We start from the raw sequence: 72,089 nt of genomic DNA, 5'->3' as shown, positions 1-72,089 counted from the left end.
CTTTCGGGGAATTAGTGGGAGAGGTGCGGTTCCCGGCGGGTATCCCCGCCGGTTGGCCTTCTGGTGTCACCTTGGAGAAAGGGGATATCCACCCTTCCTCCTTATCCCCCCTCTTCCTTAAGGGAGAGGGAGGGATTTTGGGGAGGTGGGCCCGACCCCAATCGGGTTCCCCACCTCCCCCTTCCTCCCCTATCCAATCATTCAGAGGAGTGGGAGTTGCCCTCCCCGCTCCCCTCCGAATGACGGAGTCTGGCGCGAGGTGGCCGAGGGAGGCGCCGACCCGTGTAGGCCGGCGCCCTCTCCTCGTCTGATGCCACCTCGGGCCCGCTTCCGACTCCCCCTCCCCCGGGGGAGTCGGAAGCCGGCCCCGCCGTCCTCTCCGACGGCGTTTGCCAGGCCGGCGTCTCCACTCGGCGGCCTCCTTTCGGGAGATTACCTCCCCGCAGAAGGAGGCCGCCGCGTCCCACGCTCTCTCGCTCCCGCACATAGCTCGCACCAGGTGCGGGAGCGAGAGCTCCCCGTCTTGGCAGTCCACCGCCCCGAGCAGGACCCGGCGCTGCTCCTCCCATGCCGCGCAGGCGGCTAGGGTGTGCAGCGCCGTGTCCTCTTGCTCGGGGCAGTGGTGGCACCGAGCGGTGGGCTCCTTCCTTATCCGATGCAGGTATCTCCCGAAGTATCCGTGCCCGGTCAATACCTGCACCAGGTGGAAGGACATTCCACGCCCCCTCCTGTCTGTCATTTCCGACAGACAGGGGCGGACAGCCTCGGCCGTTGCGAGACCGGACCCACGGGGGTCGGCTAACAAGCCTTCCCACCGCTCCCGGGTCCGGTCTCTGGCCTGGGTCATCAGGCCCTTCAGGCCCCTGGCCGTCAGCTCTCCTCCCTCGCGGAGCTCCTTCACTCGCCAGTAGAGGATCCTCCTCTCCTCGGCGAGGAGCTCTACAGGGGGGAGTCGGCCAGGGTGGGGTCCCTCGTTGACCTCTACATTCTTATTCTTATGCGTAACATTGTTCCCTAGCAGGTGCATTTTTGGAAGATATTCGCGTTTTCAGCCTAAAACAAGCTTAGACCTTTATGTGACTTTCAGAGATCAAATTTGGCAGTGTTCAAAATCATATCCGAACGTAAAATTTTCCCCTCTTTTCATTTCTGGGGTCAAAAGTTAGGGTCCCATTTTAAGAAATTAACCTGACCTTGAAATGACCTTTAAGGTCATTGTCAAGGTCAAATCCAAGTTCACCGTCAGATAGCCAGGAAATAATCACAAAAACCCAGTATTTCGCATTTTTTCTAGGACTCATATTTTTCGAATTATTCTGCTCTTCCGGGACTTTTATAACACCCTGTATATATACACAGTCTGTCCCAGATCCAATGAGACTGGTCTAAAAAAAATAATACAAAGCGTTTATTATTTTGATTTTTTATTCTTGTTTATTCAAAATAGTCTCCTTCTGAGTCAATACAGCGCTGGAAACGTTCAACAAATTTTTCGAAACATTTTTTATACTCATCGGCTGGAATGGCCTTTAGTATGGCGGTCGAAGTCTTTTGGATGACCGGGATGATATCGAAACGATTTCCTTTCATCGCCAATTTCAGTTTGGGAAATAGCCAGAAGTCGCACGGAGCCAAATCAGGTGAATACGGTAGATGATCGATAACAATGTCTTTTTTGGTCAAGAATTCACGTACCATAATGGCTTTGTGCGATGGTGCATTATCGTGCAATAAAAACCAACTGCCTGGCTCTCGATATTCCGGTCGAACTCGTCGAATTCTGGCCCACAATCGTTGTAGAACTCCCAGATAATATTTTGCGTTCACCGTCTGATCTTCTGGGACGAATTCACTGTGAACAATTCCTTTTGAATCGAAGAAAACGATCAGCATTGTTTTGATTTTACTCTTCTGAAAGCGTAATTTTTTCTCTTTTGGCTCTTCTGGTGACTTCCATGCCGCACTCTGACGTTTTGTTTTTGGCTTGTATTGAAAACACCACGTTTTATCACCAGTTACAATGGCTGACATGCTTACCGGATTTCTTCGGAATATTTTTAACATGTCTTTGCAATGCTGAACTCCCCAATCTTTTTGGTCGTCTGTCAGAGTGTGTGGCACGAAGCGCGCACAGACTTTACATTTGCCCAAATCTTCGGCCAAAATTCGATAGACTGTGCTTTTCGGTATCCCAGTTTCCCCTTCGATGAGTCTCGCAGACACACAGCGGTCGCTTCGAAGAATTTCTTTGACTTTCTCGATGTTTTCTTCATTGCGAGTGGTTTTTGGCGGCGGTGCTCAGTCATCGTTTGCAAGGTCCTCACGACCGTCACGGAATTGGCCAAACCAACGGAAAACCTGTGCACGAGACATGCATTTATCCCCATACACATTTTTAGCGTTTCGTATGTTTCTGCATCACTTTTACCCAATTTAAAACAGAATTTAATATTCGCTCTTTGTTCCATGTTGGTTTTTCGACCGACGTATACAAAGTGATTTTATATAAAATGTTAAACCACAGTGAAATATCAACCGAATTCGCTCAAATTTTGAGGATAAGTAGATGAAGGGTAGAACATTCACCTACCATCATTCACTCATAGATGTCGCTGCGCTAAGAACTTTGATGGAACCAGTCTCATCGTATCTGGGACAAACTGTGTATGTATATGTGTATAAATATATTATTTTTTTTATATTACAGCAAATAATTCCCAATCAAGGGATATTAGTGCTGACAGAAGCCGAGTAATCTGGAAAGAGCATCATGGACGTGGCAGAGCAGGACGCGGCCAATACATAAAGAATTATTTTAATTTTAAATAAAAATGTAATAAAATTATATATGTATCTAATATAAAATTATTAGGAGTACAAATAAGTTTCCGCCGTTTGACGAAAGATGGCCCCATCAGAAGGTTATGTTGAAATTGTCAGATGTAAAACGTAATATCGTAAGTTTGGACATCTGGTAACAACATAACCTTGAAGTATTACTGACTCCGTATCAGTATTACATAATTTTTTCATGCGAAAATGTCAAGTTTTGTGCCGAATAAGCGTCATTTGCGGGAACTTTTGATTTACTTCTCTTTAATTTGAAGAAATCTGCAGCTGAGGCGCATCGATTGCTTGTAGAAGCATATGGTGAGACTGCTTTAAGTGAGAGAAGTTGTCGTGAGTGGTTTCAAAAGTTTAAAAACAGTGAGTTTGACGTGGAAGATAAAGAACGTAGTGGAGGGCCGAAAGTGAAGGACGAAGACACGGAATTGGAAGCATTATTGGAGGAAGATTCGTGCCAAACGCAAGAAGAATGCACTTGCACTTATATTAGAAGTGACTCAACAAGCAATTTCAAATCGTGGGGAATGATTCAAAAACAAGGAAATTGGGTTTCATATAAGCTGAAGCCGAGAGACGTTGAACGCCGATTTTGCACGTATGAAATGCTGCTTGCCAGGCATAAAAGAAAGGGTTTTTTGCATCGTATTGTCACTAGTGATGCAAAATGGATCCACTACGATAACCCAAAGAAGAGAAAATCATGGGGACCACCTGGCCATGCTTCAACACCGATAGCCAAACCGAATATTCATGGAAAAAAAACTCATGCTGTGTATTTGGTGGAATCAACTTGGTGTCGTGTATTCTGAGTTGCTCAAACCGAGCGAAACCATTACTGGAGCTCTCTACCGAACACAATTAATGAGATTGAGCCGAGCACTCAAGGAAAAACGCGCCCATTATTACTCTAGACACGACAAAATTATTCTCCTATATGACAACGCTCGGCCACATGTTGCAAAACTGGTCAAAACCTATTTGGAAACACTTAATTGGGAAGTCCTACCCCACCCGCCGTATTCACCAAACATTGCCCCTTCCGATTATTACTTGTTCCGGTCGATGGCACATGGCCTGTCTAAGCAGCGCTTTACATCATATGAAGATACTATTAAATAAAATAAAAATTGGGTCGATTCATGGATAGCCTCAAAAGAAGAAGAGTTTTTCCGACGTGGTATTCGAATGCTGCCAGAAAGATGGAAAAAAGTAGTGGCTAGTGATGGACAATACTTTGAATAAAACGTAATGAACCGTTCTTTCACAATAAATTCCTAATTTTTGATAGAAAACGGCGGAAACTCATTTATTATTGTACTCCTAATATATTAGGTGCGCAACTAAGTTCTCGTTGTTTTTTTGATGAAAATGCAACTTTATTGTGAAAAAATGGTTACAAATGAATCATTCAAAATATTGCCCATCGCTAGCGACAACTTTTTCCAATCTTTCTGGCAGAATACCTGGCTCGAATACCGTCACGGTAGAAGTGTTCGTCTTTTGAGGCTATCCACGAATCAAGCCATTTTGAGATGTCTTCATATGAGCGGAACTGCTGATTAGCCAGACCATGTGCCATCGAACGGAACAAGTAATAATCGGACGGTGCAATATCTGGGGAATATGGCGGGTGGGGTAGGACTTCCCATTTGAGCGTTTCTAAGTAGGTTTTAACGGGTTTGGCAACGTGAGGCCGAACGTTGTCATGCTGTAGAATCACTTTTTCGTGCCTCTGCTCGTATTGTGGCCGCTTTTCGCGCAGTGCTCGGCTCAATCGCATCAGTTGAGTTCGATACCGTTCCCCAGTGATGGTTTCGTTTGGTTTCAACAGCTCATAATAAATAACACCGCCCTGGTCCCACCAAATACACAGCAAAACCTTCGCAGCGTGAATATTCGGCCGAGTCGACGACGTAGAAGCATGACCGGGCAGTCCCCATGATTTTCTTCTCTTTGGGTTGCTGTAATGAATCCATTTTTCATCACCCGTAACGATGCGATGAAGAAAACCCTTCCTTTTTTGCCGCTGGAGCAGTTGTTCACAGGCGAAAAAACGACGCTCAACGTCTCTTGGCTTCAAATCATAAGGAACCCAAGTTCCTTGTTTTTGAATCATTCCCAACGCATGCAATCGCTTGGAAATGGCTTGGCGGGTAACTCCTAATGCTGAAGCAAGCTATTTTTGCGTTTGGCACAGATCCTCATCGAGCAATGCCTCCAATTCAGCGTCTTCGAAGGTTTTTGGCCTTCCTTCACGCGAACGGTCGTCAACATCGAAATAACCGTCTTTGAAGCGACGGAACCAATCACGGCACGTTGTTTCACTTAGAGCAGCATCTCCGTAAACTTTTTGGAGTTCTCGATGCGCTTCAGCTGCTGTTTTCTTCGAATGAAGGAAGAAAAGCAACACTTCCCGTAAATGACGATTATTTGGCACAAAATCAGACATTTTCACACAACCAAAAGTATATGACGCAAAAACAAAATCACTAATGTGTCAAAGCGGTTTGTTTACCATATGTCTAAGCTTGGTTCATGACGTTTTGGTTATGTCACAATCGACCAGCACTTACTACTGGAGCCATCTCTTGAAAAACAGCGGGAACTTAGTTGCGCACCTAATATATGTATTTAATATGTAATAATATATTTATGTAATAAATAAAATTAATATAATATAATAATAATAAAAAGTAAAATAATGATTTTTATTAGAAAGAGAAAGAGAGAGAGAGAGAGAGAGAGAGAGAGAGAATGAGAGAGCGTGAGAGGGTTTAGGAGTGATAAAGTGTGAGAGTGAGTGTAAGAGTGAGAGTGAGGGAATGATGGGATGAGAAAGTGAGACAGTGTAAGAGTGTGAGAGTGAGAGAGAGTGAATTTTTGAAGATAACACGGTGAGAATATTGTCATGCGCCATGGTATGTAATGATGCTCGTCATTTGATTGTTGGTCAGCAGGAGCGATCTGATCAGCTGTGCTAGCGAAAAATCTATTCCGGCGACAATTGACTCGTTGCCTAGGGAGATCGCTCTTCAAATTTAAGGACCGCTTTTGATTTTTGATTTAGCAGTTGATCAGATCTCCCTTGCTCACTAGTTATCATCACACGACGTGTTGCAGTGTGTAATAAACACAATATTGATATTGATAACGGTGAGTTGAAATAATAAAAATATTATACAGTACGATATACATATGCATAAAATAAATAATGTATATGTTTTATATTATATGTGATATATATATACAGGGTGCTACATTTCAAACGTAATGTTCTTTTACTATCGATTAATTTGAACAACTTTTGTTTGAAACATTTTATTTTAATAAAAACTTGGTAACCTTTTCAACATTTTAACTTACGATATCTTGCTAAGTATTCGTCGAAAGAAAAAATAGTATTAGACTCTTTTACTTTATTTACTATCAAGAATATATTACTATAATAGTGTCCTAATTTTTGTTAATTTAATAATATAAAAATATATCAAAATAATATTAGAATGTATTGAATATTAATAATATAATATATTTGTTGAAATTAACTTGAATCTATCGACATGTATTATATTTATAGCGCGGTATTGAATAGTTTTATTTGAATTTGAAAAAATATTAGGCAAATAAAAAAAATGTTTCAGACAAAAGTTGTTCAAATTAATCGGTAGAAAAAGAAGATATAAAAAAATTGAGTGTTTCATAATTTCCGAGATCTTTTACCTGTTACGTTTGAAATTTAGCACTCTGTATATACTACTGTGATAAAAAAATAAGGTGAATTTGTTTATAAAATGAAAAATATTTATTTATTCTTCCAAATCAATTTCATCGCCTTCAAAGTACTCCCCGTCCGACACAATGCACTTATGCCAACGTTTTTACCAATCCTCGAAACAGTCAGAGAAGTCTTTTTCCGGGATGGCTTTCAATACTTTCTTCGATTCGGCTTTTATCTCCTCAGTCGAGTTGAAACGGTGTCCCCGGAGCGGTCTTTTGAGTTTGTTGAACAGCCAGAAGTCGCACGGTGCTAAATCAGGCGAATACAGTGGTTGTGGAACGATATGGGTCGAATTTTTGGCGAAATGTTCTCGAAGAACCAATGCAGTGTGGGGATTTGTCGAGATTTGACGCGTTTGAGGCACAAAACTTCTTTTAAAATGGTTTGGGTTAATCCAAATGAAATGCCCGTAGCATCAGCAAGGTCTCTAGTTGTCAGTCGACGATTTTCGAACAGCAAATCTTTGATTTCCTTGACGTGGCTTTCATCGGTAGATGTTGATGGTCGTCCGGGGCGCTGTTCGTCTTGAACTCGTTTTCAGTCTTCTTTGAAGTCCTTGTATCACTTGTAAACATTTTTTTGCGACATAGCCTTATCACCAAAGGCCTTCTGCAACATTTTCAACGTTTCTGCGGCAGAATATTCATTCCGCAAACAAAATTTAATGCAAATTTTTTGCTCAACAAAATCAGACATAGTAAAAATCGAAAAACTCACTTTTATATGTACAAAAATACGTATAGCTCTGCAACAATTGAATATATACTACATGGGCTGAAAAGTCTTTGGCTTAACAATGAAAAAAACGATTTTTTAATGAAAAAAGTGTTTTATTCCTCGACATAATCTCCATTTAGAGTAATGCACTTAGTGTAACGGTCCGCTAACATTTCGATGCCGGTCTTATAGTGCTCGGTGTCAAGTCCCTCAAAATAGGCATTTGTTTCCAACTTGACCTCCTCATTCGAGTAAAATCTTTTACCAGCGAGCCACTGCTTCAGTCGGGGAAAAAGGAAATAGTCGCTGGGGGCCAGGTCTGAAGAATACGGGGGATGTAGGATCAATTCATAGCGCAATTTCTTTAATTTATCGGTCGTATCGCGAGCCGAGTGAGTTGGAGCATTGTCTTGGTGAAACAAAATTTTTTTCTTTGCCAAATGTGGCCGTTTGACCTTGACCTCGTCGTCCAATCGATCCAGTAATGTACAGTAATATTCTTTATTGATAGTTTTACCATGTTCAAGATAATCAATGAATATTATGTTATGCGCATCCCAAAAAATATTGGCCAAAACTTTGCCAGCTGATTGTTGTGTCTTCGGGCGCTTCGGACGGCTTTCACCAGGCAATAACCACTCCGCTGACTGCCGATTGGACTCCGGTGTGTAGTGATGGATCCATGTTTCATCCATTGTGATAAATCGACGCAAAAACTCCTTCTTATTGCGGTTAAACAGGGCCAGATTTTGCTTTGAAAGTCGAACACGTTCCGCTTTTTGCTCAATTGTCAAAAAACGCGGCACCCAACGCGCGCAAAGCTTTTTCATGTGTAAATATTCATGAATGATATGACCAACGCGTTCCTTTGAGACGCCTATGATGTTAGCTAGCTCACTCAATTTCATTTTGCGGTTATTCAACACGATTTCATTGATTTTCTGGATGTTTTCTGGAGTAACTGCCTTCCTGAACGTGGTGCATCATTTGTGCTCGTACGGTTACGATGAAACTCAGCAAACCAATATTTGATGGTTGAATTCGGTGGGGAGGATGTGCCGTAACATTTATCAAACTATGCCTTTGCTTCAACAGTGTTTTTTCCCATCAGGAAGCAATGTTTAATCAAAACACGAAATTCACTTTTTTCCATAGTAAAGATAAATTCAGAGGTAACGTCACTTCGAAAGCTATAACTTGTACACAAGTCAACGAAATATCATGAAATTTTTACAATATCTAAGTTAAGGTTGGTACTCTATAGGAAATATAAGGATTTTTAGTTTGTGGCGCCATTTATATGTCAGGCCAAAGACTTTTCAGCCCATGTAGTAGACATGAAACTCTGTATAGATGTCAAGGACAGTGCTACCAACCCACCAAAAAATAATTTCATGATTTTATAGTTCCCGCGAAGTTTAAATGAAAAATTCATCTTATTTTTTGATCACAGTAGTATGTATATATATATATATATATATATATATATATACAGGGTGCACGATTTATCTGAAGATATTGAAATATCTCGAGAACTATGCATTGGATAAAAAAAAGTGGTTAATGAAAGTTGTTAGTCTCGAAGGGGGACATCCAATGATACCAAACTTGACCTCCCACCCTCTGGGGGTGGGGGTTGGGGGCAACTTTGAAATCTTAAATAGAAACCCCCATTTTTTATTGCAGATACGGATTCTACGCCACAAAATACGTAAATTTTGTCCGAAACTTTTTTTTTTGATTCGTGATAGATGGCGCTGTAATCGCAAAAAATTATATTTTCCGCAATTCTCCAGAAATGATCATTGGATTGAGAAATAAAAAATACCTGTTCAATATTTTTAAAGAACATAAAAGTTATTCCCCCCCATCCTCTCGGGGTAGGGTGGGTGGTAACGTTCAAATCTCAAATGGGAACCCGAATCGAAGAGGGAACTGCTCGACGCGCCATTGTGGGTGTATGGCGAACTACGGCTTATTATAAAAGGCAGTGCAATGCCTTATTATAAAAGGCAGTGCAACGCCTACGGCTTATTATAAAAGGCAGTGCAATTGAGATTTGAACGTTATCACCCACCCTACCCCGAGAGGATGGGGGGAATAACTTTTATTATATTCTTTAAAAATATTGAACAGGTATTTTTTATTTCTCGATCCAATTATCATTTCTGGAGAATTGCGGAAAATATAATTTTTTGCGATTACAGCGCCATCTATCACGAATCAAAAAAAAAGTTTCGGACAAAATTTACGTATTTTGTGGCGTAGAATCCGTATCTGCAATAAAAAATGGGGGTTTCCATTTAAGATTTCAAAGTTGCCCCCAACCCCCACCCCCAGGGGGTGGGAGGTCAAGTTTGGTATCATTGGATGTCCCCCTTCGAGACTAACAACTTTCATTAACCACCTTTTTTTATCCAATGCATAGTTCTCGAGATATTTCAATGTCTTCAGATAAATCGTGCACCCTGTATATATATATATATATATATATATATATATATATATAACATATATATATAATATATATATATATATATGTAACATATATTGCTCGATTATTTATGAATTCCATAGTTTAACGTAAAATCCTGATATAGGTGACAGCATATCAAGTCAGTACTCAGATGAAAATAACGGATTAAAGTCAATCGTGTGAACTGGCTATATTAATGATGGTAATACTTATATCCTTTTATTCTGACGATTTCGTCATGTGCTAAAATGTTTAGTATATTTTGTTTTTCTTGTAATTAAATAATATTTTGCAATATTATTTTTTATAATTTTGTATTATTTTTCATTGGCTACTTCTCGGGAGAAGCGCAAGAAGCAAGCAATAAGATTTTTAGAAAATCTCGTGCTCAACATAGCAGAATGCAGTCGCGACGAAGTACTAATGTCACAAAATATTAGTTAAATAAAATAATGTTTCAGACAAAAGTTGTTTAAATTAATTGGTAGGAAAAGACGTTGTAATAAAAAATTCGAGTATCCATTTATAAGATTTTTATGTTGATCTTGACTGGTCTTTTCAAGGTTATCCCAAGGTTAAATTCATAGCATCAGTAAATAGATCCTTTGAAGCCTTACAACTTTTGTCTGAAATATTTTTCTTTAAAATGTTCTATTTTCGAAATAAAAGGGCTGTACGAGTGGTCTGAATCATCCTGTATATATAATATGTACATAACATAAGTTTTTACAAGTACAAATGATATCATGTTATAACAATTTTACACGTTTATTAGTAGTGTCCAATATTTAATTTATCATTATTTATTATAGCACTGAGTTATATGATTGTTTTACTTGTTATTATAATGTACTTAACATTACTTTCTACAAGTAAAAATGATATCGTGTTATAAAATTTTAACACGTTTATTAATAGTGTTCAATATTTAAAAAATATATCTTTTTAAAGGTTATTATTACAAATTCAAATTATCTTTTTTAAGTATATATGTGTACATAACATAAGTTTTTACAAGTAAAACTTATACAAAAGAAGTGATATTAGAAATCTCAAATTCAAATTATTTCCTTTTTTAAGATATATATTTATTATGTACATAACATAAGTTTTTACAAGTAAACATTATATCGTGTTATAAAAATTTAGCACGTTTATTAATAGTGTCCAATATTTTAAAAAGATATCTTTTTAAAGGTTATTATTATTCAAGAAAATTCAAGAAAAACTAACTACAAAAGATGTCAATAACATTAATTTTTAAAAAATTTATCATTATTTATTAGAACACTGAGTTATATGATTGTTTTACTTGTTATTATAACAAATTAATTATTATAACAATGCAATAAAAAATATTTAATACAAAAAATCTTGGCGCGGATGCACCAAAAACTATATCGGACTAAAACTTGTTGAATACATACATGACAGCATTTTTATTATAATAAAATGTACTTGTAAATTCTCTGTCTACATATACGGTGTAATGTTTTATATCTAATTAGACTTTTATGTATATACATCTTCGAAATAGTTTTTGGTGCATCCGCGCCAAGATTTTTTGTATTAAATATTTTTTATTGCATTGTTATAATAATTAATTTGTTATAATAACAAGTAAAACAATCATATAACTCAGTGTTCTAATAAATAATGATAAATTTTTTAAAAATTAATGTTATTGACATCTTTTGTAGTTAGTTTTTCTTGAATTTTCTTGAATAATAATAACCTTTAAAAAGATATCTTTTTAAAATATTGGACACTATTAATAAACGTGCTAAATTTTTATAACACGATATAATGTTTACTTGTAAAAACTTATGTTATGTACATAATAAATATATATCTTAAAAAAGGAAATAATTTGAATTTGAGATTTCTAATATCACTTCTTTTGTATAAGTTTTACTTGTAAAAACTTATGTTATGTACACATATATACTTAAAAAAGATAATTTGAATTTGTAATAATAACCTTTAAAAAGATATATTTTTTAAATATTGAACACTATTAATAAACGTGTTAAAATTTTATAACACGATATCATTTTTACTTGTAGAAAGTAATGTTAAGTAAGGTAAATGTAAGTTATTGGACAGTTAAGGAATTACGCAATGAAATAATTTTTTTAAGTTTACTAGATTCTAAACTTTTAATTTATTATGAATACCTGGTATGAACGGATGTTTCCTTGAACTAATTTCATTATTCAATATATTATTTGTGTTAATTGTAAATTATTTTTACCCATAAATATGATTTGCGTTATATGTCCTAATTATTGGACAAAGAAAAGTGGCGTATCGCTGTGTCCACAAACATATGACCCAATTATTGGACAAATGATGAGCGATTCTTTATTATAAAAAACAAATCATACTCTAATTGTCAGAATTGAAAAACATTTATGAAATCGTAATTAGTAAAGCATTTAATGAAATTTTATTTATAACATGTAGAAAATTGGATTTTCTTGTTTCTTTTTACAGTGAAAGACAAAATATCCTTCTTTGGATAATATTTAAATCGTAAGATACTAGCAATATTTTAATTATAGTTTGTTATTCTACTTTAAGTTTTTTTTTACATTTTTAATAGAAACAGTATTTTTCATCAATTTTTTATTTTCTGCAACTCGTTTCTTTTTAGCTTTTTCCTTTGCTTTCTCTTTTTGAATTCGTTTTCTTGCTTCTCTTTTATCTTCTATTTCTTTCTGCTTGGATAACTTTTCTTCTTTCTTCTTTTTTGATATTTATTCCATTCGTCTGATGTCACGACAGAAGGAATTTTCTCTTTTCGGCGCATTTTTTGGAAAGTTGGTGGTTTTATAGGCCATATGAAAATTTCCTTAAAAAATGCTTCTCCTTCATTTCCAATGTCCTTTCTATGAGATATATCTTCCGATTGTAAATTTTCTTTTAAATATTAAAAAAAAGAATTTTATTATTCAAATCTTAATTTCAAACAATATGTAAGAAATATTTAAATTTTAGCTTACTGTTAGAAATGTTAATAGAACCTATCTCGTTTTGTATAATTTGTGACGTCGATTCAGAAAATACTTCTACATTAAGCTTTTCAATAATTGCATCTTCATTTAGTAAGTTAGGAAAGATCTCATTAGAGGAATGAGGGATTTCTATGATCTCGATGTTTTCGGGAATATCGCTGGTATTTAAAGAAAGATTTGTTTCATCTTGGTTTAAAGGTAAAATAATATCAAATAGAAGCGATTCAGTCGTGTCATTTCCTAAAATATCTGCAGAGTCATTGTTTGTCGAAATATCGTGAACTTCTGTTTCATTTCCTAAATAACAGAATATAAAAAAGCGTAAAAAATCTGTTAATAATAGTCATACAATATTTTATCAAAAAAATTTTTTAAATTTATTTAAATAAAATTACCGGCTAATTGTTTTATATTGAACCAGTATTTATATAATCCGTCATTAGTAAGATCGATAGAGAGGCTTTGTAATCCTAACTTTTTATATTCTTTGGAAGAGGAAAGAACATCGGTTGATAGATTTTTTTCGAAAAAAATTAGATGTTTTTGGAATTTTTCTTTTTCATCATTGTTGCCATTCCTATTATCCTCGTTACTAATTGACTCTTTACCGAAATTTATTACATCAAGCTTATTATAAGGGACAGTGTCGAGATCTAATGGAAATAGACCGCATACTTGGAAAGCGTTCTTTGCAATAGATTGGAAATTCATGAAATCAGTCGTCTTTTTAAGTAAAGGAGCAAAATTGGATTTTTTAAATTTGATGTTGGGATATTAAAATTTCCATTCATTTACAACTCATAACCAATTCTTCTTTAAAGAGCCAAAGAATCCGATGTCCAGTGGCTGAAGAATGTGAGTCGCATTGGGGGGTAATGCGGTCACTTCTATATTCTTATCGCGACAAAATTCTGAGAGTGGCATAGTAAGATGTGAACTGTGTCCATCCAAATACAGAATGATTGGTAATTTTACCTTATTTTTTAATAACCACGGGTAAAATATATTTGCGATATACTCGTAGAAACTTTTAGATGTCATCCAACCTTTCTCTGTACACCCAAAGCTCCACTCTACAAAAATACGCTTTTAATTAAATTATTATTATTTGTTGTTAATTGTTGAATAAATAAAAAAATAATGATTGAATGCAAAGGATAGAAGAAACATTTTTTTTAACGAATTTAATTTAACAAATAAAACTAATAAGAAGTTGGTGTTCCGACCGTGCCGAAAACCACCAAAGAGAAAAGGATTATTGTGAGCGACCCGTGGCCCAGAGGTTCCCGGAGAGAACAGAGCTGCCGCTAGCCGTGTGACCGGAACGACCGAGACGCCGACCGTCGAGGACCACGCCGCCGGAAGGTTCCCGTACATGTAAGACCGTTCACCTGCTTTAACGTTTCGGTGTCTCGTTCCGTCAATTGATTGTGAGCGCAAGCAGTACCGATCCCGCGGAAATAACGTGGCGGGTGTTTGTACCGGCCCGCGGGATTCCGATGGGGAATATCGATACCGAATAAATCGCAGTACCGAATAGCATACCGCCTTTTTGCATTTTTCCCGATAACTTCCCAAATTTCCTACCGAACTCCCCCCCGTCTACCGACTCTAAATATCGAGGAGCTACCGAGTCCGTCGAACTCTCGCGTCGCGGCCGATCGTTGCGTATTTCGTTTTCGTGTTGGTGATCGGTGCAGCCCGCTGCACATGGCGCCCAATCCTTTGGTGCGAATACGAGCGGCCGGGGCGCGTGGGCCGACGGCAATTTGCCGACGGCGAAAGGAGAGTAACGTTGCAACATACATACTTAAAAAAAATAATTTGAATTTGAAATTTCTAAAAATAGCACAATACGTATTGCGCTTGTACTTGGCGCCTTTTTTTACCTTTTTGTTTAAAAAGGTTATTATAATAAATTTTACATGTAATCATTTTTACTTGTAAAAAGTTATGTTAAGTACATTATAATAACAAGTAAAACAATCATATAACTCAGTGTTCTAATAACCCTGGTGAAAAAATTTCTCAGAGTTTCTCAGAAATTTTCTCAGAATTTCTTATCTTCTATATTTCTGAAAAATGCGGAAGAATTCTGAGAAAATATGAAAATTTTATGAGATTTTCTCAGTACTAAGTGGATGAGAATTGTCAGAAATTTTCAGAATCTCTATGTAAGCAAATTTATGAGAAATATTAATAATTTTTCAGATTTTCTCAGAGATAACTGGATGAGAAACCACAGAATTTTTCTGTATTTCTATGTATGAAAATTTCTGAGAAATATCAATAATTTCTCAGATTTTCTCAGAAATTCCAGAATGTTTTTTATGTACATTGTACTATATACATTCATTCAAATATTTTAGATATGCAAATATTATGTAACGGCCGAACTCCGCGGTTCGGTCGCTGCTACGCGTTTCGCGCGGATAAGGCTCGTCGGAGTCCGGGTTCGGTGAGGAGGAAAGCAGCGAGACGTTCGAGAGTAATATAAGTACGTTAGCTTTATTCTATATTTAAGTTGATACAAGAGTTCGGCCCCGAAGGCGATGTCGCGGGTTGCGTTTGTAAGGCGCGTCGGTACGGTACGGTGCGGTGCGGTGAGCGGTGCGAGCGCTCGTACAGACGGATAGGCCGTGCGGAAGGCGGGGCCTATTACGCGACGCGTGTAGATCGTAACGACGGTAACGGCGCGGTGATCGGTCTCGCTTCGCGACGCTGGGCGTCTCGGACAATTATCGCCCAATACTCGCTTCGGAATTGCTCGCGTAAAAATGGTCGCCGGACCGGAGATTTCGAATCCCGGTCGAACGCACGCACGCAAGTCGCGGGATACGCGAAATGATTTCGTTCATCGGGGCCGAGGACTCTCGACAGAGAAGGCGTACGCACCTTCCCTTTTCCCTACGTTCGTGGAGGAAAGCGACCAAGTGCTGCGGACACTCAGCGGAGACGGCGAACACACCGTCCCGGGTTCCTGGTCGCTAGACGGATCGCCTAAAGGCTGAGTACGCTCAGCGGAGTTCGCCGACGGACGAACCCCTGACTCGAGGCGGCGGGTAAAGGCGAGAGACTGTCGAGTACGCTCGACTGAGCACGCGTACACACGAGCCCAGGAAGACGGGAGACGGCCAAGTATCGAGAACGCTCGATCGAGACTGCGGACGCACAATCCCGTTTGCTTAGTCGCCGGTCGGGTAGTCGGAATACGGAAAGCAGAGCGAAACGGTCCGGATATTCTCTCTTTCGACATACAAGCGTCTAGATCGAATCGGCGGTACGGATCGGTCTGGTGTCTAGGAGCTCGATCGCCGCAGTTTTATAGTTGTTCGCGCTACGATTGATACGGCGGCGATCGAGAGGCGCGCCTATCGGCGCGAGGCACGGTGACGGCGCGTGATCGCGGCCGCGCGCGCTAGCGGCAGCGCGTGATCGCCGCGGCGCGCGATAGCGGCGGCGCGTGATAACGGCGGCGCGATCGTCTTCGCTATTTTAGGGTGGCGCAAAGCGCCGTTCTTCGGCCCGACAGGTGGTCGGTCGGGCCGGTAGTAACGAGGTGCATCTGCGCCTCGTTACAATTATTTATCATGAAAATGAAATTACTGGACAAAAACAGGATATTATTCAAAACATTTAAAAAAGTAAGCAAGTGATTAAAATTTTAAGTAAATATATTTTTTTCATCCCATCAAGTTACACATAAAACAATGTTACAAATATTGTATATAAAATCCAAATGAAACATATGCGGAGTGAAAATCGTCTTCATTTAATCGCCGATACATCCTTTTGATATAACGCTAATGTAATATCTATTAGAACTTTCTATCATCACGCATTGACCTATTATATCTTCTGGTTGAAATGTTTTTAAGCCAGAGTTTAAATTATAACATTTCCTTATGTGCTCTACTTTGATGTTATTATCGGTAATGAAAGAACTACTTTCTAATTCAAAAATACGAATTAATAATACAGTTTTTGTCATTCCTCCTCTATCTGTTCGCAATATACGTGTAATACATCCGATGTCGCCTGATTTCATGCGTATGACAGAATCGTTATATTTTTTGCAACGTCGAGACTGATACGTCGTCGTCGTATATCTCGCTCCATTATATATAAATTTATCGAATTCAGTGTACTGTTGTGGATGATCTAAAGACGCAATTTCCTCTGCAGTGAAATTACATTTCCTCTCATGTCCTATTAGAAGGTAATTATCAATTTTTGTGACATTCGATAATAATGGCTTTTTGCAGGATATCATTTCACAAAATTTTTGTATATTTGGACTCGAATGTATTCGTTCTTTAAATAAAGACATTTTTTGGAATGACAATATTCTACATGCTACCTCAGTTGCTACTCGATTCGGATTGTTCATCAATTGAAGAAGATGTCTATTTTGACTTTCAAAGGGAAATGTGTTATGAGTCCATAATGGCCCTCAATTTGTAACGCCTTCACATAAATGCAAAATGAGGTGAACGTTAAAAGTCATCGCTCGTTGTTTGAAATACTTTTGAAAAAGTACAACAAATCTTACAAGAAGTCTTTCTGCGTTGTAACATAGCTGAAGTGATTGAAGCCTGTAATAAAATATTGATGCCATGTACTAATAATGCTAGATGTCGCAAATACTTATGTGGCAGTACTCCATGTAAACATACCAAACAATATAATATTAACCACGAGCGCCATTCTGAAGCTTTCCACATCTTTCTTTCAGTTAGACTTCGTTCTTTCGTGGGCTTCTTGATATAGACATTGGTGGTGACATTTGGAGTAAACGGCTATTAATAATAAGAAATTTGTCAGGACTCCCGACATAAAAATCTTCGTTAGTCGTAGTTAATATAATTTCAGTATATTTTCGAACGACACCTAACAAAATAGAATGCATATAATCTGGAACCATGCTTCTAGCAAGATCGAAATAATTAAGATTCATTAAAGGAGAAGGGCCTCACACACCATTAACGTCGTGTCCCTCACCTGCTTCGTAAGCTAGTAACATATCTCTTTTTATTGAAGCATCACTTCGATTTTGTGGCACATTTGTAGAAATTGGGTACTTTATTGCACCCTTGATTTCTGACGTGGGGTGTTCGCAAAAAGTACATCCAAAACGTCCGTTATATTGTTTCATGTTGAACATAGCACATCTTGCGACAGAATCAACACAACACAGCAGTGGATATATTTTGCTGCAAATTTGTTTGTTATTAAATTTCCACACAAAACCTGTAGTGGCCAAGTCATTTGCTTGATCCACAAAAGGCTGAAGAAAAACTTGCATTTGTGGTTCAGATTTATTAATCCATAAACCGGCGATAATAATATTTCTTGATCGAACGTTTAAAGGAAATTCATTAATCATTAAATATATTGGCCACATTGATATGTTACGTCCTGCGGACTCCGCGTACTTTGAATTTGTTGTCAAGTAGGGCAGATTGCATTTTATATTATACTACCAAATGTTCACATTCCACGATCCTCCGAGAACTGTGACGTCACACACACAGATTTCTCTTTCTTTTTTCTCTGCTTTAATTACCAGAGTTTCCTCTATTTCCGTCGGAAAAGATCCGTTGAGTCATTTTGGCCACATACTACCTCTCCAAATAACCTTAAATAACTTCCCTTAAATAACTTTGGAGCAATAATTTTCTTTGAAGACGGACCGACCAGACAATCTTTCATGCTGTTATATGATATTGCTAGCCTTTGATCTTCGGAAACTCACGCGTTTCCCACGTTATTCATAAATTCCTATCGCGCACAACCTCTGACTAACCTTAGCGAAACCTTGAAATCTTTTATTGCCATAGATACCCGATCCTTTATCATATTTATCTAAGAACCCTACTAAAACCCCACTTCCGAAAAGTTTGCAACAAAATCCTATACCCATATTTGGACATAAACTTTGGAGCCTAACGCAACTTCCCAAACCCCACCTCTCGACCGAGGTGACGTTTTTGGTAAAGTAAAAAAGCTATGCCACTTCTATTTTTTCTCCCGACCGACCCGCAGCCAGGACAGAGCCTTCTCTCCAACATCCCTTCAGGGTTTTTTGATAACCAACCCTACTAGTGAGTCAGATCAGTGTTTTTCAGTCATCTATTCTTCTGTGCAACGATCTCGTGCACCCTTGAGACATTGCGAGAGATCCTGCTGAGACCAGTTTCTAGTCCTTGGCGCAACTTGGGTCCATCCTCACAGAGACGCAGCAACCACACCTTTCATTGTCTACTAAGATCAGAGAAGTCCAGCAGTAAGTTACTTATATTTTCTTTTACCTGAGTGACCTTTCTCGTTTCATTTTTTTATCTTTTCTTCTCTCTCTTTTCTTTTCCTTTCGTTTTACTTCCGTTTTCTATCCTCCTTGGCATTCCTCCTTAATTGTTAAATCAGACGTCAGTGGCCCAATCCTTTCGATCACAGTCGGACATAACGAACACGGAATATTGTTCTGAGTAATCGAGAATCATTGTTCTGAGCGCGATTGTTAACCACATATGTATACAGACACATTATAAAATCTTACAAATTTTATTTCATTGTGAACTTCCGTCTAATCACTAATAAAACAAGTTGTTTGTAATTGTAAACCAATCACGTTTTCCAAATAATTATTCTCAACCAAAAATTCTCCCTTCCCTCAACTGTCGCTCACGGTCTTATCCCAGATAAAAGGATTCAGTTCCTTGACCTAAATAAAGGACCACCGACATACGTCTGCGCCAGATAAAGGGGTCATTCCGATCCTTGATCTGTTCCACAGATTTGCGAGTACGTCGGAGCTTGCGAAAGCAAGCGTCAAGTTGCGTTTCTCCTCCAGGACGTAACAGATACTTTGGAGGAATTTGTTGTTTGACATCCATCAGTGTTAAAGTTATATTCATCTCGTAAAAAATTACATTGAATATACTTTTTGTTCTCCATCATAAATATCTTCTAATCCATCTACATTAAACTTCCTTCGGTAGTATCTATTTTAAAGACTATTTATTATAGTTGTATCCGAAAATAAAATCTGCAGTTGTGATTTCACATTAAATTCTAAAAAATATGATGTTGTTTCAAGACATTTAATCATGTGTCTACATTGACATAACATATTTTCAGTCATTGTTTCTCGTTTACCCAAATACTTAGTACATCATGGACAAGTCATATGATATTGCACTTTATCCATTTCTGCAGGAAAATACTTATTAGCTTATACTTAGTGGTAGGTACAGCATTTTTATTAAAAAGTACATTTATCAACTTCAGCATATCAATTGTGGTGACCCACGTTAAAGAATGTCGTTGTGCTACTGTCATATAAAGAAGTAATGCTTCTCCTACAGTTGTCTTTGTGCATGGACACAAAACATTTTGCAGATATGAATCTTCTATGTTCTTCATGTTAGAAAATTCCTGCAACACAAAAATTAAAAAAAATGTTATAACTTTTTAACGTTCAATAGCACTGTAACATTGGAATACCTAGCACATATAAAATATAATTGTAGGGGAGAAACGGGCAGCTTCGTACAGGAGGCAGCTTTGAACATTACGAATAATAAATTATCTGTCCTTTTTTTCGAGTACAAATTGTTATTTTGAAATGGCAACTGTATTGCCATTTCAAAATTACAATTTATACTCGCTTATTAAATTATACAAAGCTGCCCTCCTGTACGAAGCTGCCCCCTTCTCCCCTATATATTGACAGATATACAATTTTATCTTATAATTACAATCTTATAATTTTATCTGTATGAAAGAAAACATTGGAGACAATAGAAGTAATTCTTACCTCATGTACTCTGTTATTCTGTCTGAACTCATTTGGTTCGTCATCACTGTCTTTGTCATCACATACACCTTCATCGTCATAACAATAGTTATCTTGAATAACATTGTATAGCCATTTATTCTCATAAATATCATTAATGCTCTCATTTTCGTTATCACTATCAGCACTGTTACATACAGGGTTCGATATTGCATTGATATTATTTGTAACAGCATCGCACAACTCATGGTCACCAATTATTATATTGTTAACCTATAAATATACCATATTTTCAATGCAGCTATACACTTCGCTTAGTTTTACTGTTTTCTTTCAAGTAAATGAAAAGAAATGAAATAAGGTATACGTATATATACTTAATGTTTATCTCAATGAAATTAGTTTCATTACAATATGTAGGAATAAATATACCTCACACTCATTGACCTCTGTATCTCTTCTTTGTTCATATTGTTCCAATTCTTCTTCAAAGTCGGAACAATCTGTTGTATCCACGTTAAGAGATGTCATATTATTACAATTAGAAAACGATGCATTAACTTCATTTATCATTACATTCGTCGCCTATTATAAAGAAAAATGTTATGGAAAAGTGTTACAGAGGTAATGGATCCCTGGCGAAAATGAATATCGCAATGTTAGTCGAATGTTAATAAAATGACAGATGCGTAAACGAAGCTTCTAGGAGGCGAAAATTGAAACAACATTAACGTACAAAATAAACGTAAATAACTCTTTTACGCTTCGTTGTTTCAAGTTTTTCTTCCTACAAGCATCGTTTACGTATCTGTTACTCTACTTACATTCGACTTACACTCCGATATTAATTTTCGCCGGGGACTGTATAGGTTCAAGACAATTACCTCATCTTGTTCCAATACCATACGTCGACTCACCGCTGTGGATTTTGGTATTGTCTCTTTCGATTTGTATTCTAAATATTTTTTGTATTTATTTCGAGGCATTTTTCACTAATTAGAAAAACAATTTCTTTTTGCACGTTGTTGTTTTCACAATATTAACCGTTGGACACTTTGGTCCATATGTATTCAAGAGAGCGTTCGGAAACTGCGCCCGGGTGCGTTCGGGAACTGCACCCGAGTGCAGTTTCCGAACGCACTCGGGTGCACTCTCTCATTCATTCAAGTGAGAGAGAGAGAGAGAGAGAGAGAGAGAGATTTTTATTGATTGATTGATCTTTACTAGCTTTCTCAGCTATTACACTACATTTAAATACAAAAGTTGCTGTGAATTAACTTAACACTAACTTATACTTAACTTATACCTAAAATGTGCTTCTTTAGTTTTCGCTTAAAATGCTCCAATCTCTCACAACACCTTATCTCCATCGGTAAATCATTATATATCTTTATTCCATTGTAAAACATACATTTCTGCGCATTATTTGTTCTTCGAAATTGCACTACAATATTTTCCCCTTGCCTCGTTTGTCTACCACTAATGCTACTCACTCTTTGTATCTTCCTTCTCAAATAATCAGGCCAAAGGTCTTTCATTATTTTGAAAATAAATATACCTGTATTGTAGTACAACCTCTGTCTCACCGTCATAAACTGCAAAGCCCTCAGCATACATTCTATCTCAGTATCCCGTCTGCACTGCAGTATGACCCTCATTGCACGATTTTGCGCTATTTGCAATTTATCTAACTGCTCCTTACTCATCCCAATTAATATAGTCGCACAATATTCAAAGTGAGGCGCAATAATCGATTTATATATGATACATCTTATACCCGCCGATATACTGTTACCCATCCTGTTCAAAAAACTTGTTTTCTTCCCTATCTTCTTACACATATAATCGCAATAGTCACCCATTTTTAGTTTACTATCAATGATTACACCGACGTATTTTATTTTTTCCACCTGTTCTATTGTTGTCCCATCCATACATTTCAAAACCGTACACATTTTCAATTCTTTCTTCACACCCCTTACAATATATTTTATTTTACTTGCATTTAACTTTAATCCATTTACTCTTAATCATCTCTCAACTTTATTAAACATAGAATTCATTTTTTTTTCAACTTCATTACAACTTTCGCCGGTTGTATACAATATGGTATCATCTGAAAATAATTTTATACTACATCCTTCTGGGCAGCTTTTAATTATATCATTTATATATACAGGGTGTGCCAAAAGAAGCGGGACGGTCGAATATTTCGCGAAATTTACATCGGATCGAAAAATTGAAAAACACGTGTTCAATATTTTTCAAAAATCTATCGAATGACACCAAATACGACCCCCCACCCCCACCCCCTGCGAGTGGGGCGGGGGGCAACTTTGAAATCTTAAACGGGAACCCCCATTTTTTATTGCAGATTTGGATTCCTCATGAAAAAATAAGTTACTTTTATTCGGGACATTTTTTTCGAATTGTTGATAGATGGCGCTGTAATCGCAGAAAAACAAATACAGATCAGAAGTCTGCAAACGGTCAAATTTGTCGGGACATACGCTTCGGAACACAAAATTAGTATTTTTGAAAAGGCTATCTAATGATGCTACAGTAGACCGATAGATGGCGCTCTAATTGCAAAAACAATTCTTTCTCGCAAGTGAAAGTATTTCTACAGCTAATATGAGGTTAACGTCTTTCGTTGATTTTGTATCTGACTTTATTAAAAAACTACGTTTAGCATAACCCAGGAACAACGACGTGGACGTAGTAGTTTTTTGTTCCCTTCGGGGTGCTTGTTTTTAGTGAGTCCCCTTGCCTCTCACTTATCGGGGTGCTTGTTTTTAGTGAGTCCCCTTGCCTCTCGCTTATCGGGGTGCTTGTTTTTAGTGAGTCCCCTATAAAATACACTAGGTAATAAAACATTCGAAGAATTATAAATTGACGAACCTCACTTTATTAACGATAAACTGTATTCTTGTAGTAGCTTTCGGCTTCTCTACCAGCCATTATTCAATAAGCAAATTAAAAATAAACCTGTCGAAAACTAATCTATTGAAGTAGAAATGAAAATGTTTGTGATTCCATACTCGTGTAAACAATATTCAGCAAGATAAGAGTTCTTTTCTTTATTAATAAATACGTAAACAAAAAGTGGACTATTTTTGTTGTGATTTTTTTTGCTTCATCCATTTGGTAGGTACTTTTTAAATGACACATTAGTTCAACTGTTTAAGTTGATTCAAGCAGATGAACCTTCATCTATAAAGAAAAATTTTACTTGAAAATGTGTTTTTTTTTTCAAAATGGCTCATCTTAATGAACAAGAAAGAATGTCATTACTAACGATGGTAGGCTGGGGTGATAGGAAAAGGTCATACTCGGAAGCAAGAGATATTTTCAATGATACTTTTCGAATTGGAATGGATCCTATCTCCAAATCGACTGTGGAGAGAACGGTTAGAAGATTTGAAGCTACAGGCTCTATGAAAGATCGAGCTAAATTAGGAAGACCAAAGTCAGCAACAAACGAAGAAAAAGCGTTGAATGTTTTATTATCATTTACGGAAAATCCTCACAGTAGTCTTCGTAGAACTGCCCAAGCTCAAGAAATTGGTACATCTTCAGTCCGCAGGATTTTGAAAAGTAATAAATTGCATCCTTACAAAATGACACTTGATCATGAGATAAATGAAGATGATCCCGACCGACGTTTAGAATTTTGTGAGGACATGATACTTAGAATAGATCAAGATCCAGACTTTCTTTACAACATTGTATTCTCAGATGAAGCAACATTTCAATTGAATGGTACTTGTAATCGGCATAATTGCAGGTATTGGGCAGACGAGAATCCACATTGGATGCGAGAGAGCAAAACCCAATACCCACAGAAATTAAACGTTTGGGCTGGAATAATAAATAATCATTTGATTGATCTTTATCGATGGTAATCTTACTGCTCAAAGGTATGAAAACATGCTTCGAAATGAAATAATTCCAACAATAAGGGAGATTGCTGGCGATAACTTGGAGCAGGTTTGGTTTCAGCAAGATGGTGCTGCACCTCATTACGGACGGAACGTTCGTAATTATTTAGATGAACATTTTCCTGATCGTTGGATTGGACGAAGAGGTCCGATCGAATGGCCTGCCAGGTCACCAGATTTAACTCCACTTGATTTTTTCTTGTGGGGTTATTTAAAAAATCGGGTTTACGAAACGAAACCTCAAAATTTAGATGAACTGCGTCAAAGAATAATTGATGTAGCTGCCCAAATACCTGCAGAATACTTAAAAAATTCCATCGAATCTGTTTACCATCGATTAGCTTACTGCCAGGAAGTAAACGGTGCACAATTTGAGCATTTACTACAGTAAAGTTATTGGCGGCAATCATGAGAGGCAAGGGGACTCACTAAAAACAAGCACCCCGATAAGTGAGAGGCAAGGGGACTCACTAAAAACAAGCACCCCGATAAGCGAGAGGCAAGGGGACTCACTAAAAACAAGCACCCCGATAAGTGAGAGGCAAGGGGACTCACTAAAAACAAGCACCCCGAAGGGAACAAAAAACTACTACGTCCACGTCGTTGTTCCTGGGTTATGCTAAACGTAGTTTTTTAATAAAGTCAGATACAAAATCAACGAAAGACGTTAACCTCATATTAGCTGTAGAAATACTTTCACTTGCGAGAAAGAATTGTTTTTGCAATTAGAGCGCCATCTATCGGTCTACTGTAGCATCATTAGATAGCCTTTTCAAAAATACTAATTTTGTGTTCCGAAGCGTATGTCCCGACAAATTTGACCGTTTGCAGACTTCTGATCTGTATTTGTTTTTCTGCGATTACAGCACCATCTATCAACAATTCGAAAAAAATGTCCCGAATAAAAGTAACTTATTTTTTCATGAGGAATCCAAATCTGCAATAAAAAATGGGGGTTCCCGTTTAAGATTTCAAAGTTGCCCCCCGCCCCACTCGCAGGGGGTGGGGGTGGGGGGTCGTATTTGGTGACATTCGATAGATTTTTGAAAAATATTGAACACGTGTTTTTCAATTTTTCGATCCGATGTAAATTTCGCGAAATATTCGACCGTCCCGCTTCTTTTGGCACACCCTGTATATGCAATTTACACATCTTTTCTTTGTTTCCTTGCATTCACTACTCTTGTGTTTTCCTGCACATTGGTGGCATGTGTCCTCACGTGTACAATTCTTGGCCATATGATAAAATCCCCAGCATTTAAAGCATCTTTTAATACTAAGATAATCCAACACATCATACCTCCTCCACTCTATGTTTACTTTTCCTTCCTCTAGTATTAATTGATGAGTTACTTCATCCACTTCCATTACCATGGAACAACTTTTCCCTTCTCTTTTCTGTTGCACGCTTCCCTAACTATCTTTTTAATGACTCTCATGTGGAAACCCTCTCTGTCATCATCAATTCTATTCTGTTTTACAATTGCCTCCACCAAGGTGTCTTCACTCAATTCTACTACCTCTTCACTAATATTTATTATTTTAATCTTAGGTTTAATTCTTTTCGGCTCCAGTATCTTATATTCGTCACCCATCTTGTCTTTCATCGTAACCCTCAACTTTTCCATTTCACCCTCACTGTCACATCCAAGTACAACCGCTCCATTATTACCCTTTTTGAGTTTTGTTATTCCTATTGCCATATTTCTAATGTCTATTCTTTCTTTCATCATTTTCTTTGTAGTTTCACTTTCTTGTTGCTTGCCTGGCTTGACTATTATTACACTTTCCTTCTTCTTTTCCAGCACCGCCTTCGCATAGTCCCTCTTCATCCCGTCTGTGAGTCCTCCGACCTTCTCCCGTAGCATTCCTCTCATTTCCTCGATCTCTCTCTTAATTTCCTGGAGCTCCTCCTTTACTATTTCCCTGATCATCATCTTGATTTCATTTTTACAAGCCATTGCATCTTTCATTTCTTTCATTGTTCTCACCATCCAATCAATTCTCATCTCTATATTAGAATTACTCATTTTTTCTGACACCTTTGATATCGATACCGTCACTCCTCTAGCTCGCTTACCCTCTTTGCAACTCTCTCCCGTTGTTATTTTCTTCACTTCTTCTATGTCACACTCAATTTTTATTTCTTCGTAAGGACCCTCACATTTACTAGTTCCTTGTGTGCATTATAGACTTTACGTTTAAACAAACAACCGGGATGATAGAAAAGTGTAGTACACTTCTTACACAGTACAGCTATTTTCTTTATTTCGCTCCTGCACGCAGAGCACCTATACTCCGCATAATTAAAGCCAATCATGTCAACATCGACAACCGACATGCCACATATCCTCACTCTTGCTTATTTACTAAACCTTGCCCTCACCTCTACTACTATATATCTGTAACACGTCCGTACTCCTTATCCCAACCAGCTCCCAGGTATGAAAAGCCCAGCACAAAATTCTATCTAGAATTTTATTCCCCACATCCTCATAACAGCGCACTTCAATTCGCCGTCTCTCCCATGCACCCTCTATCCACACCCACACCTCTGAAGAAGCTTTTCACAACCCTCCGAATTATATGTCCCTTGTACTCCTATGATTTTGGTGGAGCGACAAATCATACGTCTATCTCTCAGAGGGGGAAAGAGAGAGAGAGAGAGAGGGAGAGAGGGAGAGAGGGAGAGAGGGAGAGAGAGAGAGAGAGGGAGGAGGGAGGGAGGGAGGGGGAGGGGGTGGGAGGGAGGGAGGGAGGGAGGGAGGGAGGGAGGGAGGGAGGGAGGGAGGGAGGGAGGGAGGGAGGGAGAGAGAGAGAGAGAGAGAGAGAGAGAGAGAGAGAGAGAGAGAGAGAGAGAGAGAGAGAGAGAGAGAGAGAGAGAGAGAGAGAGAGAGAGAGTCGGCGTAACGCAACGCGCGGAGCAAACACGACCAGTCACAGCCATTCCGTTTCTTTCGCGCGGAGTTCTGGCTCGCAACTCGCATGAGCGGATCGGTGGCAATACGTGATTAAACTTTATCATCAAAAACAGTGGCTTTGCCAAATTACATATTAAAATCCAAAATACGTATTAAATACGTTTATATCGATTAGTGGCGTAGGGGCATTAGTCTTATCAAATGCCTGGAGCCAGTATTGACAGGGAAAAAAGGAAGGAAGAAAGGAAGGAAGAAAGGAAAGAAGTTCTTTTCGCGCCATTTCGCATTTATTGGTCGCCCTGGATACGCACGTTCCGTTCCGCTGGGACTTCCGCGTCATATGGCACTCCAACCTAACTTGGCCTAACTATAATAACTGTTACACGATAATTAGTACATTACTCGCCAGCTGCACGTGGAAATTATAAACGGCAGTAAAAAGAAAAAGAATTTAATTATTGACGCAGTCACAATGTCTTTTGCATGTATATATTAGGTGCGCAACTAAGTTCCCGCTGTTTTTCAAGAGATGGCTCCAGTAGTAAGTGCTGGTCGATTGTGACATAACCAAAACGTCATGAACCAAGCTTAGACATATGGTAAACAAACCGCTTTGACACATTAGTGATTTTGTTTTTGCGTCATATACTTTTGGTTGTGTGAAAATGTCTGATTTTGTGCCAAATAATCGTCATTTACGGGAAGTGTTGCTTTTCTTCTTTCATTCGAAGAAAACGGCGGCTGAAGCGCATCGAGAATTCCAAAATGTTTATGGAGATGCTGCTCTAAGTGAAACAACGTGCCGTGATTGGTTCCGTCGCTTCAAAGACGGTGATTTCGATGTTGACGACCGTTCGCGTGAAGGAAGGCCAAAAACCTTCGAAGACGCTGAATTGGAGGCATTGCTCGATGAGGATCCGTGCCAAACGCAAAAAGAGCTTGCTTCAGCATTAAGAGTTACCCGCCAAGCCATTTTCAAGCGATTGCATGCGTTGGGAATGATTCAAAAACAAGGAACTTGAGTTCCTTATGATTTGAAGCCAAGAGACGTTGAGCGTCGTTTTTTCGCCTGTGAACAACTGCTCCAGCGGCAAAAAAGGAAGGGTTTTCTTCATCGCATCGTTACGGGTGATGAAAAATGGATTCATTACAGCAACCCAAAGAGAAGAAAATCATGGGGACTGCCCGGTCATGCTTCTACGTCGTCGGCTCGGCCGAATATTCACGCTGCGAAGGTTTTGCTGTGTATTTGGTGGGACCAGGGCGGTGTTATTTATTATGAGCTGTTGAAACCGAACGAAACCATCACTGGGGAACGGTATCGAACTCAATTGATGCGATTGAGCTGAGCACTGCTCGAAAAGCGGCCACAATACGAGCAGAGGCACGAAAAAGTGATTCTACAGCATGACAACGCTCGGCCTCACGTTGCCAAACCCGTTAAAACCTACTTAGAAACGCTCAAATGGGAAGTCCTACCCCACCCGCCATATTCCCCAGATATTGCGCCGTCCGATTATTACTTATTCCGTTCGATGGCACATGGTCTGGCTAATCAGCAGTTCCGCTCATGTGAAGACATCTCAAAGTGGCTTGATTCATGGATAACCTCAAAAGACGAACACTTCTACCGTGACGGTATTCGAGCTCTGCCAGAAAGATGGGGAAAAGTTGTCGCTAGCGATGGGCAATATTTTGAATGATTCATTTGTAACCATTTTTTCACAATAAAGTTGCATTTTCATCAAAAAAACAGCGAGAACTTAGTTGCGCACCTAATACTTAGCAAAAGAAAAGAAGTATGATTGTGTGACAGTACGACTCATAAAAGATTTTGATGATGTACAATACCTATGTGAAGACCAAAATAGTAGAAGTAAGAAAATTTATGTTGTATCAAGACCGAATCGTATGCCGGAAAAATGTCAAGTAATGATGCTTGCAGATAATTACTCAACTTGTATTACATTTGTGGTTCATTGATCTAAATTTTGTTCCATTGACAAGGTTATCCAAAGTGATCAAGCAAGATATCACGATATTGTAAGATTTAAAAAAAGAGAGATCCTCTATTTCTCTATTCTATTATCTTTCTGTCTCTCTTCTTCTTGATCCTCTTCCTTAGTTTGTAAAAGAGGGATGTTCAGGATGTTAAGATTCCGAGCGATTAATGTGAACTCTTCTTATTATGAACAAGAATATAAGTATGTATATTTTATATGAACAATAATACAATAGTATCCGACACCGCAACTTATATCAAATATATCTCTTTACAAAGCTTAACGCTCTACGACTCTTTCTTCGACTTGACTCTATTTCTATTATTCGTCTCGACATTGATTGGCAAAAAGCTAAAGGCGAAAAGCCAAAGGTAAAAAGCTCCGTCTTTCTCCCTGCGTCTCCTTTTATCCTTTTCTCCATCCGTCGAGTCTGATCTCTTAGGACCGGTCTTTCTCCCGTGGCTCCCCCCCCGGAATAGACTGGTGCTGTCCTCCCTCGTCTGTATCTTACAACTCGGCCATCCTGCTTCAGCTGCGTCCCGCGGCTGGTGCTGACCAAGCTTATATAAGGGCGGCTAACTTCGCGTCGGCCCTTCTTCGCCTACGTTGCTCGCGAGTTCCTTAATCTACGGGTTATCCTACGTTTACTTCGCTCGCTCGTTCATTCGGTAACAGTGAATTTTCGTCCGAAATTTTAATCCACGGTTTAATCTTATCTACTGATAGAATAGTATCTAAAGGTCGTGCTCGGTGATTGAAACCAGGTATATCTCGTACGACATAGCGGTTGTATCCTAATACTTTAGCTATTCGATAAGGTCCTTTATAACTTGTGTTCAGCTTTGAACTTTGTCCGATTTTCCTACGACTGTCTCTAATTACGACTAAATCTCCTATCTTGTACCGCGACGGTTTTCTGTGTCGTTTATCGTAGTATCTCTTATTGTACGCTTTTACAACTTCGTTGGCTTGTTGTGCCAGCATTCGCGCTTCGTTTCGTTCGTCATTGACGTCGGTCATTTCTTTCACCCATTCACGAGTAAATTGTACGAGCGCCGCGTCCACGTGACTACGTTTGTCGTAACTTAGCAGTGACTTGGATGGGGAACACTTAATGGACGCATGGTACGTGTTGTTGATGACGTATTGCGCGTGTCTTAGTTCTTCTTCCCATTCTTCGGATATACTACTACTTTTTGTTAACACGGCTTTCAGGAAACGGTTCGTGCGCTCAACCATGCCATTCGCCCATGGCGATGCTACTGCTACTTTGCGATGCTTAATACGCTGTTCGTTAATAAATTCTTTAAACTCGGTCGACGTAAAAGCCGTTCCTCGATCGCTGACTACTTCATTTGGATTCCCGAATGTACAAAAAATAGAACGTAGCCGTTCGATCACTTCTTTCGATCCGGTGGATCGAGTGGGAAAAAGCCACGTAAACCTTGTGAACGCATCTACTACTACTAAAATATGTTTATTACCCTGCTTTGTCGACGCTAACGGCCCAAAGTGGTTAATGTGCAAGACTTCCATTGGATTTCGCGATACTGTTTCTACATGCAGTTCCCCTTCTTTATTTCGTGGTAAGTTATTCGTCATTAGACAAGTGATACAATTTTCTATATGATCTTTTACTGTTTTTCTTAGCGATGGGAACCAATAATTCTGAGTAATTCCCTGCACTGTCTTTTCGATTCCGCAGTGTCCCATTTGATCATGATAGATCCTAATCACATTTACCGTCATCGTCTGTGGTATCACGAATTTTAGTCTTTCATCCTATTTCCTATACAACAATCCGTCTACCAACGCGAACTTGGGATCATCCTCGAATTCCAACCGTCTACAAATCGCTTGAAGCTGGGGATCGGCCAGCTGCCTAAACTCCAGCTCTCTTTCTAATGGCATTTCATCTACATACCCTGCATTTCGACTCAAGGCATCTACGTGAGCCATCTTTTTACCCGACCGGTGAGTCAATTTAAAATTATAATTTTGTAAAGCTAATGTCCACCGTGCTATTCGTGGATTTAAGTTGGCTTTGTTTACAGCATATACCAAGGCATTACAATCAGTGACTACGGTGAAACTTTTTCCGTATACATAAACGTGGAACCGTTCAACCGCTCTAACCACCGCTAACATTTCAAGCTCGAAGCTATGATACTTGGCCTCAGCCTGATTCGTTGTCTTGCTGTAAAAAGCAATGGGTGCCCACACCCCGTCTTTTCGTCGCTGTAATAATATCGCGCCCAGCCCCTGGATGCAAGCATCGGTATGGATCTCCGTTTCCGCCGCTGGATCATACAACCGCAGAGTTGGAAACGATGTAAGCTCTGTTCTTAAAATATTAAAGGCTTCCCGACAATGTGGACTGAAGTCAAATACCGCGCCTTTCTTTAGTAGGTCTTGTAGAGGCCTAGCCTTTAACGCGAAATCTTTTATAAATCTTCGGAAGTACCCGGTCAATCCTAAAAACTGTTGCACCTGATGCGTTGATCGCGGTTCTCTAAACTTTGTAATTGCCTCGACATGTCGTTGATTCAAGGTAATACCGTTCGCTCTCACGATATAACCCAAAAATTCGATTTCTTTTCGCAAAAACAAGCACTTATCGTAGTTAAGCTCGAATTTATATTGTTTTAAAATAATTAACACTTCTCCAATTACTTCTAAGTGTTCGGCTATGTTATCTGATGCGATCAAAATATCGTCAATATATACAATAATCTTTCCGTCATTAATTAACGGTCTCAGGATCTGCAATAACCTCTTTTGAAATCTTCGGCCGGTGCTTCGCTATAGCCAAAGGGTAATCTTTTATATTCATACTGGCCATCTGGTGTGCCAAAAGCAAAGTATTTTGTGTCGCGCTCATCGATTTTTATATGATGGAAACCGTCTTTTATATCCAACAATGTAAATATGGATTTATTCGCCAGTTTTGCTAAGCAATCTTCGATTAGCGGGAAAGTGTATTTTTGTTTTTCTACACGACTATTTAAAGGTCGTAGATCGACATATAACCGCATGCTACCGTTTCTCTTTTTCACCGGTACAATCCTAGCACAATAAGGCGATATGCTTGGTTTGATAATGTCACGTGCTAATAGATTGTCAATAATTTTTTTGATCTCGTCGCGCTCAGCGAACGCAAACCGACGCGGGGCATACGCGTATATCGACTTATCTTTCAAGGGTACACGTATCGCGTGCCCGTCTTCGATTGCCTCGATCTCTTTATTGTTCATGGATAACAATAGATTTAGCAACATTTCTTTTGTCTGTCTATTATAATCTATTTTGATATCGTCTAGTCTATCGTTAACGGTTTTATCTATGCCTTCCTCGATACACAAAGGCAATTGTTCGAACAGACAAACTCGCTCTACTTTTTCACTTCGCGGTCTGAAGACAAAAGAGATTCTTTCTTTGTATAGAAAATCGCGTCCTAATATTATTTCTCCTTGGAAAGATTATCTCGATAATACAAAGAGATCGACATCATATTCTATGTTTTCTGTTGGCTCGAGTTTTAGCTATACTTGCGTTGATCCTAAAATAGCTAACGGCTGCGCGTTTAAATTGTATAATTTTGTTCCGACCGGTTTTAACGTCAGTATTCTCGGCTATATATACTTTTTGTATAATTTTTCGTTAATAAACGATACTGGACTGCCTGTGTCTATTAGCGCTTTAATCTGGCATCGCTTACCCATTATAGTTGCGACCGATATAAAGGGCTCGCTGACTCGCAGTTCCTGTTCCTGCTCCGGCGCTACCTCCTGCTCCTGCACCACGGCAACCGGTTGTCTCGGGGCATCATCTCCTGCCGCTCGACGTCCTCCTGCATAGGCTGGCGTCCTTACTGGAATAACAGCTCCTTCCCTTCGCTTCAAGACTGGACACTCGAACTGCCGGTGCCCTTTTTCTTTACAGTAGAAGCACGTCGGCTCACTCCGACATTCCTTGTGGGGATGTCCTTTTCTGTTACAATTTCGGCATTTTATTTCTCTAGAACGTGCAATATTCGACCCGATCGGCGCTTTCCTTTCTGTCTCGATCACGCCCTCCGCGATTCGTCTCATCTTGGTCAAAAAGTCTTCAATCGTCTCCGCCGATAATGACAAGGCTGTAGCTCTCAACGCGCTCACCGCTATTCCGCTTATCAATAATTGTATCTTATTTTGGATAGATAATTCTGTTCGCTGCATCAGCACTAATTTGTCCAGGGCGTACTGATCAAATGTTTCTTTTGCCGCGTTCCATTTTCGATTCTCTATTTTATTTATAATTTTATAGAAGGCAATTTCTCGATCGAAAATTTTAAGCAATTCTTCTCTTACCCTTCTCCATGTTTGCAGCATCGGTCCGTATTGTGCATCATACCATTTCCTGGCTGCACCCGTCAACCTCGCCGTTGCTGCAAGCAGCGTCACACCATCTGTCGCTCCATGTATAGCCGCTACACAGTCGACTCGTTGTATCCAGATTTTAGCGTTCTCCTCTTCGGTTCCACCAAACTCCGGAATCTGCGACGCTAAGGTAGAAACCGAGATTTGCGATTGTTGCATTTCTATGGGGTTTTGACCCGTCACCACGCCGTCACTTCCCGACGGTGTAGAATTTTGCGTCGATCTTCCTCCGCCTTGGTGCTCAGTCGGAAGACCGGCTTCTGGTCTCCTGTTGGATAGCACTAGAAGCAACCGTTCAAACTGATTTTGTTGTTGCAGCATAAATTGTTGTTGCTGTTCCTGCATTAAGCGCTGCATCTTGGCCAAACTGTCCGTGACTTGACCAATCATATTCTGTGAGGACCCTTCCGTCTGCTGCTCCATTCTTTGTTCCTCGGCTGAGGTCACCGCAGCCTGTCGGTCTTTTCCCATTCGGGAGCTCTCCTCTGGTTCAAGAAGGTCTCTCATCGGCCCGTGTCGCTCTAGATGGGACATCATTTGTTCTATCATCCGTTCACGGTCGTTCGATACCGGCAATCGGAATTTTACTGCTTCCTCCTGCAGCTGCTTCAGCGTCATTCCATCCAGCACATTCCTGTTCATTTTTCCGACTCTTAATTGCTGTTCTTTAAACTGTAATCGCGTAATTGGCATGAGCTGTATCCCACTTCTGAAAGAAATTGCGGCTGTAAGATTTAAAAAAAGAGAGATCCTCTATTTCTCTATTCTATTATCTTTCTGTCTCTCTTCTTCTTGATCCTCTTCCTTAGTTTGTAAAAGAGGGATGTTCAGGATGTTAAGGTTCCGAGCGATTAATGTGAACTCTTCTTATTATGAACAAGAATATAAGTATGTATATTTTAAATGAACAATAATACAATAGTATCCGACACCGCAACTTATATAAAATATATCTCTTTACAAAGCTTAACGCTCTACGACTCTTTCTTCGACTTGACTCTATTTCTATTATTCGTCTCGACGTTAATTGGCAAAAAGCTAAAGGCGAAAAGCCAAAGGCAAAAAGCTCCGTCTTTCTCCGTGCGTCTCCTTTTATCCTTTTCTCCATCCGTCGAGTCTGATCTCTTAGGACCGGTCTTTCTCCCGTGGCTCCCCCCTGGAATAGACTAGTGCTGTCCTCCCTCGTCTGTATCTTACAATATCTTGAGATAGTAAAATTACCATCTTATTATATCTCTGGAATATCGTAATATCACTGCAATGTGATGTCACTGCGATATCCAAATATATTTTGTTCATTTGTCAGCTTGCTTCCTTCAACATCATTCTTTTCTTTCCTTATTCTCTGCTCAATTTTGCTATTGAAAATATACAATGCTTACTTCAGCACTTCTTTTAAATTGCATTCTTACTATTTGTTTCTTTGCACATGTTATGTAATAAAATATTGTGATTCAAAAAATATACCGATTCTTATAATAAATTTTGATATAATTAAAAATAGATAACAATCATCAATATGTATGAAGTAATTGTTAACTGATATAATCTGCTACATGTTATATCATGTATGCATGTACATTGTAATTAGGCTATTCATTCATTTTTTGATAAATATAAAACCTTAAGTGTGTCACTATGTGCGCGTGTGTGCCATCATATTTAAATCTGTTAACTGAATTAAACGCACGTCCAGGTAAAAAATGTATTACGTAAAAAATTTGTCCATATACAATTCTATTTAAAATTATATACAATTATATATAATTATATATAATTACCCTACTGCAAAAATTTTATTTTCGCAATTCAGATCGCAAATGAGATTTCAACAAAAATCCGCATTTAAAATTTTTATTGAGATCTTAGTTGAGAAAAATCTCAATTGAGAATTCTATTGAGAACTTGATTGGGATTTTTATCAAATTTTTCAACTGAGATCTCAACTGAGATTTGAACTGTGAGATCTCAATAAAGATTTTATATGCGGATTATTGCGGAAATCTCACTCAAGTTCTCACTTGAGTTCTCAATATAGTTCTCAATTGTGATTTGAATAAAAATTTTTCAATAGGGTATACAGGGTGATTGGAAACAACCCTGGGTCTTTGAAAAGACGTAATTCTGACTATATTCTAAGACGATTTTTCCTTTTACAAAACTTTATCCGAAATCTAGTTTTTCAATTATAAAAGGAAATAGTTTTCTTATCACGGGTTGAATATAGGAGGTAGGCAATGGCGGCGCAATTTACCGCCTCAGACGTCATCGCTTATGTAGGGGGCTGTCACTTGTCACGTCTGACGGTGAGTTGCGCCGCCACTGCCTACTTTCTGTATTCAACTCGTGAGAAGAAAACTATTTCCTTTTATAAGTTAAAAACTAGATTTCGGATAAAGTTTTGTAAAAGGAAAAATCGTCTCAGAATCTAGTCAGGATTACGTCTTTTCAAGGACCCAGGGTTGTTTCCAATCACCCTGTATATTTAATCATATATGGTTACATATAAGTAGCCATATATGGACAAATTTCATTTATAATTATATATAAATTAATATAAATAACCATTTCATTCTTTTGTGCTGTAATTTCATTTACTCATTTACAGATAGCAAAGCTGACATTGAGAAGTAGATGACAGCTAAACGTTTCCAAATCCCAAAAGTAAGGCGCTCAATTATTGATGAGCCTATAGTGGATGAGAATACAGAAATAAAAAGTCCTGAGAAGAAAAAGAGAAAGGTACGGCTATGTAGTAATAGTTAATGTAAAGCATATTCACAGGGCAATTTGAGATATAAAATATTGTTATCTTTCCGAACTTTCAGACACTAAAAAAACAAATAGAAAGAGAAAAGCAGGAAACAAGTACAAGAATACTCAATGCTTATTTGCAAAATGAAAACCTAGTATGCGTATGTACATTTATTTTTAATGTAAAAATGTTACTATATACTATACGAGTACATTTCATCACGTTTTGTGACTATTTATTGATAGAAAATACAGAATTCTTAGGAAGCAGTTATATCTATTATGTAATGTAGTGAATTGATATTAATATGACAATTACTGTTAATTTTATAATTAATTGTTGCTTGCATCATATTTTGCGGTGACAATCGACGAAATTGTAGGAAAATTTGGAACAATCTGCAGCTTCTACGTCACAATTAAAAACTTACTCACGTAATGTAAAATCGCTAACATTACATTGTGACAAAGAAATGCATGGAAATTACAAACTATCATGCGAGGTATGTCAAAAAGGAATGTTCTATCATAATACATGTAATATAAAAATATGCTGCAGAAGAAGATAAGCACTAGATGTTGCACATTAATCAATTAAAGACTATCCGGGAAAAAAATTTATATATGTTCATTTTGTCCATATAAGGTTGTATACAATGATATATAATTATCAGATTCCGGACGTTCTGGTACGAAGCCCGGGCGCAACCAGAGAACCGGTGTGCTACACGCGACAGACTCGACTGCGCCGTGTGAAATAAAACAGCAATATATTGGGTCTGGGAAAAAGTTTGTGGCCTTTTTTTTAGTAAAATGCAACTGGTTTTCTTATAGTGTGAAAATGAATTTATTTAAATCAAATATGCTCCATTATTATCGACAATGTTTCGCTATTTTTGGAGTAGAGCCATGATGCCATCGATGAAGAACTTCTGTAGTTTCTGGTTGAAAAACTGAATCAAGTGGTTTTCACAGCAAACAAACAGAAAGATACTTGTTGATAGCGAATCAAATATTGAGTTTAATGATGAATCCGAAATTTTAAATTTGGAAAATGAAGTAGAAGTTAAAACAAGAATTAAAGATTGCTGAGGAAGAAGCACAATATTATCGTCAAAAATATGAGGATTTGACAAAATCTAAGGCATTTCCACTTACAGAGAGAACCGGCCAAGAAATACTTTCTTTCCTAGCAGAAAAGGGTAACTTTCAAACAAAATTGATTGTGATGTTAATGTCTTATTGTTCCTTTTTATTTTCTTAACAATACAAAATGATGATTTTTTTACACTTATTTTATCGATTATTTTGTTACAGACATGTAAAATAATAAAAATATTTCAATACAAATATATCAATGCTTTTATGAAGATTTTTTTACAGGTAAAAACAAAATGGATGATGTGACTCCAACAGAAGAATTGGATACTAAGATTGGGACTGTTCGCGGACATGAAATTTATGTTGGGTTCGGACATTGGGCAAATAAAACAGCTTTTGATGAAGCCAAGTAGCTAAAAGACCGAGCTTATTTGTAATTTCGTTCACATATGGAATGTGGACTGTAGAAGAATTAAGTATGTGACGTGGCAGCCGGAAAGGCGCCCGTCCCAGGCCGACCTTTCGGCCCTTAGGCGAGACTTTCGGGGGGGGGGGGTGTCGCCTTGCACTCCCCCCCGTAATAATTAGTCAGTAGTGTCAGCAATCGAGGCGTGCAGGTGGAACGGTCCCGCGTCCCCAAGCTCTGTGCCCCTGGACCTCCCGCGCCGCCCATCAGGACCTAAGGGACAGGTGGGGAGGGAAGAGGACGACGCTCTCAGCTGGACCGCCACCCCAGGTGAACGCAATCTTTTTGCAATACTATTATCGGTTCCGTATCGTTGTGAAAGGTTCTCGCGGCCGCTTCCGTTGTCCACAGGCCTGCAAGGATATCGCGAACGGTCGGCGTTTCCGTGCTTGGCGCGTGAACGCCGGCTAGACAAAGCCAGCCTAAACACGGAGACCGGGCGAGTGTGAGCAAGAGAGAGAGAGAGAAGGAGCAAGAGAGTGAGACCGAGCACCCGTCCCGCGGATCGAAAAACAAAGATCCGCGGAAGGATTCCCGTATAGGGAGATTTACCGAGGAACGGGGAAAGATAGGTAGCACGAGACAACACAAACGGGCAAGAAAGCCTGTCGGGAGAAGAAAATAAAAAGAAGAGACTCCCATTGTCGCGCTCTCTAATATCGCCGACCTGCTTCCGAGTATTACCGGAGGGATCACGACTATCGAAGAAAAGGAGATTGGTGAAGGTTGGCATTGGCGAGTGGAGGAATTCGGACGTACCCCTCGCCCTAGAAGGGAACGTCAGTGGCAGCGAGCGAGCGAGCGAGCGAGCGAAGGAGGAAAGCGGAGGACCACGTCGCCGGGAGGTTCCCGATTCTGTAAGACCTTCCACCTGCGTTATTGTTCGGTGTCGTGAACGTAAAGAGTCTCGTTAAGGTTATCGGCGATAGTCTCGAATCCGCGAGAGCCAAACTGAATGTACCGTATCGAGGGGTCGGACCGTCCCGATTCCCGAAATAATAAAACTGAAGATATTCGAAACGCGCCTCGTTGTTCGTGTGTTTTCCCGGTCGCTCCCGACTTCCGACGAACCCTTCCCGTCTACCGACTTAAATATCGAAGAGCTACCGGTCCCGTCGACTTCGCGTGTCTCGGCCCTTTGGTGGCGTGTAGCGTAGCGTTGGTGAGCGGTGCAGCCCGTTGCACCTGGCGCCCAACCTATTTCGTGAGAGCTGGGTTGGCCGAGGCGCGCGGACCGACGGCAGTTTGCCGACGGCGAGCGAAAATCGCGTCGCAAGTAATAGAATAGTGCGGCAACAAGTTGGCATTAACCGCAAAACTTTAACTCCAAGTAAAAAGAATGCTATAAGTGAAGCTTTTCAAAAATAGTTATTGCATAATGGCTGGACTGGACAAGCAGCTGCAACAGAGATGAGAAATATTAATTCTTATTTTGGTAGAGCCATTCATCGTTGTAGAAAACTTTTTGTTGGTAACAACGATGATTCCAATCAAAGTGTCGTAAACGACAATAAAACCTCTGACGATAATGACTCAGATACAAATATTACCTATGACGAATAAACATTTATCTTTTTAAAGTACCTCATATGCGGTGCAATAGATTTATGCTCCATATTCTTGGTTTTTTAATACTTTATTATGATCTCATAAAAAATGATTTTTATTTTTAACATTTCAATTAGAGTATGATCTTGAGGAGCACATAATCAGCAAGCACGTAATCAGATTTCAAAACATTTTTCTAATTTTCAAAATGTATCGAGGTAACTTTTCTTAAAATGAATTAAATACGCTGCTTTTTCTTTTATTTACGTTATGAACTTTATATTAAGCTCATGTTGTATATATATATGTATATATATGTAACAAAAAACGTACATAGAATATATATTCCATTATATCTTTTTATTATATATGAATGTAGTTTATGAAATAAAAATTTAACAAACTTTTTATTTATGAATAATTATTTAAGTCACCATCAACGTCACCAACCAAGGTTTCTGAGAATATATAAACTATATTCATAAGATTTCAAATTGGTCTTTAATTATTTTTGTTAAAAAGTATTTTGTCCGTGAATCACACATACGGCTGCGTTCCGTTTAGGCGCTCACGTACTATAAGTGTCATTCTATTTTTATTGTTCATTATCTTGCAAAAGAAGATAAAGTAACGCTTACAGCGCATGAGCGACCAAACTGAACGAAGCCGTTATGATTGTAACTGCGATAAATTCTTTTGAAGGTGTTCACATGAAGTGTGTATCATGTACAGAAAAATGTAGCTCAAATATGAGCTTCGTATCATGTAAATTTACACACTTTCTTACAGTGTATAATAAGTAGTAATCCTTAAGCCTTATGAATTAAGCAATAACATATATATACTTTTATCATTTCTGACAATAGGCGTTTCCAGTACTACAAGACGTCGCAATACGAAAAATGTAAGCGTTATTACGACTTTTAGAAGCGTAGGGATGCCTTTTTTTATAAAAAATAACGTTATACCTTGGCGGAAAAAATTCTATAAAAAGTACGAAAAATTACGAAAATGTTCCAATTCTAGCATTTTTACGTAAATTTCTATGTAAAAATGCTAGAATTGGACCATTTTCATAATTTTTCGTACTTTTTATAGAATATCTTCCGCCAGAGTATTTTATCGCTTAAATAAAAAAGCATAAGGCTTATTATTGCACCTATTATAGATCCGGACTACTATAGATGAATCAAACTCCCCAGGTAGCAGACTAACGTCAAATGACGTACTAATGACGTCTTAATGACGTTAGAGACGTCATTAAGACGTCATTAGTACGTCATTTTACGTCAGTCTGCTACCAGCGTTATTATTGACCAATCTGAAATTTTATGAAAATATTTCACATATTTCAGAAATCTGTTACTGAACATATATGAGAAATATTGAGGAATATTGAGAAATTTTCAGATTTTCACATTTTCAGAGATCTGAGTTTTTCTGAAATATTATTCGAATTCGTGTACAAAATTGGAGAAATTCTGAGAATTATTACAAAATTCTGAGAAATCTGCACAATTTCTGAGGAATTTTACAAAAAATCTGAGAAATTTTATAAAAATCTGAGAATTTTACAAAAAGTCAGAGAAAATTTATGAGAAAATATGAGATTTTTTTTCACCAGGGAAATAATGATAAATTAAATATTGGACACTACTAATAAACGTGTAAAATTGTTATAACATGATATCATTTGTACTTGTAAAACTTATATTATGTACATATTATATCAGGTGTAGTAAAAAGAAATCCATTATTTTTCCAATAGATGGCTTTAGTTATCTGTATCTCGCGTTGTATAAGTTCGATCGGGTTCCACTAGATGGCGTTAGAAAGATGAGATTTCGTACTAAAAAAACTTTTCTGACAGTTTTGTAATTAGTTGACTCAGTTTTGTTTGAGCACGCGTCAAAGATGGACACTAGCAAAGAGAAAATACGCTATATTTTACAGTTTTTCTTCGATAAAGGCGAAAACGCAAGCCAGGCGGCTGAAAATGTGAATAGTGTTTATGGTCCTGATACTGTAACAGCCAATCACGCGCAATTTTGGTTTCGTCGATTCCGTTCCGGTAATTTCGATGTCAAAGATGCACCACGCACTGGAAGGCCAATTGTCGAAAATATCGATAAAATCATGGACATTGTCGAGTCCGACCGTCATGTAAGCACTGTTTCGATTGCCCAAGAGCTAAAGATTGCACAAAAAACCGTTTGGAACCATTTGAATAAGGCTGGATACAAAAAGAAGCTCGATGTATGGGATGCCACACGAGTTAACGAAAAAAACCTCATGGACCGAATTTCCATCTGCGAATCGCTGCTGAATCGCAACAAAATCGACCCATTTCTGAAGCGGTTGGTCACTGGTGATGAAAAGTGGATCACTACGACAACGTTAAGCGAAAACGGTCGTGGTCGAATCGCGGTGAGCCGGCGGAAACGGTGGCCAAGCCAGGATTGACGGCCAGGAAGGTTTTGCTGTGTGTTTGGTGGGATTGGCAGGGAATTATCTACTATGAGCTGCTCCCCTACGGCAAAACTCTTAACTCGGAACTGTACTGTCAACAATTGGACCGTCTGAAGGAAGCAATCGCCCAGAAGCGGCCAGCTTTGGCCAATAGGAGAGGAATTGTGTTTCCATCAGGACAACGCCAGGCCACACACATCGATAGTGACTCGCCAGAAGCTCCGGGAGCTTGGTTGGGAGGTTCTTATGCATCCATCTTATAGTCCGGACCTGGTGATTACCATCACCAAGTGATTACCATCTGTTCCTGTCCATGGCGAACAATTTTGCTGGTGAAAAATTCGCTTCAAGAGAGGCTTGTGAAAATCGACTGTCACAATTTTTTGCCAATAGGGACGAGGGCTTCTATGAGAGAGGCATAATGAAATTACCTTCAAAATGGCAACAAGTTATCGAACAAAACGGCGCATATATGACCTAGATCGGATCATTCTAACTATGGTAATTAAAGTCTTCAATTTCATGCAAAAATAATGGATTTCTTTTTACTACACCTGATATATTGTAGCAACATTCCCGCACGATTGCAGTAATATTTCGGCAATATTTTGCAATTTTTCTGCAGTATTGTGGCTATATTTCAGAGATATTCCTGCAAGATTGTAGCGATATTTAAAAAATATTGTGGTAATATTCCTGTGATATTACGACAATATTCCTACAACATCATAGCAATATTCCCGCAATATTTTTGCGAGATTTATGCCTAGGACATTAAGTATTTTTGCAATATTGTTGTGATATTTATGCAATATTTCATTAATATTCCTGCAATATTGCAGCAACATTTAAGAAATATTGTAGCAACATTCCTGCACGATTGCAGTAATATTTCGGCAATATTTTGCAATTTTTCTGCAGTATTGTGCTATATTTCATAGGTATTCCTGCAAGATTGTGGCGATATTTCAACAACATTGTAGCAATAGTCCTGTGATATTGTGACAATATTCCTACAACATCATAACAATATTCCTGCAATATTTCTGCGAGACTTATACCTAGGACATTAAATATTTCTGCAATATTGTTGTCATGTTTATGCAATATTTTTGTAATATTCCTGCAACATTTCTGTAATATTCCTGCAATATTGCGGTGCTATGTGGGTAATACTGTATTATTCTTTTAGATGTTGGGCGTTCAAAAATAACAGCTGAGAAGCATCTGCTATGTTATTTATGGTTCGTAGGGCATAAAAGTTCTTCATATCGTGAAGTTGCTGATAAATTTGGCATCACAATAAGTGCTTTACACAATGTTAATACGAGAGTTACGGCATTTCTCTTATTTATTTATGGCACCTGATATCATAAAATACCCTACTGTGGAGGAAAAAGAAGAAACAGCAGCTTTTTATTATGAAGATCATGGCTTCTCTGGTATATATATTTTACCTATATTGTATGTTATAATTTTATTGTTATATTTTATTACAATACTTACTTGCGTGGAATGATTATTTATATCTTTTAGTGCATTAGACATTGAGGAAGTACCGGTATCTGTGTCTGTGGTTGGTACAGTCATTTCTATTTCATAACTACATCGCTATTATCGCTATTATATACACTACTTATAACTACATAACTACTACTTATACTACTACATAATACTACTTATAACTACATAACTATTATCGCTATTATTATCTATATTATCGGTTGTATCTTCCATACTCGTTCCAGTACTTAAATTATGATTTTCTTCATTTGCCTGACAGAGATCTGTAATAATATTAGGAGTACAAATAAATTTCCGCCGTTTAACAAAAGATGGCCCCATCAGAAGGTTATGTTGAAATTGTCAGATGTAAAACGTAATATCGTAAGTTTGGACATCTGGTAACAACATAACCTTGAAGTATTAGTGACTACGTATTAGCATCACATAATTTTTTTCGTGCGAAAATGTCAAGTTTTGTGCCGAATAAGCTAAGGCTTGTTTTAATATCATAATTTTAAAATTGTCTTTAGTAAATTCATATTCGAATTCAGAGTTAAATGAGTTTACTAATATATTATCTGTTACAAATGCAGAGATCTCTGGATATACAATAATAATTTGGTAAAATATTAAATTAATACATTATAATATAGAATTAATAAGATATTTTATTTTTTTCATAGACTACATATTTTAAGAATAATATATATTTTATATACATATATACATATATAAAAGTTAAAAATATATATTTTATTATATTATATTTTATTTATTAATTATATATATATTTTATTTATTATATTATAAAAATATATATTTTATATACATATATACATATATAAAAGTTAAAAATTAAAAGTTAAAATAAAAACGTTTTGCTCCATATCCCCCGCATCCTCTTCCACGGCCCCTACGGCGTGCTCTGCCGGCACGCTGCCATCTTCTTGGATCTGTAATTATAAAAATGTTATTATAAATATTATTGTCATATTTCTACTATATAATGGTCGATAAATACGTAACAATAAGTACTTACTTTGTTTTGCTGGCTCCGATGCTGGAGCTGTTGATAGTTGGAATTGCGGTGGTGGTGGTGGTGCAGGTGAAGGTGGAAGTGGCGGTGGCGGTGGCGGCGGTGGCGGTGGCGGCGGTGGCGGCGGCGGTGATGGCTCTTTAATTTTGTCTTTTAACATTTCAATCTCTTTTTTAATTTTATAATTTCTGCTGCTGCCTCCACTTGATCCAGTACTTCAAGTAAATCTGGTTCCTGAAAAATTTAAGGACGATTACTTATAGATAATTTATTCATAAATATGTTCACTATAAACTGGTCTAGACTGTCATAATTCTGCTATGTAGGCAATACCTATGGTACAGATATAACTTGTTAATAGTGGATAGGATAGTAGGAATAACAGAGACAATAGGAATGGGTGGAACCTTATAGAAGAATTCCCTTCCTCTCATTCGCTTTTCATCCCTACTACTCTTAAATAGAAAAAGGGCAGATCTTCTCAGCAGGCTATGTCTCGACCCTAGATATTTCTATGGTGTCTGTTATTACAGAGACCAATTGTATTCATATAAATCTATAATGTTAGTATCTACGATGTCTATAATAGCAAAAAACATTAAAATGATGCAATTAAATTTTCAATAAACTTAATGACATGCATTGAATTTAAACATCAAAAGAAAGGAATGAGATACAATATATATAACTCTATATTAAAAGAATTATAATTGCTGCATACATATATATATATATTATATTAATATACGGTATATAATATATATAATAATTATTATATTAATATATGGTTGTCAGTATTTTTGTAATTGCCGTTTAATAATATATAATACTTACATCGTTTTCTGATGCCATTTCCAAACGGATCACCAATAATATAATAATAAAGATATAACCTTGTCTTTGCGCGGTTGATAAAGGAAAAGGATGTAAAATGATTATCGATAATTGAGGTGTACTGAATTTGGCAGCGTTGTTTGACAGGAAATTGCCCCCATTCGGCAAGTACATGGTTAACTGGGAAGTGATTTATTCTATAATAACACATATGATTAACCGTTTGAGTCCCAGGGGGTATTGAAAAAACACTGTCGAAGAATCCCAAAACAGCGCAACCGCGCTTTCTATAAATGAGTATGAAAAGACCCAAGCAGCGCGATAGCGCTTGTTTTATTTTAGGTCGAGAAATACTAAGCAGCGCGATAGCGCTTTGTTTATTTTACATCGATGAATCCCAATCGGACCAATACCGCTTCTTGTATTTGTTAGGTAACGCGATTCTCGTCTTTTTCTCATCGCTCTGTCACATTTATTGTAGTTTGCAAAGCGATCGGACGTATTCTTGCGTAAGTGTTTCTCATTGTTAATAATTGTGTGTTTCAAAATGATTAGACGAAGCAACGGAGCAACGAAGCAAAAGGAATCCATCCAACATGTTTTGATAAACACCGATGTTACAAATTATAATTGTTACTCTCCATTTAAATTATTTGTTCATAACACAAAAATATTGTTAATTTGTAATTCGTTATTTTATAAAATACATCTGTATTATTACATATGCGTACTGTAAATTTATAAATATTTCAAGTTTTGTTCGATAAAAATTATTGAGAAGATAACAATGAAATAAAAATTTTTATTTTGTAATGTATTATTGCATTATTATAGTATTATTCTACCTATTATAAAATGTACTATTTACATTAAAAGGATCGGTGTGATATACTTGCTTCAGTAAATCTGAGCGCGCGACTTCGACAATCGGTAACGCACCGTCAGTTGTCCACAATGATCGAAATGTACTGGGTTTTCTCGACATAAAATCTGAACAGCGCGATCGCGCTGCTTGGGACTCAAACGGTTAAGCACATCTAATAATCATATCTACATAAGTATTACATTTACCTAGCAAAAAATACACATAAATTTTAAGAATGTTAACATATTCATATATGATATGCCAATGAAAATATATATGCAAATATAAATAAAAATATTGATTTTAAAGGATATTAGCCTTTTGTATTCAAAGCATCAGAGTGCTTATATGGATCTTATTGCTTAAGTCTTAAATGTCGAGTAAGAATATTAAATTATTGCATTGAAATTCTGAGCTGCGAGGAAATATATATGATTCATATTCATTATCTTGCTGCGTATGATTTAGTGTGCCACAGTATTTGATAACAGAGGCAACAAATTATTATTATAAAATAATCTTACTACATAGACATATACATTGTATTCATATATATGATTCACATAAACCTGTTAAATATAATTTGTTTAGAAAATAAGACAGTAAAGCAGCTCATATGTCAAGTTTACTTTGCTTTCAGGTTGAAAACGATTAAAATGATAAATTACATAATATACAGTACAATTGCTTCGACAAAGTGTAAGATATTTCCTTTTTGCAAGATCCATACTCACATACTCTATTATGAAAGATACAAGTTCATTTTTTATATAACCTCTCAATACTCACTTTTGAAATCATCTTCAAGGTCCAGTTGAAGATCCTTTAATATATTCTTCATTTCATCATCTGCCATATTGCGTGTTTATAATTACAGATATGTTACGACAATACGCGTTTCACACACGACAGAATGTTCCCGTCAAAGCGATATTTTTCGTGCTAAATGCTTTCCGTACAGTTAAGCTCCTGGGTTGAGATCAGAACTGAGATGAGATCGAATGTTTCGAACGAATTATGATTATTGTATTGTAATAATCCGAGCATATAATTTTTACGCAGCACTGGAAACACCATAGACGCTTTGCAGATAACCGTTGACTGTGAAGGACAACCGCCGAAAACAAATGACAATCGAGAGACACGCTTCGCGCGCTACAACCGCGGCGATCACGACAATCGCGCGTGGAAACACGCACGTATATGTAAACATGTATGACTTAGCGGTTTGATTTTCTAACTCACTTTTAAGAAAAAACGTATGCGTAAACTTCAAAGTTACGAGCGTACATATTACACACATCTATAGATTTTCAAATGTATTCGTAATTGTAAGTTTGTGCATACGTTTTTCTTATGAATAAGTTAAACAATCATAGAAAGTTATGATCTAGGAACACTGAAAAATATATGTATTCAATGTAAGTAAATATTTACTTACATAGTACTAATGGCGTATTTATTTGAATCAAATAAATTTGAATTAAAATATAATAAGCAATGACTCACTTTAAATTATATGTAATAAAATTGATTCACATTTTTTTTATTCAAATAAAAATGCTATTGATACTATGTGAGTAAATAATTTATATAAATTTAATATACCAGGTGTGTCGGTAATTCCTTTTCGGTTTTTTCGCTAAAGAAAACACGTTATTTACAATGGATAGTTAAAATATATTTATTCAAAGTATTGGCCATTTGATTCTATACATTTTGCCCATCTCTCAGGCAATTTATGGATGCCATTCCGAAAGAATTGTTTCTCCTTTGAGCTAAACCATTCATTGAGCCATTTTTTAACTTCTTCGAAATCGGCGAAGTACTGCTCTGCAAGCGCGTGCCCCATCGATGCGAAAAGGTGGTAGTCGGATGGAGCCAGGTCTGAAGAGTATGGCGGGTGCGATAAAACTTCCCATCCAAGTGATTTCAATATTTCTTTGACTGGTTTTGCTGTATGAGACGGCGCGTTGTCATGCTGCAAAATCACCTTATCATGTCTTTGAGCGTATTGTGGACGTTTTTCGATCAATGCACAGTTCAAATTGATCATTTGTTGTTGCTAGCGATCAGTATTAACTGTTTCTCCAGGTTTCAACAGTTCATAATATACGACACCAACCTGGTCCCACCAGACACAGAGCATGGTCTTGCGACCAAAGTGATTTGGCCTCGCAGTCGATGGGCCGCCTTCGCCAGGTGATAACCATGATTTTTTTCGCTTGGGACTTTCGAAATAAATCCATTTTTCATCACCCGTTACTATTCGATGCAGAAATGACTTCCTTTCATACCTTTGAAGCAGCATTTCACTGACGATTTTTCGATTTGCCAATTGCCTGTCATTCAATTCATGTGGCACCCATCTTCCCATCTTTTGGATCTTTCCCATCGCTTGTAATCGTTCACAAATTGCTACTCGGCTCACATTCAACTTTTCTGCCAATTGTTTTTGAGTTTGTGTTGGGTCTTCATCAAATAACTCCTGCAATTCCGCATCTTCAAACGTTTTCGGCCTACCAGGACGTTTTTGTCTTGAACGTTGAAATCACCACATTTGAATTGTCGAAACCACGTTTCACATGTTCTTATGGTTGGAGCATGCTCACCGTAAGTCTCTACCAGCAAACGATGACTTTTAGCGGCTTTTTTCTTTTGATTAAACAAGAAAAGTAATGCGTGCCGCAAATGCACGTTTTCAGGCACAAAACACGACATTTTCAAAAAATTATTAATCTATAACGCTGTTATTTTGGCGGAACGTAACTTGTGTAGTTTTGAGGTTAATGTCAGTAGAATAAAATGACATATGTATCAAATCATAACATTGCATACTTATGGCTAGTGACATCTGTTACAAAAACCGGAAAGTAATTACCGACATACCTGGTATACATATATATATTAAATTATATATATATATATGTCATAGGGCTTATTCCAGGTCTTACTTCATTTTATTGTTTAAATCTATTAATTAAGCTAATGTATATCGTATGCAGTAATATACATTGTTATGTATACATGTTTTATTATAAATTATAATATTTAAGATAATGTGGCTAGTACAAGGTCTTTCCAATATGTATTGACTATTTCCAGGACTTCACATAATTACAAAAGCTTATTTCAGAATTACCTCACGTACCAATGATTCATATTGTTTCCTAATTTATGTATTGATTGATTTATTGATTAAACATATTTTGATAATTAAAACTTAGGCAAATATGGTATACTAATTCTGAAAGATCATGTGTGAAATTAATATGAGAAAACCCCGCAAACATATACTTAACTATTTTATCTTTTCAAATAGTTCTCTCAATAATAAAATTAAAGAAACAAACTCTGAGCCAAACCTGCGTCAATAGATTTTGAGCAGAGCGTTTTACTAATTTTGTGCTTTGTAACTGGATTTCCTCAAGATTCTGAATGATGCATTACTATCTGTTTTATAAAGATTAATACAACTATAAACTAACTACTCGCTATGATATATTGCTAGAAGCAAATGTAATATATATAATAAAACTTAGATTTATTTACTTTATTTTGTAACGGTAACGCCCGCGGGGTTCGGTGCGATCGGTCGCCCCACCGTCGCGCCCGGCTCGCCGCTTCCGCGACGCCTCGCTCGCCGCCGCGTCGGTGCGTTACTCGGGTGAAGGAGGGAGGTGCAAGGTTGCTTCTCGCAAGAAATGTATATCCGGCGTTTTTGTGTGTTTAGCAAGTGTGGTGCGCCCCGCGAGGCGCCCCGTTTATTTAAAAAGATATTCGGTTCTATATATATATAAATGTATGTAGGCGGGCTCGCTGGCTCGGTGTGGCGTCGGCGATGCCCGTTCCTCGGTGCCCGTGACTCCCCGCTTAGCCGCAAGGATGGTCCCCTATCCGCGGGGTCAGAGGGGATGTTCCGCGGCCTCTTGGCAGTCCGACGTCCTCGGCCACGAGTCCTGTTGAGGGCGCTTTACGCCAGCTGTTCTTTCGGATAAGCGATAGGTGGTTTATTCCGGCCGCTTATCACGGACACAAAGTCGGACAAGCACTGATAATTCCGCGAACCGATGCTTAGAAATATTCTGTGTCGGTGGCTAACTGCTGCCGACACAGACGGACGAACACTTATATTCGCGCACAGGAACTTAGAGACTATTCTACGTCGGTGGCTAATTGCTGCCGACGTAGACGGACGAGCACTTATATTCGCGAGACGGTGGCTAACTGCTGCCGTTCGTTCGGAAACAGAAACTTAGTCTATGTCGGCGCGGCGGCTAACTGCTGCCTAACGTCGACGGACGAACACTTAGAAATCGCGGAACGGTGGCTAACTGCTGCCGTTCGTTCGGAAACAGAAACTTAGTCTATGTCGGCGCGGCGGCTAACTGCTGCCTAACGTCGACGGACGAACACTTAGAAATCGCGGAACGGTGGCTAACTGCTGCCGTTCGTTCGGAAACAGAAACTTAGTCTATGTCGGCGCGGCGGCTAACTGCTGCCTAACGTCGACGGACGAACACTTAGAAATCGCGGAACGGTGGCTAACTGCTGCCGTTCATTCGGAAACAGATACTTAGTCTATGTCGGCGCGGCGGCTAACTGCTGCCTAACGTCGACGGACGAACACTTAGAAATCGCGGAACGGTGGCTAACTGCTGCCGTTCGTTCGGAAACAGATACTTAGTCTATGTCGGCGCGGCGGCTAACTGCTGCCTAACGTCGACGGACGAACACTTAGAAATCGCGGAACGGTGGCTAACTGCTGCCGTTCGTTCAGAAACAGAAACTTAGTCTATGTCGGCGCGGCGGCTAACTGCTGCCTAACGTCGACGGACGAACACTTAGAATTCGAGAACAGGTACTTAGAATTATTCTATGCCGGTGGCTAACTGCTGCCGACACAGACGGACGAATACGGTAAATTCGCGAACAGAGACTTAGAAATGATTCCGTGTCGGTGGCTAACTGCTGCCGACACAGACGGACAAGTACGGTAAAATCGCGATGCCTGATCGGCCGACGAGGCTCGGCTGCCGGGTCTTGTAAAAGTTCCCGGTGGTTCGGTACGGTGTGGAAGCTTTACTCACCGGCGAATGCCTTGCCTTCTCGTCGACTTCTCTTCACGATTCTCGCTGGAGCTCTCCTTGGTAGCTGATCTGACTGACTGACTGTCTCTCACGGTCTGCCTCGATCTCTCGTCGAGAGCGGGTTTTATACCCTAAATTCCTCTCGACGATCGGTGGCCGATAATCGGGGGATTAGTTCCCCCGATTTCCCGGAAAGTCGCGCATGCGATTTCCGCGATTTACCCCTTTCTGGGGGGGACCGATCTTCCCCGACCGTTTCGGAGAATTCGGCCTTTCCCGGCGGTCTGGCGGGTTGCCGCGGCCTAGGTGTTGCCGGGTGCTTAGCGAGGATTTCTCGCGATCGTGTGACGATCGGTGGTCGCCGTCACACGATGGTAACGGGGGTAAAACTCCTCGTTACAATTTACTTAGATTTATTTAGATTTATTTACAAAGAACTTGTGTATTAGTGTAATAAATTAGAATAAATAAGGAATACCATTCTAACTTATTATACAATTCAAGAGTTCTTTGAAAGCAAGCAGACATAATAATATAGAAAACGCAAGATATTATTCTTTCGCTTTATGCATTATAGCATATTACTTTATTCTAAATGTAACAATTCAATACAAAAATTAATAAAAATTAATAAAAATCTTGAAACATATATAAATAAGAGGAGAATGTTGCTTCTTCTATCAAGTTTAAGTATGTTTGACAAAATCTTGACATTTCAGCTGCATATCACAAAATTTAGACAATATAAACAAGAAGTTACTTTTCACTGAAAAGAATTTTAAGTTTGTAACAAACTTTTACACACAGTTATATATCAAATCATTCAGTAGCATGTTAGAAACAAACATACATTATGTATAACTAACCTTTTAACTATTAAAATGATCTATCTTTTAACAATACAATATATATAAAGCAAAACACATTTATCCTCTTGTACACTCAGCTATTTTACTTCGTTATGGATTTATTAATTCATTAAACCCAAGATTATCTTTTTCTTCTTTAAATGAGGTTTTATAACAAAATAGAATTGTTGGTGCTCCAATAAATCTGAAGTGTGTGTGTGTGTAAGTGTTGATTATTCCATTACATTCCACAAGATTCAGACAGCGGAGACTATAATAATAAACTCATGCTGAAATGAATCACGTGTATTAGGAAAAATTACTAAATATCAGACATTATTCTGTATTAGAGTTAACCAATGACTAGCGATAAAAGACTATAAAAAGCGACGGTAAAACTCTTGCTTAATACAAATCACCATCCTTTTACATGAGAAATACATAATTATGCGAGATGGAACGGGCGGTGTGAAAGACACACGGACGGTCACGCATGCCGATCATTTTGCCGTAAAAGTATCAGTCACATTTACGCCTATTTTCTGTAAACGCCTAAGATATCAACAATATTCGTAAAAGTGCGTCATCTGCTCTGTAGGAATGAAAATTATATAATGAGATTAATTAAGGTATGCAGTAAGCGAAATGTCAAGGTGCGTACGTACTATGACATGTCGACCGAACTTGTTCACGGCGTATGCATTTTTCGCTTATATCTCGGCAACAGGTAGGGATATCGACGTCATTAACAAAGTATTACATTGCTCGTATTCTGTGTTACTGGGATTAATAGTTTATAATTGTACGAATAATAGAAGTTCGTTAATTCAAGCGTGTAAATGTGCGTGTAAGAGCTTGTCTTGTGCCGCGTTTACGCAATCTCCCTCAACAATTACCGAATGGTCATTATTCGTATCATTAGAAACCCCTAATCCTCATAGAACAGGACGCAGCGAAGATAACGCTGTTGGTGCGACATCGATATTCGAATGGTTGCCGAAATATAAGCGAAAAATGCAAATGCCGCTAACGAGTTTGGCTGACAAGACGCAAGATGTGAGCGCTTTCACATTACGTTCATCACAGGGTCATTAATCTTATCGTTATGAATAATCAACTCGAGCAGAACAGAATACCGAGAAAGCATTTACTGTGGAAAATCGACGATGTCTTATACGATTGCGGAGATATAAGCGAATAATGTGCCACCATAATTTTTCAGGGCTAAAAGGATCGTCTTGTGTGAGCGGCATCTTTGAAACCGACTGTACCTATTGAACAGACTATATCGACGATGACAATCTCTTGTTTCGGGGAACTGCCGGCGGCACCGTCTTGTGTCAATGTTTTGGATTGTTTACTTGAGATAACTATTTAAGTTTAATAAAGAATACACTGACGCGCAAATCTCAACAATATTATGCGAAATGATACGGGCGGTTTGAAAGTGACACGGACGCTCATGTATGCTGCTCCTTTTGGCGCCAAAAAGTATCAGTCACATTTACGCCTATTTTCTGTAAACGCCTAAGATATTAACAATATTCGTAAAAGTGCGTCATCTGCTCCGCAAGAATGAAAATTATACAGTGAGATTAATTAAAGATATGCGATAAGCGAAATGACAAAGTGCGTACACACTGCGACATGTCGACCGAACTTGTTCGCGGCGTGTGCATTTTTCGCTTATATCTCGGCAACGGGTAGAGATATCTGCGTTATTAGCGAAGTATTACATTGCTCGTATTCTGTTTTACTGGGATTAACAGTTTATAATGGTACGAATAATAAGAGTTCGTTAATTGAAGCGTGTAAGTGCGGGTGTAAAAGTTTGTTTCGTGCCGCGCTTACGCAGTCCCCTTAATAATTATCGAATGGTCATTATTCATATCATTAGAAACCATTAGTCCTCATAGAACAGGAAGCAGGGAAGTTAACGTTGTCGGTAGGACATCGATATCTCAAGTGGTTGCCGAAAAAGCGAAAAATGCAAATGCCGCTAACGAGTTCGGCTGACAAGACAAGTTCGGTTGACAAGATGTGAGCGCTTTCACACTGCGTTTATCACAGGTTTATTAATCGTATCGTTATGAATAATCAACTCGAGCAGAATATCGAGAAAGAATTTATTTTGGAACATCGACTATATTTTATACGGTTGCAGAGATATAAGCGAATAATGTGCCAACATAATTTTTCAGGTCTAAAAGGATCGTCTTCCGTGAACGGCATCTTTCAAACCAACTGTAAGTACTGAACTGACTCTATATACGATGACTTATTTAAGTTTAATAAAGAATTCACTGACGCGCTAATCTTCACAATGTCATGCGCGATGGTGCGGGCGGTGTGAAAGAGACACCGACGAGAATTCGTTAGTGGCATTTGCATTTTTTGCTTATATTTCGGCAACCATTCGAATATCGATTTCGCACCAACAACGTTATCTTCCCTGCGTCCTGTTCTATGAGGATTAGTAGTTTCTAATGATAGCAATGATGAGCATTCGATAATTATTGAGGGAGACTTCGTAAGCGGGACAAGCTCTTACACGCGCATTTACCCGCTTCAATTAACGAACTCTTATTATTCGTATAATTATAAACTATTAATCCCAGTAAAACAGAATACGAGCAATGTAATACTTCGCTGATGACGCCGGTATCTCTACTTGTTGCCGAGATATAAGCGAAAAATGCACACGCCGTGAACAAGTTCGGTCGACATGTCGCAATGTGTACACACCTTGACATTTCGCTTACCGCATACCCATTAATTTTATTATATAATATTCATTCTTGCAAAGCAGATGATGTACTTTTACGAATATTGTTGATATCTTATGCGCTTACAGAAAACATGCCTAAATGTGGCTGATAATTTTTGGCGTCAATAGGAGTAAAATGTGTGACCGTCGGTGTTTCATACCTGTACTATCTCGTATAATTATGTATTTCTCATATAGAAGGATTGTGATTTGTATTAAACACGAATTTTACCGTTACTTTTTATGGTCTTTTATCGCTAGTCATAGGTTATCTCTAATACAGATTGATATCTGATATTTAATAATTTTTCCCGAAGTTTTTGTTAATTATACCGATTTAAGCTATTCTATATATAATATTGTCGTGATGTAACTCTGATTTATTATTTTAGTCTATTTTTCAATTGCTTCTTAATATATGTTGTCATCTATACCTTGTCGTTGACTTTCATGCCAATGGAAATCTTAAAATATTTAAGAATTTTTATTCCTGAACTGAGATTATCCAACGACTTGAGCTTTTCTATATATAATATCGTTGTTATGTAGATCTGTTTTATTATTTTAGTCTATCTCTCAATTGCTTCTTAATATATGCTGTCATCTGTACCTTGTCATTGACTTTCATCGCAATGTAAATCTTAAAGTCCGAAACCGAAACCATTAATGGGCTTGGTCTTTTCTAGGCATAATAGCATTGCTTTTTAGTTCTAATTTGTTATTTTAGTTGGCCTCTCAATAGCTGTTCAACATGTGTTGTCTCCTATATCTTGTCATAAATTTGATTGCAGTAGAAATTTCTCAATCTCTAACTAAAATATAAAAGACCACAGATTTTGAAAAGCAATTGACAGGCAAACTAAAATAATACATAGGAACTATATAACAATGCGCTTAAAGCGTTGTCTACAATGGCAGTAAGTAGTAAGATGTAAGCGTAAGCGGTAAGAAATAAACCAATCACAGTCGATTATGACAAAAATAATCAATTGCGGTTGGTCCATTTCTTACTGTTCGCGCTTTCTTCTTACTGTTTACGGCCATTGTAGGCCACGCTTTAAAGGCCATTGCACGTAGAATAGTTTTAACCGTATCCGTAATTCCGTAAGAAAATTGACCAATCGCAGTCGATTATTACAATGTCACAAGAGCAAGAATCGACTGTGATTGGTCAATTTTCTTACGAAATTTCGGTTACAGTTAAAATTTTTCTACGTGTAAAGGCCTTTACTGTTTAAGGGTCAGTTGTTCCAACTTCTTGATAAATTAACTGATAGTTAAATCATATGTCTGTCTTTGTCTAAATTGAGGAAAAAATGAAAACAGACATATAATTTAACTATCAGTTACTTATCAAGAAGTTGGAACAACCAGCCCTAAGTTCGTTTATGTGCCATCCGCTTTACATATAAGCAGATTTTTTGGTTAGAATAACTGTTTTGCACTACTTGAACCAATAAAGAACAAACCGATGATTTTAAGTTCTTCCATAACTTTAATCATCCGTTTCCGGCCAACCGCCATGATGTAAGGACGTGTTTGAACGTGTTCGAATGTGTTCGAACGTGTTTGGACGTGACCTGTGATTTTTTTGGGACATACCTTAGAATTATTTCTAAGAACTTTAATAGGCGATTTTTGGCGGTCGTTTGGTACATGTACCAGGTTGTCATTGGGCTAGTTTATACTAAATATTTAACATATGTACTAAATATCTATTCGGCATAAATGTTTAAAATATATTATAGAAACGTCTCAGAGATATTTGAATATCTCTGAAATATATTTTGGACACTTGTGATTTAAGAATATTTAGTACATATATTAAATGTTTAATGTAAATTAGGCCAGTGACAACCTGGTACATGTACCAAAAGGTCGCCAAAAATCGCCTAATATTTCATTACCTACAAACTGGAAAATGGCGTGTGGATGCCAATGATTATTGGTCCGGAGCCAAGGATAGAACGAACGAACGAACGAACGATAACTTTAATCAAGGCGTGTGAACATAACAGTTTTTTAGTCCAGAGCCAGATATAGAACCAACCAACCAACCAACCAACCATAACTATAATCTTATTGTTTTACTCGTGACGCAATGAATAATAATAAATATCGTTTTATTTATTTGTGTTTCAGAAAAATCTCAATTATATATTCATATCAAAGCAATACAATTATATCGAAGTTATATATATTACAAAAAGCAAGAAAATGCCGCATTTTATATTTCCGATGTTATATTACTTAAAATTTAAATAAATGTATATTGTGTGAATAAATGAGGTGATTTAGTTTGCAGCTATACGCTAATTTGCATAAAACTGCTAATAAAGTATCAAGACGGGAATCTTAAGAGAATCCAATTACAATACACTAGATTCATTTCAGCGTGAGTTTATTATTATTGTCTCTGCTATTTGAATCTTGTGGAATGTAATGAAATAATCAACACACACATACTTCAGATTTATTGGAGAATCAACAATTCTGTTTTGTTATAAAACCTCATTTAAAGAAGAGAAAGATAATCTTGTTGTATCTAATGAATTAATAAATCCATAACGAAATAGTGTGGCTTAGTGTATAAGAGAGTGAAAATGTCTTGCATTACATATGTTGTGTTGTTGAAAGTTTATATATAATGTATATATAATGTACATATGTTTCCCAGACAGCACAATGTCCAAAATTTAAACATAAGATGTTTTTAAGACATTTGTATACTTTACTGCCATTGTAGATAGCCTTTTAGACATCTTTTAGAAATCTTATGCCTTGATTTTGAATATTGTGCTGTCTGGATTGTCTCACATGCAATTGACTTAATATGTAATTATGTAAAATTTACAAACTTCTGATTCTTTTCAGTGAGAAATAACTATTCTTTTATTTATTTGTGGTATATAATGCAACTGAACTGTCAAGCTTTTGTCAGCCGTACTTAGGCTTGCTTGAAAAAGCAACGTTCTCTTTTTTTGGACATGTTTCATAATTTTTATTAATTTTTGTATTAAAAGGTTATATTTAGATTAAGTTAATATAATCGGGCATTGAGTTAAAGAATAGTATCATGTGCATTCTATATTATTAGGTCTGTTTGTTTTCAAAGAATTTCTGAACTGGAATAAAAAGTTAGAGTGAAACAAGTATATTTTTTCTACTCTAATTTATTACACTAATTTACCAATTGTTTGAAAACAAACTAAGTTTTATTATGTACATTATATGTGCTTGTAGTAATATATTATAAGGAGTGATTCGTTTATAGTTTTGTTAATCTCTATAAAATAGTAATATATTATCAAGAATCCTAAGAGAATGCAACTTACAAAGAACAAGTTTTATTTAAATTTAAACGTTTTATTTAAACGAGAGTTCAATAACATCTTTGTTATCTGAATTTTGTGAAATGTGATGGAATTTTTATTGCTTGGCCTGCTATATTTTGTATTTATTGAAGAAGGTATGATGAACATTTTTCACATCAGTTGATCGCAGAGATTAATAACAGAGAATAAGAGAGATTAATTAATTATTAGGGAGGAATATTTTTTCAAATTATATAATTTTTCTTTACTCATGTAAAGAGAAGTGATATAACTTGAAAAATATTTCCTAATAATTAATAATATCTGTTACTAGCAGTCATAAAGTCAGCGTTGAGTGGGAAATAGTAACATTGATGTTATGTTACTGTTACTTGGTATTGCTGGGTAAGTATACTTACATATTCTAAAAGGATTTATGCCATTCACACATTGTATGGCATGATACATTTCTTTTTGAGTTCCCATTTCTTGACATATATTAGAAGAGAATAAAATATCTTTATTTTGGATATATGTATGGAATATTGGTATGGTGTTTGTTAATGAACCTTGTGAGTCTGGCTTCAATATAAACATTTTTAACAATTAAAATATCTTCTACCTTCACTCTAGGCCAATTGTTACTTTATTTTTACTATCTATGAGGATATCATTACTACCTAAATACATACAACATTAAATAAATAAATTGCAATTATTTCTATAAAGAATTTCATTAATGAACATTTGAAATAAATTTGTTTTTACTAAAATAATTATACTAATTATAAAATAATTAAGCTATTAGAAGAAAATATAAATTTTGATTAACCATAAAACGATTAAATAATGTAATAAAACATTATTATTTTTATATTTCGCGTTGCCGCGTTGACCAATCAATATGCTGCTTTCCGTAATAACTTTCGAGCTCTTACGGAAAAGCAGCATATTGATTGGTCAATGCGTTGTCATGTCCTGTGTGTGGGAGTCATATGACCTGACTATAAATACCGGCCTTAGGCCCGATTGCACCAACGTTATTTTGATTTTAAACGAGACTTAAATATATGTCTATCTTTATTTATTTAGAAAGAAAGATAAAGATAGATATATGTTTAAGTCTTGTTTAAAGTCGAAATAATGTTGGTGCAACCGGGCCTAAGCCAATGGCTACGTTCAGAAGAACAAAGTGATCAATGAGCGTGTAGTGATTACTGTCTGTGACTCGAGCATTCTTTTCGATTCTTGATAGACCCAGAAGTATCTACCAATCAGGAGCGAGAATCATTAAACGCTCACTGATCACTTTGTTTTGCTGAACGCAGCCAATCATTTAGCTGTATTAGCAACTTAAAACGTTGCTTAAGACGATCTTGAAATATGATCTGACTATGGGCCGTATTCATACCGGTCTTATATTTAAGATCGTCTTAAGTTCATCTTCAGATGCTGTATAGATCATTTCATTGGCTACAGAATATCTGAACGTAAACTCAAGATGGTCTTAAATATAAGATCCGACTATGAATACGGCCCTATAAATACCGGTCTATGCGAGTATTGAAAATACGTAAAGTGAGCGAATTTACTACATTATTTATAAATTCGTTGGTTAACATCTAGTGAATTCGTTCACTTTTCGCAAATTCATTTCTCACATAATACCGTAATAATGGCTTCTGCCCAAAGGATGCGGCAACGCTTGCCGCGCGGCAGAAGTTTGCGCGACAACCAATCGATATGCTGCTTTCCATAATAACCTTCTGGCTCTTACAGGGAAGCAACATACTGATTGGTCGTCGTTCAAACTTCCGCCGCGCGGCAATTGTTGCCGCGTCCTGTGGACAAGAGCCATTAGCCAAGTTTGCCGTATAGCAGAAGAATATGCTGTAGCCAATCAACGTGCTCTTTATTCATAGAGCTTCTGGTTCTTATGGAGAAGCTGTACGTTGACTGGATATCGTGTAAACTTTCACTACGCGACAAGTTTTAACACGCAGCGAAAGATAATTGAAAATTAAATATATTTTATACGTAATGTCGTAATTCAATAATGTCAATAAAATCGTTTGTTACAGTTTACTACTTTAGCAGTTTAGTATTAAGGTTATATCACGATAAATATAAAGTGTTGGTTATAATATTAATATTAAAACTTCATTTACGCACTTAAATATGTATGCATTGGTACAATTCTCAACTGATAAATACGATGTATGCCTCCTGTCAGCTATTAAAAGATTAAACGACGATACTTGTATTGTTCGATACCGAGGAGGAAGTTATGTTGCAAATTTATTAGCAATAAATGGTAATATAAAATAAATAGAATATTTTTCTGAATTCTTTAAAACTAGAAAATAATGACATAAAAGTTGTGTACGTTCGAAGTAGTATCTCAATAAAAGTGGCTATTATATTTAAAAGAATAAATTATAAATATCAATTTTATAAACTTTAAGAAATATAAAAATCATAATTTTAAAATAATACTACATTGTTTAATCGTTTTATAGTTAATCGACATTTATATTTTCTTCTTATGACGTATAATTATTTTTAGTAGAAATAAATTTATTTCAAATGTTTATTAATGTTCATTATAGACATAATTACAATTTATTTACTTAATATTGTGTGTATTTAGGTAATAAGTATATCCTCATAGATATCAAGCAAAAATTATACAACAATTGGCCTAGGGTGAGGCTTGAAGATATTTCAATTGTTGAAAAAGTTTCTATTGAAGTCATAGAGTCACAAGATTCATTAACAAAAAACCGTGCCAATATTACGTATGTCCAGAATGAAAATAATTTACTCTCTTCTAATGTATGCCAAGATATGGGAACTCAAAAGGAAATATATCATGACATACAACATGACATACAACATGACATACAACATATGAATGTCATAGATCCTTTAGAAAACGCAAGTATATTTATATATAATATTATATAGTATATATACTACTGGAAAAAATTAAGGGATGAAAAAAGTTTCCTAAAAATTTAGTGACTTTTACAAATGCTATATCTCAGTGAAAAATAGTCGTATCGAGGTCTAAAAAAAAGCATTTTGAAGCTTCAAGTTTCTAGTTTTGAGATCGTTTAGCAAAAAATTTTTCGAAGCTACAGGTTCCACTCAATCCTAAGAAATAGTGTGAAAAAAAATTTTGAAGATTTTGCTTGTTCTTTTTTTGGCTCCACGGACTTGGAAAAAATTTTTCCAGCTAAACCATTGCATGAACCGGATAGCTTGTTTATTCAGCTTCAATTTCCTTTTTTTGGACCCCGATGAGACCATTTTTCGCTGAGATATCGGACTTTTAATGAAAAAGGATCCTTTTGTCTTTGATCATTGATATCTCAGCAACCAATAATCGCACAGAAAATTAACAGGTGGTTTCAAAAACTTGAATAGATACTCTACAAGGATTGATGATGGTTTTTTGAAAAAAAAATTTTTTCCATCCTTGACATGAATTTGAAGAAACAGGAGAAAAAGGGCTATTTATGGTTTTTTAGAAAATCAACGGCTAAATTACAAATATTGATAAAACGACTAATGTTAAGCGTGACTTTTACAGCTCAATATACTCACAAAAACCCTGTAAAGTTTTAATTTGATCTATCGAACTGTTTTTCTGTTTCAAACAATCAAATTTTTGAAAAAAATTAAAGGATCATGTTTATTGGCCCTAAACACTTCATAATCATTATTAAAATGGAAAAAAATTTTTTTGAGCTTTTTCCACATTTTTACCGCAAACAGCGTTTAAATTTATGGAAAGAAAATTTTGAAAAAGTTTTTGATTTTTTTTTTTTGGAAAAGCTTCTGGACATTTGAGAGAACAATGTCTAATCGTTTCTAACACTATTCGGCTTTTACGTTCCATACTTCTGCTAATCAGCTCTTAATTTAATGAAATTAAAAGTTGATACCCCGAACTGAATTTCGACCTCGATTAATACGCTTTTATAAGATTGATTTTTGATACTTTTTGTGAAGTTTCATTACGCTTTAAAAGCAGTTTTTTTCAAAACTACTCTTTTTTTTTTCGGTAAAAAAGTTTTAAGAAAAGCTTTTTTCAAAACTTTAATTGTTTTTCGATTTTTTATCATGGTAAGACGGTATTTATCGGAGCCAGAAATCGTTTGTTTAGTGACTCTTATTGAAGAAGGTTACACCCATCGTGCGGTTGCTGATCGGATGGGTGTTAGCCAATCCGATCATCGCGCTTATGCGCGGTACCTAGAGACCGCTGGATACAATCGACGGCCGGGGCAAGGTTGCCATTGTGTGACTACTCGTCGGGATGATTGGGCAATTGTTCGACATGTTCGACGTGAACCTTTTGTCCATGCGAATATCGTTGCGTAGAACTTCCCGAATCGTAAACAACAACAACAGCAACAGCGACGACGGGGAACAGAGGACAACGGGCGCGAAACATCTCCTCCCGAACGGTAATCAACTGTCTTCGTGAAACTGGGTTGCGAGCAAGACATCCTAATTGTGTACCCATGTTAACAGCCAGACATCGCCAAGTTTAGCGTATGCTAACGAACATCGGCAGTGGACTTTTAGGCAATGGAGAAATGTTTTATTCACTGACGATCCTCGCTTTAGCCTGTACGGTAATGATCGACGCCCCCTAGTTTGGGGCCGTCCAAGGGAACGTTTCCGACAAAATTTCACCCGCCCGGTCGCAGCTTACAACGGCGGATCGGTGATGATATGGGGCGGCGTTTCGCGGACGTGGAGAACACCCCTGGTAATTATTCGTGAAAATTTGACTGCTAGACATTGACCAAATTTTGAGGCCGATCGTGCTGCCTAGACGACAACATCTAAGGACATTCATTTTCATGCAGGATAATGCACGCCCTCACACAGCTAACGTGACCAGACGTTTTTTTGAACGGCATGACATCACCCTGTTACGACACTCAGCAATGAGCCCCGATCTCAACCCTATCGAACACGTTGGGGACATAATGGGTCGTCGATTGCGACGGGAGTATCCGAATTTGCTGAACTTAGCTGCATTGGAGTGCGCACTCCAGCAAATTTGGAACTCGATCCCGCAGCCTGAAATTGCCCGATGCATTAACATGGCCGAACGTTTAAGTGCAGTCATTGAGAGTCGGGGTGGCAATACACGGTATTAGACTACTGAATCGTCGGAATGACGTGCAAGCAGGCAGGCAGGCAGGCGGACGGACAGACAGACAGACACAACGCACACACACACACACACACACACACGTGTGTATAAGAAGCGTAAATCCAATCGCATAACCTCCACGTGGTACGCTTTGGGTAACGCTAATGCCGGTGGTTAAGTAATGGAGATCAAAATCGTGTAGAAACGATTAGATATTGTTCTCTCAAATGTTCAGAAGCTTTTCCAGAAAAAAAAATTCAAAAACTTTTTCAAAATTTTTTTTTCCATAAATTTAAACGCTGTTTGCGGTAAAAATGTGGAAAAAGCTCAAAATTTTTTTCCATTTTAATAATGATTATGAAGTGTTTAGGGCCAATAAACATGATCCTTTAATTTTTTTCAAAAATTTGATTGTTTGAAACAGAAACACGGTTCGATAGATCAAATTGAAACTTTACAGGGTTTTTGTGGGTATATTGAGCTGTAAAAGTCACGCTTAACATTAGTCGTTTTATCAATATTTGTAATTTAGCCGTTGATTTTCTAAAAAACCATAAATAGCCCTTTTTCTCCTGTTTCTTCAAAATCATGTCAAGGATGGAAAAAAATTTTTTTTTCAAAAAACCATCATCAATTCTTGTAGAGAATTTATTCAAGTTTTTGAAACTACCCGTTAATTTTCTGTGCGATTATTGGTTGCTGAGATATCAATGATCAAAGACAAAAGGATCCTTTTTCATTGAAAGTCCAATATCTTAGCGAAAACCTCATCGAGGTCGAAAGAAAAGGAAATTGAAGCTGAATAAACAAGCTATTCGGTTCATGTAATGGTTTAGCTGGGAAAAATTTTTCCAAGTCCGTGGAGCCAAAAAAGGAACAAACAAAATTTTCAAAATTTTTTTTTCACACTATTTCTTAGGATTGCGTGCAACCTGTAGCTTCGAAAAATTTTTCGCTAAACGATCTCAAAACTAGAAACTTGAAGCTTCAAAATGCTTTTCTTTAGACCTCGATACGACCATTTTTCACTGAGATATAGCATTTTTAAAAATCACTAAATATTTAGGAAATTTTTTTGATCCCTTAATTTTTTCCAGTAGTGTAGTAACATTATAAGTTTATAGTAATATTATATAGTAACAGTGATTTACATGTGGAATCTATTCCAACAAACACAACTGACATGTAAGTTATATGTAATATTGTGTTTGCTGAGATAGTTTTTAACAATGTCAGAGAATACAAATTACAATCTCATTTATAGATGAATGTACCTGAGAATGTTCATTCAACTTTAGATGAAATACGTAATGAAAGTATAAGTATAAATTTAGAGCATAATGACAATATTTTGGAATTAGAAAATAAACGTGATGATATAGATTTTACTTTCCCTGGTAGGACTGACACCATGGTATCACTCTCTAATATTGGACAATCTGAACAATTTTATAAAACAGAAATATCAAAAACAAACTTAGTACCTATACAAAATACAGGAATATCAAAAACAAACTTTGTACCTGTAAACTTATCTACCTCAAATTCAACTATTGGTAAGAACTGAATTTTATATATATTTATTATTTTCTAATTATTTCCTATATTACATTTCAACTATTTACATTATATTTTAATTTTAATTCGTATAGAAAACTTTGAAAATGACAGTGAACACGAAACAATTGATAATAATAATGATATATCAGATAACGAACCAGATGAAAGTGATTATAGTTCAGAAAGTATAGATACTACAGAAATCAATAATAATCCAACTTCAACTTCTAAGCGTGACAGTAGCAATATTCTTTATAACTCCAGTAACAATAATACAACACAGAATATATCTTTTGATTCATCCTTGAAAGTTAATGTGCAAAGATTTTCTGCTTGCGATGACGCTAATATGTTTGTTGAGATATCACGTGGTTCTAAAGGTCAAAGTAAAAAAAATTTTTGCTTCTTTTGCCACAAAGCGCAAACAAAAATAGTTCGGCATTTAGAAAATATTCATAAAGATGAAGAGGAAGTGAAAAGATTTAAATATCTGCCAAAGGGTAATGCAGAACGTAAAATATTTATAAGTTCTTTGAGAAAAAAAGGAAATTTTCTACACAATGTGGATTCACGATTTAATAATGGAAACTTAATAACATGTAGACGACCGCAAAAGAGAATAAAGCGTGATGCTAAGGATTATACTGCATGTGCTAAATGTAAAGGTTTCTATGCTAAAAATAGCATTAGACATCACTTTAGAAATTGTGATTTAAAACAAGGACAATCTTTGAAGTCAACCTTAGCATTAGGACGTAAAATAATAGGCCGAATTCACCAAAATGCTTGTCAGCAATTACGGGATAATATTTTACCTGTAATGAGAGAAGATAATATAGTTCGCCTAATTAGATATGATTCTCTTATTATTAATTACGGCAACAAAATGTGCAAAAAATATACATTACAGCACCAACATGATATGATAAGAGCCCATCTTAGACTTCTTGGTCGATATTTAATTATCTTGAAGGAAATTAACTCTGAAATCACAGATTTCGCTTCGTTATATGACCCAAAATTTTATGATACAGCAATTAAAGCTGTAAATATACTTGCTGGTCTTGATGAGACAACAAATGTATATAAAACTCTGAGTGTAGCTTCCACAATTGGCACATGTATTAAAAAATTAGGCCATATTTTAGAAAGTGAATGCATTAAATTACATGATAAAGAAAAAAAAAGAAACTGTTCATGATTTCTTAGGTCTTCTTGAAGAAGATTATGGCTGTACAGTAAATAAAGTTGTACTAGACAGTAGGATACCAAAGAAGAGTAATAAAACAACAATGCTTCCACTGAACACTGATATAAAAAAATTAAACGAATATGTAAACAGTTTACATGAATCTTCATACCAGGCATTACAAAATAAATTCACATATAATGTATGGTTAACTTTAGCAAAAACGACACTGATTTACATTCAAATACTCAATCGTCGAAGAGCAGGTGAAATTGAAAGATTATTGATGAGTGATCTTAAAAGGATTGAGAAAATTGATGAAGGTGATGAACAATATCGGAAAATACGTCCAGAAGATAAAGAAGCCGCTTCAGAATATAGACGCGTTATTATTCGTGGAAAATTCGGAAGATTAGTTCCTGTATTACTGGATTCTAATATGCGTAGAAGTTTGAAAGCTATCGTAAACTTTCGAAAAGATGCTGCTGTTACTTCAAGAAATCCATATGTATTTGGAATACCAGGATATCATAAAAAACGATATAAATATCTTAAAGCATGTATGTTATTACGTGAATTTGCTCATGAATGTGGCGCTGCCCGTGCACAAACATTACGTGGCACAATATTACGGAAACACATCGCAACGACATGTGCAAATTTAGATTTAGCAGAAAATAAGATAGACCGTTTGGCAAGTTTTATGGGACATCATGAGAAAATTCACAGAGAAATATATCGTCAACCTGTAGCAGCAGTTGACATTTAGACATGTCTAAAGTTTTGGAAACAGCACTTGGTATTGATAAAAATAAAAATTTTAATACCAATCATGAAGCTGCAACAACAAATGAAGAACTAAGCAACGAAGAAATTTGTGTTGATAATTTCAAAATACTAAGCAACTCTAATAATAATATTGATTTAACTACGTGGAAGGACAAAGAAATTTTATTTAACAATACATCTTATGAAGCTACTAAACAATATAGTAAGTAATTTCTTTATTTTATATACAACATGTATCATATCTATTTATCATTTTAGTTAGAAACTATTTTATTTTGATTAGATATCATTTCTTTATAAATATTCTTTGTTAATAAGTATATTAGTTATTAACCGTTAAAATTAAAAATGTCTCTTATGTAAATAAATTTCATATAGTGTGCCATTTTTTATTTCTATTTTTAATATCTGTATATCATGCATATCTAAAAGATATCTTAAATATATTTTTTGTAGCAACGCCAAAATATCCATTGTCATGATAAATGCAGAATATTAAAAAAAATATATTATTCAGATTTATATATAAAATATATTTATAAATAAATAAAGATATTAAATTTCTGTTATATGTTTTAAAATTCTGTGTATTTTACAGAAGACACACATAATGACAACGATTCGAGTGATTTTGAAAGTTGTAATAACGACGAAAATTGTAACTTTAATGTACAACATGGTAAGCAATTTTATACTGATGAAAATAACAATTCAGCAATTTTCATGAGATGCGTATAAACCAAGCAGACGTATTTATCTTGATCAATGAGAGAATCTGTTTCCTAATGAGAAAATTCTTTCATTACTTGAAACGAATATGTTCCAAATTCACAAAAAAGTGGGCAACCTTTTAGTCTTTACTCAGGCAGAACATAAAAATCACAATGACATCAAAATAATGTCGAAATGATAGAAGAATGACTAAAAGCTTACTTTCTCATCATTTTAATGTCATCATGATTTTCTGTTCTACTTGGGTAAGTACTCTAACAACACAGATGTCCTAAGCACGTTCTGAGGACATCTAAGTACGTTCCCAATATCAGAATGTCTCTGGAACGTTCACAAAAGTTCTAATGTTCTGTTTGGGTATATATCTTTTAAAAAATGTACAAATATTTTATATTTTTTTGGAGTTATGACATAATTACGTTATACTGTTTTAAATGTGCTACTAGAGAAATATCTATAAGATGGCTAACTATAAATTTATACACTTTACAAAAACATAAAAAACATCGAGAAAAGTATAACGGACGGGAAAAAATTGGAATCGACTACATAAAGTTTCGAGAAAAATTACTAAATAGATGAGCGAATAAACGCGCAATAGGTGTACTTGCGAACAATTCGGATTACTTCTCCGTCTTCTCTTGTCATTTCTATTGAGCGTCGCTGCTTAGAGGCGACCACGCGCCATTGTTGCCTGCCACTCTGGCTCGAGCCGTGTGGAATAGCATGACCGTGATGCCCGCAACGCACGCCTACTGCGCGTTTATTCGCTCATCTTTTTAGCAATTTTTCTCGAAACTTTACGTAGTCGATTCCAATTTTTTTCCATCCGTTGTACTTTTCTCGATGTTTTTTATGAAGTGTGTAAGTTTATAGTCAGCCACGCTGTATATTTACAGTAAAAATTATCATAGTTTTTATTACTTAGAAAATAGTAAAACATCTTATAAATCTTATTATTCAACATTAAGAATAAGCAATTATTTGAAATATTCTGATGTAATGCACTTTACAGAATTTATTGACAAAAAGAAATGTTATACTAAAAGTGATATAGTACCAAAGGCAGTAAAAAAAATCAACAGAAATTGGTTATCAACAGAAAAAAAAAGAAACGTTCAAGTAAGTAAAATTATTTAATTTTTTTTTATTATAATCACTCATCGTATATATACTTTATATGTAACCAGTAATAAAACACACCAGTAATAGAAACACGCAAACATTTCAACACCGCATGCCGCTAACTTTAACCATTTTTTATGAGATTGTATCTTTGAAATTGTTCTTACCGAATCGTTTGTACCAATTTACTGTGTTTCATAAATCAATATTTTATATTGTTTTTGCAAAATAGTAGATGATTTTTGTGTTTAGTTTGATTTAATTTATGTAAATGAACATACGGGAGGAGACAGACACATTATAGTTATATTAATAATCATTAGGAAACTTATTTTATCAAGTTTATATTTTGTTAATAATTCTTTATATATTCGTTGTATATTGTTTTTAGCATCTCCATACGGAGAAACAAAAAGGGTCCGTTGGAACACCGAAGAAAAAGAATTAGTACTTACTACTTTTCACGAATACATTATACAGGAAAAATTGCCATCATTACTGCAAATAGAACATTTTAGATTACAGAATGAATGTATGCGTACGCGTAGTGCAGCAGTTATAAAAACATGGATATATAACCAAATTACGAAAAACAAAAAGATATCGAAATTGCATGACAATAATACATGTGCAAAAGATATTAAATCAATTTTTGCTAGTTATATTAAAAAATGCACGATACCTAGTTTAGAAGAATGCTTAATTGCACATAAGTATAAAAATTTACAAAAACTTAGCCCAGCAGATATACAGGATTTAATCCTTAAAGAAATACATCGTTAATATTTTATATGATTATTTACAAAATAGTAACGGTCTTTAATGTTTCTGTTGTTCAATTAATGTTTCTTTTGTTAATGTTCAGTTATTGGTTTAGTTCTTTGTGAGTTCTACTAATGTGTTCTACTAATACATAAGCGCCTAATGGGAATTAAATTTTAATATTCTATGTATACATATATCAACTGAAATTAATCTAAACTGTATTTGTATAAAAAATAAATACTGCTTTGATAAATATATAGCAATATTTCCTAATCCTTCCTGTTTATGATACTTTGACAGTAAATAAAAAATATCAATTGTCATAATAAACAGAAAATACTAGAAAAATATGGTTATTTAAATTTATATTGTAGATGTATAAATAAATAAAGATATTAAATTTCTGTTGTATGTTTTAAAATTCCGTGTATTTTATAAAATGCACACATGATGACAACGATTCGAATGATTTTGAAAGTTATAATAGCGACGAAATTTGTAACTTTAATGCAAACAACATGGTAAGCAATTTTACACTAATGAAAATAATTCAGCGGGTTTCATGAGATGCGTTAAACCAATTTAGAAATTGTTCGCCAGTATCCCATATAACACGCATGTTCTGACGTTTTTGAGACATCTTTAAGACATTTCCTAAAAACGTCTTTAAGATATTCTAAGGACATTTTATTTTAGGCCTTTTTTAAGATGTCTGTGAGACATCTTAAAAACGTCTTACTCGACACGTCTTACTTATAACATCTCAAAATTATCTTATTTCTAATATCTTTAAAAGCTCGTCTACAATGGCTATAAGCATAAGATTGGCCGCATTTAGTAGAAAAAGCAGCTCAGTGAGCGCTTAGTGATTATTGTTTGTGATTGAAGCATTCTTTGAGATTCTTAATAGATCTAAAAGAATGCTCCAATCACAGACAATAATCACTAAGCGCTCACGGAGCTGCTTCTTTTAATGAATGCGGCCATTGGCTCCAGGGCGTTTTACGCATATGCACGCTATTATCTGTAGTTCATGTTACGTATACTGTAGGAAATGTGCAACTGTTGTAAATAAAAGAATACAACTTAGGTGTCTCAAAAGACTAAAGCCAGCGGCACACGGTGCTTGTTTTCATGCTGGATGGAAATACTTTGGTGTGATTGGTGCATTTACATCCATCTTCAGAAATGCACTAATCAGAACAGCGTATTTCTATTCAGCAAGCAATCCAGCACGAAGCATTGTGTGCCGCTGGCATTAGGCTGCGTTCCCACTGAGTGCGTCATGCTTCGCGTCGTCCGTCTGCGTCACGAGTTAATCAATCAAATCGTCGCATTCTGTTGGATCACTTTACGATGTAAAGGGGGAACGCACTCATATGCCAGATTGCACCAAATTATTTTCATTTTAAGTGAGACTTAAATATATGTCTGCTTTATTTATTTAGAAAGAAAGATAAAGATAGATACATGTTTAAGTCTTGCTTAAAGTCAAAATAATGTTGGTGTAACCGGGCCTAAAACCGTTAAATTCATCTCCAGAGATACTATGGCCGGTATTCATAGTCGGATCTTATATTTAAGAATGTCTTAAGTTTATTTTGAGATAATGTATGGATCATTTCATTGTCTACGGAGTATCTGAAGATAAACTAAAGACAGTCTTAAGCTAACGGCACACGATGCTTGTTTTTATGTCGGTTTGCTTGCTGGATGGAAATACTGTATTCTGATTGACGCATTTCTGAAGATGGATGGAAATGCACCAATAAAAAATAGTATTTCCATCCAGCAAGCAATTGAGTACGAAAACAAGCACCGTGTGCCGTTAGTTTAAGACCTGATTATGAATACTGGCCTTAGTTTCATATTCTATGAGTAACAAAGATAAGATAGTGCTTGTATCAACTTCAGTCACTAAATGGAAAGCACTAATGTAAAATAGATATTATGGCCGGTATTCATAGACGTGTCATATTTAAAACCATCTTAAGTTTATATTCAGATATTTCGTAACCAATGAAATGCCTCGTACATCACCTGAAGATAAACTTAAGACGATCTTAAATATAAAATCGAATTATGAATGCCAGCCTATGGCTGCTAATAACAGAAACTAATTAGTTATGAGGAAATAATTTTTAAATTATGTCATCTCTCTTCATTCATTCGTAATCAATTAAAGTGAAAATATCCTATACAATGTTCGCTATTGTTCTTTCAATAAATACAAGAAATG

The 72,089-nt window shown here is 36.7% G+C and overlaps 2 protein-coding genes across 2 annotated transcripts; both read right to left on the bottom strand.

Annotated features, from left to right (window-relative positions):
• Nucleotides 1-19,956: 19,956 nt before the first annotated feature.
• Nucleotides 19,957-21,737, bottom strand: LOC105181487 (uncharacterized). The gene is made up of 4 exons (XM_019840598.2): nt 21,518-21,737; nt 21,066-21,218; nt 20,655-20,906; nt 19,957-20,272 (listed from the first exon to the last, which is right to left on the bottom strand). The coding sequence occupies exons 1-4, from the start codon at nt 21,617-21,619 to the stop codon at nt 20,021-20,023; spliced, it is 759 nt and encodes a 252-aa protein (XP_019696157.2). The 5' UTR covers nt 21,620-21,737; the 3' UTR covers nt 19,957-20,020.
• Nucleotides 21,738-31,280: 9,543 nt separating this feature from the next.
• On the bottom strand, nt 31,281-43,844 carry LOC112589822 (uncharacterized). Its single transcript, XM_025304513.1, has 4 exons — nt 43,761-43,844; nt 33,141-34,588; nt 32,272-32,909; nt 31,281-32,194 (listed from the first exon to the last, which is right to left on the bottom strand). The coding sequence occupies exons 1-4, from the start codon at nt 43,842-43,844 to the stop codon at nt 31,281-31,283; spliced, it is 3,084 nt and encodes a 1,027-aa protein (XP_025160298.1).
• Between the last annotated feature and the right edge of the window lie 28,245 nt (nt 43,845-72,089).

This window comes from Harpegnathos saltator, unplaced genomic scaffold (genome assembly GCF_003227715.2).
Source record: "Harpegnathos saltator strain DR-91 unplaced genomic scaffold, Hsal_v8.6 scaffold615, whole genome shotgun sequence".
Lineage (NCBI taxonomy): Eukaryota > Metazoa > Arthropoda > Insecta > Hymenoptera > Formicidae > Harpegnathos > Harpegnathos saltator.
This window is presented reverse-complemented; position numbering and strand designations above follow the sequence as displayed.

Bases quoted from the DNA above. Each gene is read 5' to 3' on its own strand.
- LOC105181487 (XM_019840598.2), bottom strand. From the start codon at position 21,619: ATGCCTCGAAATAAATACAAAAAATATTTAGAATACAAATCGAAAGAG. The intron at 21,219-21,517 runs GTAATTGTCTTG...TCTTTATAATAG, and splicing joins TGGTATTGGAACAAGATGAG to GCGACGAATGTAATGATAAA. The intron at 20,273-20,654 runs GTAAGAATTACT...TTTGTGTTGCAG, and splicing joins AGAATAACAGAGTACATGAG to GAATTTTCTAACATGAAGAA.
- LOC112589822 (XM_025304513.1), bottom strand. From the start codon at position 43,844: ATGACTGTACCAACCACAGACACAGATACCGGTACTTCCTCAATGTCT. The intron at 32,910-33,140 runs GTATATATAGCC...TTTTGTCTTCAG, and splicing joins AACGAAAAATTATACAAAAA to ACCGCGAAGTGAAAAAGTAG. The intron at 32,195-32,271 runs GTTATTGCAGAT...TGATCGCATCAG, and splicing joins GGCCGAAGATTTCAAAAGAG to ATAACATAGCCGAACACTTA.